This window comes from Mesocricetus auratus, unplaced genomic scaffold, assembly GCF_017639785.1.
Source record: "Mesocricetus auratus isolate SY011 unplaced genomic scaffold, BCM_Maur_2.0 Super-Scaffold_100011, whole genome shotgun sequence".
NCBI classification, from domain to species: domain Eukaryota; kingdom Metazoa; phylum Chordata; class Mammalia; order Rodentia; family Cricetidae; genus Mesocricetus; species Mesocricetus auratus.
Genome location: NW_024429195.1, coordinates 43,243,357 through 43,310,773, shown reverse-complemented (window position 1 = coordinate 43,310,773; position 67,417 = coordinate 43,243,357). Strand labels below are relative to the sequence as shown.

The 67,417-nt window shown below is 49.8% G+C and overlaps 5 protein-coding genes and 1 pseudogene across 14 annotated transcripts in view; 3 read left to right on the top strand and 3 right to left on the bottom strand.

Annotated features, from left to right (window-relative positions):
* Window positions 1-2,248, top strand: part of Cd63 (CD63 molecule) — a 3,585-nt gene extending 1,337 nt beyond the window's left edge. For both annotated transcript variants that reach the window (XM_013120354.3, XM_005079691.4), the window contains exons 3-8: window positions 802-990; window positions 1,187-1,261; window positions 1,353-1,448; window positions 1,537-1,677; window positions 1,869-1,952; window positions 2,095-2,248. In XM_013120354.3, the coding sequence (XP_012975808.1) occupies window positions 802-990; window positions 1,187-1,261; window positions 1,353-1,448; window positions 1,537-1,677; window positions 1,869-1,952; window positions 2,095-2,160 (651 nt within the window). In that variant the 3' untranslated portion in view covers window positions 2,161-2,248. The remainder of the gene's footprint in view (window positions 1-801; window positions 991-1,186; window positions 1,262-1,352; window positions 1,449-1,536; window positions 1,678-1,868; window positions 1,953-2,094) is intronic.
* Rdh5 (retinol dehydrogenase 5) lies at window positions 802-10,039 on the bottom strand. 3 transcript variants are annotated; one of them, XM_013120353.3, is made up of 5 exons: window positions 9,425-10,039; window positions 8,524-8,863; window positions 8,106-8,364; window positions 3,500-3,663; window positions 802-3,298 (listed from the first exon to the last, which is right to left on the bottom strand). In XM_013120353.3, exons 2-5 carry the CDS (start codon window positions 8,831-8,833, stop codon window positions 3,069-3,071), a joined length of 963 nt encoding a protein of 320 aa, XP_012975807.2. In that variant the 5' UTR covers window positions 8,834-8,863; window positions 9,425-10,039; the 3' UTR covers window positions 802-3,068. The 3 variants fall into 3 exon arrangements, with proteins under 3 accessions (XP_012975807.2, XP_012975806.2, XP_005079747.2); XM_013120352.3 differs by having other exon boundaries at window positions 8,524-8,868; window positions 9,425-10,035; XM_005079690.4 differs by having other exon boundaries at window positions 802-3,292; window positions 8,524-8,868; window positions 9,425-9,908.
* A 136-nt stretch (window positions 10,040-10,175) lies between these two features.
* Bloc1s1 (biogenesis of lysosomal organelles complex 1 subunit 1) lies at window positions 10,176-13,834 on the bottom strand. 2 transcript variants are annotated; one of them, XM_005079689.4, is made up of 4 exons: window positions 13,443-13,641; window positions 12,732-12,804; window positions 10,743-10,875; window positions 10,176-10,346 (listed from the first exon to the last, which is right to left on the bottom strand). In XM_005079689.4, the coding sequence occupies exons 1-4, from the start codon at window positions 13,501-13,503 to the stop codon at window positions 10,236-10,238; spliced, it is 378 nt and encodes a 125-aa protein (XP_005079746.1). In that variant the 5' UTR covers window positions 13,504-13,641; the 3' UTR covers window positions 10,176-10,235. The 2 variants fall into 2 exon arrangements, with proteins under 2 accessions (XP_005079746.1, XP_040610593.1); XM_040754659.1 differs by lacking the exon at window positions 12,732-12,804 and having other exon boundaries at window positions 13,443-13,834.
* An 8,999-nt stretch (window positions 13,835-22,833) lies between these two features.
* Itga7 (integrin subunit alpha 7) lies at window positions 22,834-45,751 on the top strand. Of its 6 annotated transcripts, none has more exons than XM_040754655.1 (26): window positions 22,834-23,249; window positions 27,952-28,079; window positions 28,179-28,258; window positions 29,659-29,914; window positions 30,784-30,903; window positions 31,759-31,966; window positions 32,074-32,267; window positions 32,514-32,602; window positions 32,705-32,832; window positions 32,934-33,029; window positions 33,181-33,242; window positions 33,353-33,522; window positions 34,460-34,615; window positions 35,141-35,256; window positions 35,681-35,873; window positions 37,614-37,694; window positions 37,780-37,859; window positions 37,973-38,047; window positions 38,184-38,286; window positions 39,530-39,706; window positions 39,963-40,103; window positions 42,654-42,767; window positions 42,982-43,080; window positions 43,171-43,296; window positions 44,181-44,293; window positions 45,069-45,269. In XM_040754655.1, exons 1-26 carry the CDS (start codon window positions 23,044-23,046, stop codon window positions 45,127-45,129), a joined length of 3,372 nt encoding a protein of 1,123 aa, XP_040610589.1. In that variant the 5' UTR covers window positions 22,834-23,043; the 3' UTR covers window positions 45,130-45,269. The 6 variants fall into 6 exon arrangements, with proteins under 6 accessions (XP_040610589.1, XP_040610588.1, XP_040610591.1 ...); XM_040754654.1 differs by lacking the exon at window positions 30,784-30,903 and adding an exon at window positions 30,410-30,541; XM_040754657.1 differs by lacking the exon at window positions 44,181-44,293 and adding an exon at window positions 30,410-30,541 and having other exon boundaries at window positions 22,835-23,249; window positions 45,069-45,751.
* Window positions 33,903-33,998, top strand: LOC121143375 (annotated as a pseudogene).
* Window positions 45,752-46,158: 407 nt separating the features above from the next.
* On the bottom strand, window positions 46,159-48,839 carry Mettl7b (methyltransferase like 7B). Its single transcript, XM_005088232.4, has 2 exons — window positions 48,285-48,839; window positions 46,159-47,081 (listed from the first exon to the last, which is right to left on the bottom strand). The coding sequence occupies exons 1-2, from the start codon at window positions 48,780-48,782 to the stop codon at window positions 46,845-46,847; spliced, it is 735 nt and encodes a 244-aa protein (XP_005088289.1). The 5' UTR covers window positions 48,783-48,839; the 3' UTR covers window positions 46,159-46,844.
* Between the last annotated feature and the right edge of the window lie 18,578 nt (window positions 48,840-67,417).

Genomic DNA, 67,417 nt, shown 5'->3' with positions numbered 1-67,417 from the left:
GACCCAACCATTTGTGATATGGGGTAGTGGGGCAACCTGCCAACGGTCTGATGGTATCGCCGCCACGAGGCTACCCCCACTCCACCCGGTTTATTCATCTCTTCTCTGTCGTCTCATTCAGTCGGTGAAGGAAGGGCTCTGGCCACCTTTATTTGCTCCTGCTCCAAGAAGCTACTGTTTGTTCCGACAGGGACCACTCTTACCCCCTCCCCTTCCTGGCCTAGCTGGCCGTAAGACCTTAGTCACTGGAGTGTGGGGGCAGTTCTGAGAGAGTCCATAGAAAGTAATGAGTAGTCTGTTCTCCTTGAGTGTCCAACAACTCCCCAGCCTTCCCTGTGGGGCAAGGATGGACAGATCTACTTCTTTACAGCCAGTGGATCCTGGAGGTGTTAAGAATTTGTTTTCTAAGCCGGGCGGTGGTGGTGCAGGCCTTTAATCCCAGCACTCGGGAGGCAGAGGCAAGCAGATCTCTGTGAGTTCGAGGCTAGCCTGGTATACAAGAGCTAGTTCCAGGACAGCCTCCAAAGCCACAGAGAAACCCTGTCTCAAAAAAAAATTTTGTTTTCTAGACCAGGTGGTGGCACACACATGTGTTTAATCCCAACACTGGGGAGGCAGGGGCAGGCAGATCTCTGAGTTCAAAGCCAACCTGGTCTATAGAGCTAGCTCCAGGACAGCCAGCGTTGTTACACAGAGAAACCCTGTCTCCAAAATACCAGGGCAGGGGATGTTTTCTGGTGGGGGTCAGGTGTGAGGGCTGCTGGATTGAGGGTCTGATCAAACCCTCGCCTGTCCCCGCAGGCCTGTGCCGTGGGATTGACTGCCATTGGTGTAGCAGTTCAGGTTGTCTTGAATGAGACCATCACCCGTGAGACTACGCCTGGCTCCCTGTTGCCTGTGGTCATCATCGCAGTGGGCGCCTTCCTCTTCCTGGTAGCCTTTGTGGGCTGCTGCGGGGCCTGCAGGGAGAACTACTGTCTTATGATTACAGTGAGTGGGGCGGGGACACTGTCTTATGATTACAGTGAGTGGGGCGGGGACACTGTGACTCCTGGGCTACCAGAGGGCATTTTTGTGGGGAGGTGGGTGGGCCAGGAACACAAGGAGTGTCCCTGGAATTGACTGGGCCAGAGCAAGCCCTTTCAATCCAGACCTCAATCCCAACTCCTGTCCTGTGCTCCTACAGTTTGCCATCTTCCTGTCTCTTATCATGCTTGTGGAGGTGGCGGTAGCCATTGCTGGCTATGTGTTTAGAGACAAGGTAAGCAGGGAGGAAGGGGAACCCTGTCTCCGGTTATTCTGGGGCTCTAGGGCCTGAATTCGCTCTCAGCAATCTGCTTCTCTACTCTTAGGTGAAGTCAGAGTTTAGTAAGAACTTCCGTCATCAGATGCAAAATTACCTTAAAGACAACAAAACAGCCTTGGTTCTGGACGGCTGGCAGAAAGAAGTGAGTGGGAAGGCTGGGAAGATTCCTGTTTCTGATTTAAGTGGCGTTTGGATGTGGCAACCTCTCCTCCCTTCCCCCCTCACCCTAGTTTAAGTGCTGTGGGGCTAACAACTACACAGACTGGGAAAACATCACTGGTATGCCCAAGGACCGGGTCCCTGACTCTTGCTGCCTCAACTTCACCGTGGGCTGTGGAGCTGACTTCAACACAACCACGATCCACACTGAGGTAGGGAGAAGACATTGGTCTAGGGAGACCTGGGAAATGTTTCAGGAGGCAGGAGAGATGCTGACGGGATCAGGTTGGGGATGAGCTCTGGGGAGAAGGGGCTGGGGGAAGGAGACAGGTCCGGAAGAGAGGTGGGGAGGTAAGCAGGAAGTTTCTTTCTGTTGGTATTCATGCTTGTCTCTTCCCTTCAGGGCTGTGTGGAGACCATAGGGGTCTGGCTGAGGAAGAATATATTGCTGGTGGCTGCAGCAGCCCTGGGCATTGCTTTTGTGGAGGTAAGAAATGCTGTGGGTTGGGGGTCTGAATCAGCCCAGGGTACCTGGGGAGCAGGAGGGGCTGGCCTGGGAAGAGAGGCCTTGGATGGGTCTGGGGAAGCTTGCCCTGCCTCTCCACCCTCATTTCTGTCTTTCCTTGTAGGTCCTGGGAATTATCTTCTCTTGCTGTCTGGTGAAAAGTATTCGGAGTGGCTATGAAGTAATGTAGGGGGGTCTGGTCTCTTTCATCTTTTCATCTAAGGAAGTGGATTCTCCAGATTTTTCAATTAAACGGATTATTTTTTCAGACCTAAAAAGGAGATGGTCTCCGTTTATCTTAGTGATGGATGGCCCCTTCCTTTTCCTTCTCCCTGTCCCTGCCCTTGCAATAGGCAGGTCATTTGGGGGTTTGGGAAAGGGGTGTTTTGTTGGTGGGAGATCAAGGGGGACATGTCTGAGCGCCCTCCCTGACGCCTGGTTTTGTGTGCCTTAAGTGTTCCTGGAGCGTGTATTGAGGCCATCTCCTGTGTAAGTCAGAGGGGTTCCCACAACGGGCCAACGTGGTAAAACCTGACCCATGTCTATTTTGGATAACTTTTTGGCCTTCTGATGCCTTGAGGGCCGGCAAACTTGCCCCTCAGTCCTTAAGGAGACCTGGCAACTGTCAGATGGTTATGTTGTTTAAGATTTGTATGGCCAGTGCCCCTGATTCTTGTCTTAGATAATGGGAATTTAAGTATTTCCTTCTTCCATGGAAGTCACCTAATTGGGCTCTGACCATTTTCATCCCAGAAACATTAGCTAATGCCTTGCCAGGTGCAAAACGAATTCTCACTACTCCATGTAGAAAAAGCGGACGAAAGTGCTCTCTGGTGGCCATCTCTCCAAGTGCAGCTCCAAAAGTCATCTTTAAGTGCAAGATAGTTCCTTACACCCCCCAGTGGACAACAGAATTTTTGCAGGCACTAAAGAGGCCTGAGAGTTCCTGCCCTAGGCAGCTTCAGGATTTTTAGAAATTTGAAATTTTGTCAGGCTTCCACAGGTACCTTCATTTATGCCCATCTACTTTTTCTTAAAGCAATACATATTTATGGAGAGCCGACTTTGTGCCAGGAGCCTCTTGCTGAAAAGCTGGAATCAGTAGACTGACGGGGCGGGCTGGGGAAGGACCCATGTGAGCACAGCATCCACCAGGCTGGCTGGAAGGTAGGAGGCAGGCAGCCAGAGCAGCTTGGCATCCCAGCCTGGGCTGTAGCGTGTTCGGGGGTGACGAGCAGTTAGGGCGTGTTCCAGGCAGCTGATCACCTTCGTTAGGTCTGGGTCACAGATCCGGTTCATAATGCGACGCTGTACTTGGAGATCTGTATCTTGGCAGATGCTCATAGTTAGCATGCACGTGGTCCCTGCCTCCCCTCCATCCCATCTTAGGCTGTCTTCGATCACCTGGGCTGGTCGCCCAGTTCAGGAAGTGACCACCTCCCTCTGCCTGGCCTTTTCCTCCCTACTAGGCCTGACCTTTCTAGCCCTCTCTTACCCATCATGTGCTCTGTATGGACCCAGCTACTCACAAGAATCGAGGAAGGCTTCCCCATAGTGGGCCTGTGTAGACGGTGGTAGCCGGGCCCAACAAGCCTTCAGGGTGTTCTCCAGACTCTCCAGGTTGGTCACAGGGGTTTGGAAGAAGCCAGGCTCCACAATAGAGACTTGTACTCCAAATGGAGCCATGTCCCGCCTGGAGAGTGGGCAGAGGGGTTTCTGGGTTTATATCCTAGGTTTCCAGGAGTGAGGAGTCTAGCTGTAAAGGTATCACAGTATAGGGACACATGTCCGGACAGGAAAGGCTGTTGCTGGTTGGCCTGGGATGAGGACCATGGGGAGTTTTTTTTTGGTTTTTGCTTTTTCCCTGGCACTGAAGATAAACCTAGGGCCTGTGTGGTAGGTAAGCAACTGAGCCAGACCATCACCAGCCCAGGGGGAGGTGTCTTTCACTTTGTTTTCCTTGTGTTTCCTTTTTAAAGAAGATTATTGGTTATTTATCTGTGTATTGCACGAGTTCATATGCACCATGTGTGTGCAGGAGCCTTCGTTGGTCACAAGGTGTCAGATCCCTTGCAACTGCAGTTACAGGCTGTTATGAACCTCCTCGTAGGTGCCGAGAATCAAACCTGCATTCTCTGCAAGTGCAATAATCATTCTTTTTTTTTTTCTCGAGACAGTTTCTCTGTATTGTTTTGGAGGCTGTTCTGGAACTCTCTCTGTAGATCAGGCTGGCCTTGAACTCATAGAGATCTGCCTGCCTCTGCCTCCCGAGTGCTGGGATTAAAGGCGTGCGCCACCAACGCCCGGCTACAGTCATCATTCTTAACTTCCGAATCATCTCTGTGACCCCCTGGTTTTGGTTTTTTTGGGACAGGGTCTCATGTAGTCCAGGCTAGCCTTGAACTCCGGTGACTTCTGTCTCTACCTTCCATGTGTTGGGATTTACAGATGCGTGCCATCATGTTAGTCTGGATATTTTTCTCTTTCTTGGTTTTTAAAAATTTATTTTACGAGACAAGGTCCCATTATGTAGTCTAGGCTGATCTTGAAAATTTCTTGTACTTAAATTATTCTTACTGTGTGTGTGTGCACGTGCATGCGCACGCCACTGTTCATGTCTGGATGTTAGAGGACAACTTGGCTCTCCCCTGCCATGTATGTCCACTGGACTCTGGGTGTCAGGCCTGAAGGCAAGCAAATGCACTTAACTGCCCAGCCATTTTGCTGGTTTGAAAAAGACATTTTTTTTGAGATAGGTTTTTATGTAGCTTGGATGTGCTGTGTAGTGGAAGCTGGCCTTGAACGTGCTAGGACTACAGGCCTGTGCCACCATACATAAAGATCTTGCTTTGTAGCCCAGGTTGGCCTCAACCTGTTTCAACTTCCCTAGTCTTGGAATTATGGGTGGATATCACCATGCATATCTCTATGCTTTTTCCTGTTACCTAGATTAATGGTTAGCAAGCTTTATTTTTTTCCCTTTGTTGGTAGTGAGTGCTTTGGATCAAGCCTAAAGCTTTATGCTGCTAATGTAGTCCAGATTAACTTTGAACTCAGGATCTTTTTATTTATTGTATGTATACAGTGTTCTCCATGCATGTATGCCTATATACCAGAAGAGGGCACCAGATCTCATTATAAATGGTTCTGAGCCACCATGTGGGTGCTGAGATTCGAACTTGGGACCTCTGGAAGAGCAATCAGTGCTCTTAACCACTGAGCCATCTCTCCAGGCCCCTCCTGTTCCCTCCTAAAAAGATTCATGTAAATGTGTGATGTGTGAGTGTATATGCACATGTGCATGAAGACCAGAAGTGTCGGCATTGTGTTACATGGTATGGGTCCTCATGATTACTCTGCAATCTTAATTGGTGAGCCTCTCCCTACCCCATCTCTTATTTTTTTCTTAATAGTAAATTTTTTTTTTTGTTTTTCGAGACAGGGTTTCTCTGTATTGTTTTGGAGGCTATCGGTCCAGCCCAGCCTCAAACTCACAGATCCGCCTGCCTCTGCCTCCCGAGTGCCGGGATTAAAGGGGTGCGCCACCACCGCCCGGCTCTTAATAGTAAATTTTGAGGTACTACAGGCCAGACAAAATTAATGTTTTTATTTTGTTACAGGGTAGCCCTGGCTGGACTGGAGCTCGCTCTGTAGACCAGGCTGGCCTTGAACTCACAGAGATGCTCCTGCCTTTGCTCTGAGTGCTGGGATTAAAGCTGTATGCTATGATATCTGGCCAAATTAATGTACGTATATAACTATTTACGATTTAACCATTTAAATGTGTTAAAAACCATTAGCCTGAAGGCAGCTCAGCCCATCTGGATAACTGCAGGCCACCAGTTCTTTTTTTTTTTTTTTTTGGTTTTTCGAGACAGGGTTTCTCTGTATTGTTTTGTAGGCTGTCCTGGAACTCGCTTTGTAGACCAGGCTGGCCTCGAGCTCACAGAAATCCGCCTGCCTCCACCTCCCCAGTGCTGGGATTAAAGGCGTGCACCACCAATGCCCGGCCGGCTACCAGTTCTTTATCTAGAGCCTTGTTCTGTAACTTCCAAAACATAAGACTGAGTCCTGCTGGGCGTTGGTGGCACACGCCTTTAATCCCAGCTCTTGGGAGGCAGAGACAGGTGGATCTCTGTGAGTTCAAGGCCAGCTTGCTCTACAGAGCGAGTTCCCCGACAGCCTCCAAAACAATACAGAGAAACCCTGTCTCGAAAAACCAAAAATATATAAATAAAAAGACTGAGTCCTGAATATTAGGTGTGAGGGATCTAGACTGGTATTATCTGGTAGGTATAGTGATATATTATTTATCATTTAATAAAGCTTGCCTAAGGATTCAGAAAGCAAAGTAGTCGGCCACTAGCTCTCCTCTCTAGCTCAGGCTGAAAGGGCTGATCCACGCATGAGTTCTTCACCAAGTCTCAAACTGCTGCCTCTCCTCAGTGTGGCTGGAGAATGAGTGCCTGTATTGGCTCTTGGCTCCTGTCTTATATACCCCTCTAGTGCTGGGATTAAAGGCTTGTGATCCGTTACTCTTTTAGACTGAATCAGTTTTGTGTATCCCTGGGTAGCTTTGAACTCAGAGAGATCTGTCCACCTCTTAATCCTGAGTCCTAGGATTAAAGGTGTGTGCTACTACCTCCTAGCTTCTGCTGGGATTAAAGGTGTGTGCCTGCTTCTATGGCTTGTGGCTGACTTTGCTTTCTGAATCCTCAGGCAAGCTTTAAATCTTTAAGATATCACCACAGGTAGGTGACTGGATAGTTCAAGTAGGAGAACATCCCACTGCCTTGCCTGGCCTGGGTAGAGATCCAAGTGTACCTGTGTTCCATGCTGCTGACTGGAAGAACAGGGGAGGGGACAAAAGACAGTGAAATTATGTCGGGTATGGTGATGAAGGCAGCCTTCCTTACTAGTTCCTCTTGGACAACGTAGGCTTCTGTCCCAAATTCAGACTCTGCTGCCCCCACTGTCCTGCATAGCTCCTTTAGACTCTCACCAACTTTGAACATTACTGTTCACAGTGTTACGGTAAGTCCCAAGTGGAGGCTCATGTCTGTGACGCCAGCACTGGGAGAGTGAGTTTGAGGCTACCCTGTCTCAAAAGACGGAAAGGAAGGAAAGGGAAGGAAGAGGACAGGAGAGATGGCTCTGTGGTTAAGAGCACTGGCTGCTCTTCCAGAGGACCCAGGTTCAATTCTCAGCACCCACATGCAACTCCAGTTCCAGTGGATCTGATACCCTCACATAGACACACATGCAGGCTAAACACTTATATACTTTAAAAAAAAAAGGGCCTCCTGGTCTATATAGTAAGACTGTCTCAAAACTGAGGGGCAGACCTAGCCTAGTGGCATGTCTCAATGCTCCTACTAAGTAGTAGCCATTCCTATAGAATGGATGAGAGAATGAAATAAAAAATAATAGTTTTTCTACTTTTAGTATAGTAGTGATATGAGCGACTGGTGAGATGATTCAAGGAAGGCCTCTTTCCATTAACCCTCATCACCTCGGAAAGAGAACAGACTCCCATAAGTTTACTTTGACATGCATGCCATGAACATTCATGTGTGCATGGGTACACACAATGTGTGTGTATGTGTATGTAAATTCCATTTAAAGATGAATGACAGGCTTTCCCCAGCATCTAGGCACTGATGGGTTTGCTTTGAACCCCCTTGAGGCAAGTCTTACTCTGATTTAACAGACCTGGAAGAAAAACAGAAATAACCTAGTTGGGTGCGTGGTGGTTCAAACCTGTAATTCCAGTGCTCAAGGGGCTGAGGTAGGAGGATTGCCAAGAATTTGGGGCCAGTCTGGACTACATTGTATAACCCTGACTCAAAAACTAAGTGTGGGAGCCAACATCTTTATGTCCAGTGCTAGGGAAGCAGAGGCAGGCTGACTTCTGAGTTCCAGGTCAGTCAGGATGACAGTGAGACTTGTCTCACACTTGCCACGCACACACCACACAAGTGTAAGCGATTTAAAACACTGCTTGTAGGCGGTAAGCTTGAGGTTTCACCCATCTATAACCCTGCCTCCTCTTTCATCTCCCCTATGTTGGATGTGCCTGTTGGTGTAGGATCCCTGTCCCTCTCCAGGCTGGGACCTGGGGCTGTGCATCCTCACCTCAGGCTATCAGAGAAGGCCTCCAGGCCAAACTTGGAGACACAGTAGCCGCCACCGCTGGCTGCCAGACGACCCAGGACACTGGTGATGTTGACCACCCGGCCTCGGGCCTGCTGTAGCAGGGGCAGTAGGGCAAGAGTGACCCCAATGGGACCGAGCGTGTTCACATTCAGCACGCGTTGGAAATCATCCTGTGTCAGCCATGGTGTAGGCCCTATGACACCAGCCACACCAGCATTATTCACCAGACCAAAAAGCCCTGTGGGGAGATGACAGACACAGGGTGGGAGTTTGGGGGAGGTGAGGCATTCTCATGTGTTGCCTTCCTGGGAGGATTTGAACCCCATTCTTCCCCCACAGCCTCAGTGACTCCTGGGATTACTGTACAGACCAGGCTCCCGGTGGCTGCCCTACTCACCAGCTTCTCCAACCTGTGTCTTCACCCACTTGGCAACCTGCTGGACGTTCTGGGGATCAGTGATGTCCAGCAGTGTTGTGTGGAGGCGGGGGGAGGCCATCTGCTGTAGGTCTTCTGCCCCAGAGGGGGTCAGGCAGCTGGCCAGGACTTGGAAGCCTTTCTGGTCAAGTTGCAGTGCCAGAAGACGTCCAAAGCCTGAGTCACAGCCAGTGATGAAGATGAAAGCGTTGCTGGCAGGGAGTCTCTGCCGGTCTCTGAGCAACCACAGCGCGGCCCACAGCGCGGCCCCCAGAAGCAGAGGCAGCCACATGGTCAGAGGCAATGCCCTGCAGATGGCAGCCTAGACTGAGCAGGAAAGCTTGTCATTCTCTTTGCCCCTCGGCCCTGGCCCCTAACATCTACTTGGCTGGAAATGTCTGGTCTGAGCAAACAAATTTCTGCTTGGCAGATGATTGGCAAGCTATGGCTTATTGTGCAAAACAGATGTGGACAAACACTATCTTTGTAGCCAATGAAATAAACCTGAGCTGGTCCTGTGTGCAAACCTGTTGTGTGGGAGCAGAGGGACCTGGATGACCATTGTACCGTCTAATCCAGGACATCACAACCTTCTGAATGCACCCTAGCTTTACTTTTGGATCCGAGAGCCTGCATTTCAGTCCTGGTGGCTTCCAAGTTACTGTGTGAAGCTGGACACCTTCACTCTGTCTTGGAACCAACCTGCTTTCTCATCTAGCAAATTGAGCTACAACACCCATCAGGCCCATCTCAGTGTGGTGGAAGATCAAAGGGATGCCGTGTGAGGACGATGCTGGAAGCTTACAGCTTGACGCTTGGACGATCGATGAATGCCGTTGCAAGCTGGTCTTTTTATAGCTCCCCACCCCCCCACTCCACTTACCTCTGGGGAAAGCAGGCAGGCACACAGCCTGAGAAGCGGTAGCTTTTTCGTCTGTTTAAGAGACTTTGCTCCCAGCCTTCCCAGGCTCCTACACTAGCTACAGGGAAGGTCAAAGTCTGGAGGGGTGGACTCTTGCTGCGGAGCACGAGTGTGAAGTGTCTTGTATGTTTCCGGGCTCAGGGCAGTGATGAGGAGGAGGAGGAGCTAAGAGGCTGAAGCTAGGTTCTGACAGAGGGCACCTCTGCCCAGTCCCCCTTAGGCTGTCTTTTCCAGCCAGGGCCCTGACCATCTATGCCACCGTCTCCTAGGAGGTGGGAACTACCAAGGATGGCAGCTGCCTCTCTGTGGGTGGCCCTGGACCTGCTACTTTTCTTCCTTCTCAGCCCTAAAGTGCCCCCAAGAATTAATCTCCCACCTGGCCCAGACTCGTGACGCTGCTTAGTGGCAGCCTGGAGGAGCACATGAGCATGAGGTGAGGCATAGAGCCAGGGCCGGGACGAGGTCTGCTCCCTGCCTTAACTCTCTGCAGGAAACTGAAGTCTGAAGCAGAATGTTTCATGCAGAAACCTCCCCTGGGCAGGCATGAGGAAACCTTCTGCTCAGCCAAAAGGCACCTGTGCCAGGCTCACGCCAGGCTCAAGGAAGAGTAGGCGCAGTAAGAGGAATATTGTTACCTTCCTTTCACCAAAAGGCACTAGTCCCCCCACTACCATACAGCAGCTAGTGACCCCGTCAAACACACCACACAGAATGGAAGCTTGAGTTTTATTCATGACTTACGTGGGAGGGGGAGGGGAGAGGAGGGGAGAGGCTAGGATGGTGCAGACTGCAGCTGCCCTTTGTAGACATATTCCAGTGCAGTGGCAATGGTGCGCATGTCCAGCTCGATGCTCCGAGCCCAGTTCTCCACATCCCCAATTTCCTGGGAAGGCAAGAGGAGATTGGAGGCCAGGAGTCAGGGTGGGTAGATTGTGTGTCCTAAGCTGAGGTTGCTCACTCAGATACACCAACTGCGTGTGTCTGCCTGCTTTTCTTTGAGATTGACCACTGCAACACTGCTCAGGTTGGCTTCAACTACTGGGCTGAAACTATCCTCCTGCCTTAGCCTCTAGGATAGCTGGTACGACTGGAGGGTTTTCTGCAGAGCTAAGGATTGAACCCAGGGCCTAAATATCACTGAGCTACTTCCCAAGAACGTGCCTTTTTCTTTCTAGCCTTTCTGACACCAGAAGGAATATGTGGGACCATCCCCACTTCCTCATTAACCATAGCCCCTGGGGGCTCCGATAAAGGCAACGCTTTGATGAGTGTGGCCCACCTTAAGTGCCTGGTTGAAGTTCTCCACCATTCCAATCCACTGGCCTGTCTGCTTGGCAAACTGGGCGGCCTGGACCTGGAGGGTCTTCACCTCATGGTCCAGCTTTCTCTGGTTCATGTAGGCCTGGGCCACACTAAGGGTTGGAGGAGAGAGGATGTCAGCTCGTCCAGGCCACAGGGGGTGGTCTCCGGGGCAGTGGTGGGGCATCAGCCAGGAGCAGAACTGGGAAGCCTTCTGGGTGTGACCGCAAATGAAGCAGGCTCCTTTCTCCAACCCTAGGGTTCCCAAGAAAGCCAATTTGGGAGCAGACTAGAAGCATACCATTTCTCATTCTCTCAAGGAGTTTCTGTAGCTGAGATGGGGCAGGGAAGGTTAACCTGGGGGTCATCCCTGAGGGAGAGCTGAGAGGGAAAAGGGAGCGTGGGAAAAATCGGCAGCAGGGACACATCTGGCAGAGATTTGGAGCCCAGTGATCTCTGCAAGCGGTCATGAAGGAAATCAGGCCCCTCCCTGAATATGGGGTGGGATGGGACAGTAAATACCCCCCTTAGGAACCCTGGGTCAAATAAGCCCCAAGAGATTTTCTCGGCTCTTCCTCCCCTCACCCTTTGAGATGGGGTCTTAGGGAGCTCAGGATGACCTCAAACTTGCTGTGGCGATGAAGCTGTCCTTGACCTAATCCTCCTGCCTCTGCTGTCCAAGTGCTGCGATTACAGGCACATGGGCATTTGCCATCACACCCAACTCTCCCACCCATAGTCCTTTCACCCCCCCCTTACACTCCAGGCAATGCATCTTTTCAAGGTGCTGGCCGTGGTTGCCACGGCTACCACAACACCAGAGCTCCGTCTTCCACCAATGTTTTTTGCTCCCCCCTTTATGCAATCACTGTTCCCTCTCTTACTAGCAGACGACCTTTTCATTCCCTATCCCAAAGCTCTAGGTCATAAGGAGACCCCCCCACATCCGGTGCCGCCACCCACTGGAATGTGTGGGGGCAGAGGCGGCAAAGGGTCGGGGGGAGGTCCAAGAAAGTGGGCTGGGCACCTGACAAGGGACTGAGACACACTAAGCCTTTGTCTCACTTTCTGGAGAACAGGAGCCGTGGGAAGCAGCACAAAACCCTTTCTAATCTGGGTTTGGCTTAGCTGCCCTCTAAGCTGGAAAGCGGGGTGGCGTCTAGCAGCAGGAGAGAGAGAAGTCTGGCCAGCCTCGGGGTTGGTGGCAGAGGAGGTGTCGATGTGAGAATACTGGAGATTAGCGCCGTCTGGAGATACAGGAGGCCCGAGGCCCCACCACAGCCATTTCCCCATCTCCTCTCAGATGAGTAATGGAGATGACCCTAACCCTGCACAACTCCGTGGATGACTCAGTCTCTGAATTTTCAACCGAGCCGTTCTACTCGCCCTGAGTGGAAGGCATGACATGTGCCTCCTTTCTTCCCGTAGACTTATCAAGTCACCATCTCTGCACTCTCTCTGAGTCACACAGGTCCAGGAAATCTTTCCAAGTCTTTGGCTCTCATTGGCTTTCTTATATCGGGTTCAGGCTGGGGGTAGGGTCTCAGGAGGCCCCAGAAGGAAGGGAAGAGACAGCCTGGTTTTGCCATAGCTCGTGGCACAGGCTCTCCCTCGCCTCCATCAGCTGTTCCGTCCTGTTCCCGCCAGTTGTTTCCCAGGCTTGCCAGAGAGTAGGAGGCGAGGAAGGAAAGAGGGTGTGTGGTGAGAGAGGTTGCCCTTCCCTCCCACCCCAGTGACAGCTGCCCTTAATGGGTGAATCGAGTTGGCCGGATGGCATCAAGTTGTGCCAGGGAAGTCAGTATGGGGAAGGGGGAATTCTGGCTCCTTTCCCAACCACTGCAGCTGCTCAAGTTTCCATGAAGTTTCACTAGGGGCAGGGCGGTCAGGACAGCGACAGGGCACCTGGGGCCTTCAGGAGGATGGCCCAGACCTTGTCTAACCAGGGTGGATGGCGGGAAGAAGGTCATACCCCACATTGAGGTGATCCACCAAAGCTTCCGTCAGGCAGGTGGCTGCGGTGATGGCCTCTCGCCGCCTCTTCTCTGGGGAAGGGGAGAGGGATTGGTACAGACTTCGGATTTGAGGCGTGGTGCTAATGGGTTCCCCATGCACTTACTACTATTCTGGAAACTGTCAGCTAACATCAGACCTTTAAGAGAACCACCTTACACACATAAAACCAAGCCAAACTCCCTGTTTTTGGAGGTGAGGGAATGGCACCCTGACAGGGGAAGGGCTCCCACAGGCACGCCCAGGACTGGTCCCAGACACCCTTTCTCCACTACTTTGGGCACTGGATTGGCAACTCCGGGATTCCCAGGCTGGGCCTTGGGAAAGCCGCGCTTGGAACTGGGCCACTGGGCGGTCCCCAACTCCCTCCGCTTCCGGGGTGAGAGGCTGCCTGGGCCAACTGGCACCGAGTGTCGCGAGCCGGGGGCGGGGCTCAGACACTGCCTAGGCGGGATTGGGGGAGTTGCCGAAGGGACCCGAGCAGTGCCAAGGGGACCGGAGCAGGTTGGCAAGGGAACGGAGTTTCCAGAAGTGCCGCCCCCAATTGCCTGCCCTGCACGGGTCGCCCGCTAGCCGGCGCCCTCCCCTGGACCGGGAGGTCACCCGAGGTCCAGGCTTCCGGCAGAAGCTAGGCCGCAGCCGGGAGCGGCCGATGGGACTCTGCGCTCACCCTGCAGCTCCTTGCGTTCGTTCTGCTTGGCCTGGTGTTCTTTGAGCAAGCGGGACAGCATGGTCGAACCTGGACCGGTGCGGGCACAACGGGCCCCTCCCTCGGGCTGCGGGAGCTGGGTAGTGCCTTGGCTCGCGCAGGACGGAGTCACGTGATGATAACGTCACGTGACAGGAGCCGCCCTCTCCCAGGCGTTGGGTAGCTGGTAGTGAATGTCTAAAGGAGGGAAGTGGAGGGTTGGGCAGTGGTGACCTGTTCTTTAGTGGGCTCATTTTTACAGAGTTGGAAGCGCTTGTCCTAGTTAGTTATGCCGGAGTCAGTTATATCACAAGCTCTGGCTGTCTGTTCATCCCAGTTCTGTTATGGGGGTAGCAGGAGCTCTCCGGACTCATTGAAATTCTTTTCCTTCCCTCACCTTACTTCCTGGCAGAGCTGGCCGGTCCTCAGTGGATTCCCAGTTTCCTCTCTCCAGAAGAGAAGGCGTTCTCTTCTCTCCCAGCCCCCGAGTCATCTCACTCCTCCAGGGTTCCGCGAGTTCTGGGTGATCACTGGAGGGAAGCATTTTCAGGCACCTCAAGCGGCCTTCTAGGGAGCTTCGCTAATGCTGCGGACCGTGAGAGGCGAATGTGCAGTCCATCCCTGTCCTTTTGTGGTCAGGGAATGCGAACCCATTTTAGTCGTGGCAGAAGCCTAAGTGCGGCTGCCAAAGTGAAAGGTAAATTATACAATGCCTCTCTTGACTAAGGAGGAATGTTTCCAGGATTAATTCCAACAAGAAAAATTATAAACACCATTAATTTATTGCTGTCGTTAACATCTGTCCCTCTGTCCTTCTGCCTCTCTGTCTGTGTCTGTCTTTCTGTCTGTTTCTCTTGGCTCCCTGTGCTTTTCAGGATGACCTGTAATCCAGGAGCCTTCTACTTCAGTCCCACAAGCAGCTGGGGCTATGGGGTGCAGACATACTCCGACTTGCACGTGCCTTTGATCCTAGCACTCCTGAGGCAGAAGCAGGGGGATCTCTGTGGATTTGAGGACAACCTGCTCTACATATATAACAAACTCCAGGGCAGCCAGGACTACATAGAGAGACTTGTCTCAGAACAAAAACAAACACCACAGACAACCAAACGTGGAGACATGCTGGGCAAAATTGGGTCAGTTTGCTTACCTGCTCAGTAAATTTTATTGTTAGTAAAATAAGGTGATTAGATTAATATTTGGCTGATGCAAACTTGTCAGGAGGCTGAGGTGGAAGAAAAGGGAATTCAGTTTGGGCTACATAGCAAGACCCTGCCCTTCACTCCAGATAAAAAGAAAACCAACCAAACAAACAAAACCCAGCAGAGCATGCTGGCTCTTGCCTTTAATCCCAGCATTCTGAAGGCAAAGACAGGTGGATCTCTCTCTGTGAGTTCGAGGCCAGGTTGGTCTACAGAGCGAGTTTCAGGATCTCTAGGGCTACACAAAGAAGCCCTGTCCCGAAAAACAAAACAAAAACCTAAACCAAATCAAACCCAACCCTCCACTCCAGATTTATTAAGTGGATTCTCTGAAGGGTAGATTCCAGAGAATAAACTTTTCAGGTGATTCTAAATGCACCCAAAGTTGGGAAACATGGGAAAATCCATGTCTCGGACTGCTCCCAGCTGTGTTGTTCTCTTATTTTCTGACTTATGGCACAGATGAAATTGATTTCTGGCATCTGCTAGCAGAGGAAGGACAGATGAGCAGAACAAGTGAGAATATTCTTCAAGTTTCCTCCCTCCCTCCCTCCCTCCCTCCCTCCTCCCTTCCTTCCTTCCTTCCTTCCTGTCTTTTTGAGACATAGTATGCATGTTGAGGTCAGAAGGTGACTTTACAGACTCAGTTCTCTCTCTCTCTCTCTCTCTCTCTCTCTCTCTCTCTCTCTCTCTCCCTCCCTCCCTCCCTCCCTCTCTCTCTCCTCTCCCTCCCTCCCTCTCTCTCTCCCTCTCTGTCTCTCTCTGCCAGACAGTGTTTCTCTGTGTAGCTCTGGCTGTCTTGGAACTCGCTCTGGTCTCGATCTCACAGAGATCCGCCTGCCTCTGCTTCCCAAGTGCTGGGATTAAACGTACATGCCATCATTGCCTGGCTCAGTTCTCTCTTTTAACATTTGGGTCCTGAGGATGGAATTCAGACCTTTCTGGCCCTCATTCAGCAATTTGAAGAATGGTGTCTTATATCCCAGGAGATGAGTGAGAAGAAACATGAAACTGTTAAATGACAGCATTAACTGTCTCATTTTCATTTTTTATCATATGTATGTGTGTGTATGTTCACAGTGCCAGTGGGGGCCAGAAGAGGGCACTTGATCTTCTGGAGCTAGGATTTAAGACAGAAGTCACCTGGTGGGATGCTGTGCACTGAACTCAGGTCCTCTGGAAGAGTAGTGTCCATGGCTGGTCTTGTGTGTCAGCTTGACACAAGCTGGAATCATCAGAGGAAGGAGCCTCAGCTGAGGAAATGCCTCCATGAGATTCACCAGTAGGACATTTTCTCATTTAGTGATCAATGCAGGAGGGCCCAGCCCATGATGAATGATGCTATCCCTGGGCAGGTGGTCCTGTGTTCTATAAGAAAGCAGTCTGAACAAGTCAGGGGGAAGCAAGCCAGTAAGCAGCCCCCTTCATGGCCTCTGCATCAGCTCCTGCCTCCAGGTTCCTGCCCTGTTTGAGTTCCTGTCCTGACTTCTTCAGTGATGAACAGCAATGCTGAAGGGTTAGAACAATAAACCGTCTCCTCCCCAACCTGCTCTTGGTCATGGAGTTTCATCACAGCAGTAGAGACCCCAAGACAAGTAGCAAGAGCTTTTAACTGCCGAGCCAACTCCCCAAGTCCCCACGATACAGTTCTTGAGTAGGAACTGGACTAGGATGTAGCTCAGTAGCAGAGCTCTTGCCTAGAATGTTCAAGACTCTGAGTTTAGTCCCTACCACTAAGTGCACACAAAAGCTAAATAAAAATGTGTATCTGTATGCCTACATGTCTATTATAAACATTTCCTGAACACTCATAACAGGCCAGGCACTTTGTGTGTTCTTTTAATTCCTAGAACAGTCCTGTGAAACATTATCGTCATCGCTAATTGACAGGTGAAGATTCTGAGGTAGAGAACTGTTAAGTCGTGGAGCTTCTGATGGGCAGAATTTGGATACAAATCCAGCCTGATTCGAAAGCTTGAGTCTGTATTGCATAAGTCAAGGGAGAGACCCCAGGAAGTGGAGACCCTAAACACTTTTCAGGGGAGCCTGTTGGGTGTGAGCTGAAGGGAATCCTGGAAGGGGCGGAGCATTTGGTGAGAGGCTCCGTTCTCTGAAAGGGCAGATCAATAGGAGCTGGGAGAGTGAGAGAGAGCAGCACAGGGTAGATGGCCCAGGGCTCCCCAGCCCCTCCTGCTCTGGCTCCTGTGTCTAACTGCAGTGAGCAAGCAAAACAGGCAGAATGGAAGATTCCAGGTGTGTCACTCTCAAAGCTTTGGGGCTTGAGAGAGAAGCGTTTGGGGTGCCAGAAAAGAGAGACATAGACTAAGAGGGACAGAGAAGGCGGGCTAATGAGAGGGGTTGGTATTGGGAATTTCAGGAGTGACTCAGAGAAAACGTTAGGACCATCTTGTATTCTCCTGACCTAACTTGGCACAACTTCCTGACATTTCTCACACTAGAGACTGCCAGGATTCTGCAGACGTCAGTCTCTGCCCTGCTTTCCCACATACTGGCTGCTCCTCTGCTCTACAGCCAAGGAGTGGGCATGGGGAGCCTCTATCTGGGGACTCCAACCGACGTCTGCAGGGTTATCTTTAATCTGGTTTTGCTCTGGTCCTTGTTTACTGTATGAGTCCAGTGTCTGCTGTGGTTGGAGCTCATCAGCTTCACCTGACTTTGGTAAATGTGGACACAAGTTCCATGCTTCTTCAGAGGATGACTCCTCTACTTAAACAATTTCCCTCCCCCCCACATCCTCTCCCCCCTTCCCACTCTCTCTGTAGCATCCTATGTGTGTGTTTATTTATTATTATTTTTTTTGGTTTTTCGAGACAGGGTTTCTCTGTATTGTTTTGGAGGCTGTCGGTCCAGCCTGGCCTCGAACTCACAGAGATCTGCCTGCCTCTGCCTCCCGAGTGCTGGGATTAAAGGCGTGCACCACCACCGCCCGGCACGAGGGGTCTCTTTTTAGGAGGCAGAACAAGTTGAGCTAGTTCTTCAGTTGAAGGGCTGTCTCAGGAATGGTGGCTTATTCTTGGATCCTTTTCAAAATGACCCAGTTTCCAGAAAGATCTGAGGAGTGTTTCCTTTTGGGAGTATGTGTGTGTGTGTGTGTGTGTGTGTGTGTGTGTGTGTGTGTGTGTGTGCTGTTGTATACAGAGGCCAGAGGCCAATCTCAGGTGTCAATCATCCTCCTGTGGTTCAGATAGGGTCTCTCACCAGCCCGTGTGTGTGTGTTTATTTGTATTGCATGGGTCTGAGTGTGTGTGATTGCATATATGTGTGGAGGCTGGCAGTTGACTCTGAGGGCCTTCTTCTTTTTTTTTTTTTTTTTTTTTGGTTTTTTGAGACAGGCTTTCTCTGTGGCTTTGGAGGCTGTTCTGGAACTTGCTTTGTAGACCAGGCTGGCCTCTCGAACTCACAGAGATCCGCCTGCCTCTGCCTCCCGAGTGCTGGGATTAAAGGCATGCGCCACCAACGCCTGGCTCTGAGGCGGGTTCTTCACTTAGCTTATCGAGGTAGAGTCTTTTGCTGAACCCCAGGTTCACCAGTTCTGGCGAGTCTAGCTAGCCAGCTTTTCCCAGAGGTCCCAGTCTACCTCTCGAGTGCCGGGATTACAGGAGACTTTCATGTCTGCCCATCTTTGGCTTTTACATAGGCTCTGAGGATCAGACCTCCAGTCCATGTGCTTGCATAGCAAGTGAGCACTTTTATCTGAACCACCTCTGTAGACAAATACTTGGAAGTTTTCAGATTCGGTGAGGTGGCTCACACTTGTAATCCCAGTACTTTGGAGGCTGAGACCAGATGCTGGCCATAAGTTCAAGGCCAGCATGGGTGACAGAGTGAGTTCCAGGCCATCCTGGGTTACACTGTGCGACTCTTGTCTCCAAAAACAAACAAAAAACAAAACAAACAAATGGAAACCTATGGCAACAAAACAAGCAAAACCCCCACCCCCAAGTAAACAAAGCAAAAAACTGAATATCTCATTCTGCTCACAGCTCTGTATGATTTGCACCCAACTCATTTTGCCTAAGAATGAATGAATGTTTTCTCACAGTTCCCTTGCTTCTCTGAGGTCTCTCTCAGAGTTAGCGTTATTGAACAAACTCCAAATTGAGTGTCTAGGCCAAACCTTAGCGCTGGGAACTGCTGAGTTGTTAGGGGTTGGATGAGGACTGAGGGAGGACATGGAGGGAGTGGAGAGGCTTCACATACTGGGAAGTTTGGCCTGGTTTCAAGAGAGGGGGCTGTTGGCAGTGTGGCCAAATTCCAAATGTTGGTCTAAAGCCAGGGCTCAAAGAAAAGGGGCCCTTAAGATGGTCTAAATGGCTCCCTGTGGGAAGTGACCCCTAGGTCCTCTCTCCAACATGCAAGGGCTTCTTTCGGGTCCTCAAAGACCAGAGTGGTCAAGCCATTTCCCTATGGACTTCACTCAATCGCATTTATGTTCTTTGGTTCCCAGCCACGCCCACAGAATGAGCTTTGGCTACAGCCGGAATTCAGAGGCCAGCAAAGGCTTCCAGTGCGGAGAGGTGGGTGGGGAGAAAGTCCTCATGCTGTGTGTCTTGGGGAGAGAAAGGCTGACCCTCGACATACACTCCAAGCCTTTATTGCCAGAGCAGGTGGAGGGAGAAGTGAGTCGTGGACTGTGCCTTCTAGAAGAGCTTGCTTATAAGTTAGTGACAACAGCTGGAAAAAGTATGTTTTAGGGAGCTGGTAAATAGGGGTTCCAAACAGAGGTGAAGAAGGTGTTTAGGGAATTGGGAAGGGACTGGAGAAAATGGCCATTGGATAAAATGGATATTTCTTAATTAAAATAATTTTAAACTGAAAGAAAACTACAAAAGTATGTTGCAAAGGCCTGGGGACCTTCTGTTCAGTATCCTAGAATGGTGACATGGTATGTAATTGCAATGTGACATCAGAACCAGGAAGCTGACATCGGTACAATACCATTAGCAATCTGCAAGTCTTACTCATTTTAAAAATGTCATTTATATATGTATTCATCTGTGCTTGCAGTACTGTGCAGTTTTACCCCACCTATAGACTTGACCTCCACCACAATACAGAGCCTGCAGCTGTGAAGGAGGCTTCCTTAATACTCGGACTCACTACCTCCTTCCCCCATCTTTATCTCCTGCCAGACACCAATGTCCTCTTTATCTGTATAGTTTTTTGCTATTTTGAGAGTGTTATATCAATGCTATAATGCAGTATTTTTTCGTATGTAGTGTTGGGAATCATAATTCACAACTTCATATATCCTAGGCAGGTAGGTGTTCTTCCATCAAGCTATGCCCCTGGCCTGAACTCTTTTGGATTTTAGGCTGGCCTCACACTAAGAATCTTGCCCATGAGGGCTTGGATTGAAGGAGTGTGGTACCATGTCCTGCTTTGAGCATTTTACCAATTTCTAAACTCTTGACTCAACTACAAGACGTTTTCTGGCAGGACGTTTAATGTTGACCTCCCCTCACTCTCTGGGTCTCTCTAGTTTCTTCTTGTCTGTTCACCTACCATGTAGCTCAGTGCTGCAACATTCTGCTCCGGATTATCCCTTAGGGAATATATTTGTCTTCATTACTAAGCTGGTCTAGTAGTCTTGTGTGTTCTTTCCCTCCCATGCCCCACTATTTATAGCCAGGCTAATTTTGGGTGACCAATCTCTCTTATTTTTTGCTTCTTCCTCCTGTGGCGGGTGAGGTGACTTCTCAAATATTTGGGCAGAGGAGGTCAGAAGCAGATTCTTGGCATCCGATCTCAGCCTTGGATTTATGGGAAGCTGGTGGATCGAGGCGGAGTGCCGACAGAGGCAAGCCAAGTTGCAGGTGCAGAAAGGAAGGCAGCTGGGCCTCCAAAGGCATTTTGACCTGAGTCAGAGGCCGGGGGAGGGGTCATCAGTACTGGGTTCCACCGCAGTTTGGCTCTTCTGCATTTCTGTATCATCTGTTTTCTGCTGACTGGGGCTCTGAGACACAAACACGCCAGAGAGGAAACACTGGAGGACACCGAAGGTAGAATCCCAGTAGCGCCAGCCCTGTATATGTGTCTGCTTTGCAGCAACAGTTTAGAGGCTTGCTGTACACTCCTACAGAGCATTACAAAAATGGCCAAAGGATCGTATGCGTTTCAATGTACCCGGCAGCCAATATTGTCCTGTGATCAGGGTGAAAGGCCACATTCCTTGTTCCCTGCCAAAGAACTATAATCCTGAACAAAGGAGAGAGATTGGAGGACACAGGAGAGGCAGCTTTTAAGGGAAGAAGGGAGATCACAAGAATACGAGATATTTGAAGGGCAGAGACAGAGTGACAGCGAGAAATGGACCGAGAAAGCTCCCAGGGAGGGGCAGGGCGGTAAAAACAGAACCTCAGGTGAAGCATGAAGATCGTCGCACACAAGTCTGATGCCTGCTAAAAAAGAGAAGCCAGGAGGTGAGGTGGAAGGCTGTGAGGCTACCGTTTTGCCAAATTATTTCCCATCCCATCTCCTGGCACCATTTCTTGATTAGAGTTATAAATAGCAGAGAGATGGAAAAAAATATGTCCCTTCCCTTTGCTTCTATCGCAGAGTGGGGGGAGGGAAAGGAAGACTGCAGTAACTTTTCCTGTTTTTGAGACAGGGTCTTGCTTACGGAGATCTGTTTTCTGCCACCCAACTCCTGCCAGAACCAGCCCAAAATGCTGTGCCCTCTTTTGGTTTATTCATTGCGACAAGATCTCACTTTTAGCCCTAACTCTGCAGACCAGGCCGGTTTCCTCTGACTATCTAGTGCTGAATTTGCAGGGTCACAAAGCCTGGCTTCCCATTCCCCCTCTTCTGTCATTCTGTAGCTCTGGCTGGCCTGGAACTCTCCATGTAGACCAAGCTAGCTTTGAAGAGACGGAGATCTGCCTGCCTCTGCCTGCTGAGTGCCGCGATTCCTAGACATGCCCCACCATTTTTGTTACGTGGGAAATGCCCATTGGAAGGAGTTGATAGCGGGATGCCCCCTTTCGATGCCTTTGTCTTATGGGTCCAGCGTTGTAGAATATCATTTTAAGGTGTGTTGCTTTGTTTATGCTCTGGAACATTTAATGATGCAAAGATGCGCTTGGTTAAATAAAATCCACCTGAGGTCGGAGGCTGGATCAGCAACCAGCTGACAGGAAGTTGTAGGGAACAACCTGGTGGAGAAGGGTTTATAATGAGGGGCGAGAAAAAGCGTGAGGACTTCTTGGGAGACACCAAGAGGTGAGCTAGGTGAGCTACTTGCTACTCAGCCTCTGGGAAGCAGGGCTCTATATCAACCTTTGAATCTTGAGTTCTTTAGCAGGACAGAGATTTAAATAAGTTTCCCTAGTAGCTTTGAAAGAGTCTGTGCTTGAGGGAACAAAATTCCCTCAGGCTTTGGCTCTTGTGGCCTAGCTGCTGCTGGTAGTGGTGAGTGGCAGTTGCTGAATAGGACAGCCGTAGCTTAAAAGGCAGCAACAATTAAAAAAGAAAGACAACAGGTCCAGTGTCTTTCATCTTTGCCCCTCTCCACCCCCTCTTCCCTCTCCACAGTTTAATTTGAGTTTATTTTACTCTTTGCTTTTTCTTCCTTCATTGCAGACTTTGAGCTAACTCTTGGCCTTTCTCCTGCTCTCCGTCCTTTTTTTCCTCTCCATTTGCTCCAGTCTCCACACCTGCTGAGTATTTTCTCTCTGTGCCTTTGCTCTTGGTCTCTAGAATGCTGACACTATTTGTGGGCCCTGTGATGTTCGAAGCGGTTTGATTCCTACAGACTAAGAGGTGCGCTATGCTACTCTGGGGAGTCGCAGTCAGTAAAGGACCGCTTCGGATCGAGGCCCAGGAACTCTGGTTTCCCTTCCTCTGTTTTTAAACAGTGCTTCTGTCTTCTCAGGTAGGGAGTTCTTCATCCTCATCCCAGTTCTCTCTTCCTACTGTATTTCTCTCTCCGCATTCCTGAGCTCACCCTCCACTTTTTTGGAGAAGGGAGAAGTGCAAGGGTGGGGCGGCAGGGGGTGGGGCGGGTGCTAGACTAGTTTCCACCCAGAGGGTCTGGGCATCATCCCAGGCTGTGCGCAGGAGTCTCCATCTGCTGCGGGAGGCAGGGGGCGTGGCAGGGGCGGGGTCTGGGCGGCATCCCAGAGAGGAGGCGGAGCCGGAGCGCACGCCGGCGCTCCCACTGCAGTAGTTGTATTTAGCTGGTCCTGGGGCAGCGGAGAGGGGAGGACTCAAGAGGGGTGCCAAGGTGAAAGATTGGAAGATTCCTGAAAGACCAGCTGGATTTCGGAAACCAGAAACACCCCTGGGAAGAACTGGGGACTCTAGGGGCGCGACGATCTCCGATCTCCTTACACAAACGGAGCGCTCGCAGGCTTGGTCCCATGGGCAGGATTCCGAGCTGCGATTCCCTCCGGCCCCGTGGGATTTGCTACCTTCTTAGGTACTTGTTCGCTGGACTGCTCTTGCCATGGGCTGTCGCCTTCAATCTGGATGTCATGGGCGCACTGCGCAAGGAAGGCGAACCTGGCAGCCTCTTTGGCTTCTCAGTAGCCCTGCATCGACAATTACAGCCCCGACCCCAGAGCTGGTGAGTCACCGTACCCGCCCAGAGTCTCCAGGCTCAAGCCTTGGGCTACTACCCTTCCCTTCTCCCAACTCCGCACCTACCTGTCTCTCAATCTTTCAACCGTATTCTGCCCACAGGCATCCCATACTCTAACCTGAAGTCTTGCCTGGTCTTGTCCAGATCCCCAGACACAGACTCTTGCCTTGGGGATGAGTTGGAGAGCAATGCTCTTGCCAGAGACCCCCCTTCCCCTCTGCCTTTCCCGTCAGTTTGCATCCTTACCCCGGCCCTGCATCTCTGGTTCCTTTTCTTCCTCGTTGGGGGGGGGGAGGGCGGTGGCGAACTGCTCCAGGCAGGGAGGGCTGAGCATTCTGTTTCTGCATAGGGTGGAAGGAGTGGGCAAGGACAGAAGACGAGGGTGCCATGGGAGGGAAAGAGGAGAGAAACAGATAGCATGGAGCGATGACTGCACGACGTTGGGAGACCGGGAGTGATGTGTATCCACACAGCAGGGAGGCTACACGAAGACCGGACAGGGCCTGGCAATCTGCAGCGATGGTCAGGCAGGGGCAGCAAAACAGAGACTCTGAGTAGTAGTAGCAGCAAGGGATGGTGGCAGCTGTCACCACTACTGCCAGAAACAGCAGCGGCGGTGGCAGCAGGATCCAGTGAAGATGCCAAGCTGCTTCCTTTCCTCCTCAGGGAATGTCCAACCCCAGAAATCTCGGTAGTAGGGAAAGACAAGGAGTGAAGTGTAGAGGACAGTTGTCACCTTTTCAGGACACCTGGTGGATAGACACATTTGCAGCTGACCATGTTTCTGTATTCGTGGTTCTTACCACACAGGAAGAGAGGCAAGAAGAGCAGAAAGCTTCCCGCTCCCTCCCGCCAAAGGGCACCCCCCATAGCCAATGCATAAGCCACGCTTAAGTGTCCATTACTGGGATCGATGCTGTCCCCAGAGGCTGTCTTCTCCCCTTACCATTGGTCTGGGGACAGGAGGCAGGGACAACAGTTTATTTTCCTCACCCGCTGGAGGTGGGGGTGGTCTTAATCTTTCTCCTTCCAGTATTCCTGCCACCTGGGAGAAGGATTTGCTCTCTAAACCTTTGGGAAAGATAGAAACCAACAGATGTCTCAAGCCAGTATCAAGCCTCCTCCTCCTCCTTCCCTTCCTTCCTTCTTCCCTCCCTCCCTCCTTACCCCATCTGTTAGGGTTCCAGGCCCAGAGGCCTTTTTAGGACACGCTGAACTCTCTCAGTTATTTCCAGACAAATTCTAGGTTATTTTTAATAGCTTGTCATTTTCCCCTTCTCTGAAGGTGGCCCCCGATTCTGTCTCTCAGAGCCAAGTTGGGGACATTCCCAGAGGGGCCTGACCGTCTGGCTCCGTTTTGTCCAGCAGGGGGCATTCTATTGACTGGTGGGGCCCGGTGCATGGAGAAGCTGCTTTGCCACTGGGAAGACCTCATTTGTTTTCAGACTAACCTAGAGATAAAACTTTGAGGTCTAACCTCACTTTGCTCTGTATTTGTTACCCCATTTATTCTAATCAACTATGAAAAAAATGTCACTATCAAATGGGGTTGTTGTTGGGGGCGATTAAGAGTCCTTACTATATATAAAACATTTAGAATAGCGCAAGCCCCGTAGTGAGTGCTGTGAAAGTGTTTGTTGTGCGGGAGCTCTTGGGCTGGGCTTTGGAGAGCTTGAGAACAACAGCATTTACAGCATCCTGGTTCCCGAGGCTTGGCCGAAGGGGCCCCAGGCTGAGCTAGCCTTCCTGGCCATACAGCTCTCTCAGAGGACCACTCAGACTGCCCTGGACTGGGGCTGAAGCTCTGGTAGGAGACAGTAGTTGTCTGCTACTTATTGGGCCCCAGTCTGTACCCAGGGTCGACCCCACCCCCACCCGCACCCCAAGTAGCTGTGGTTACTGTTCTGTCTGAAGGCCTGGGGTGGTTGGGCTCCTGGCACGAAGCCAGGAAGGGAGAGCGTGGCTGGAGCAGAGGTGACGGGGTGCTCTTGTTCCGGGAGGAACTGGCTGGGTTCCAGGAGTGGGAGTGGGTACTTAGCTTCTGTCTATACGAACCTCTTCCTCCTTCTGGCCCTTGACCTTCTGGCCCTTGAACACACACACACACACACACACACACACACACACACACACACACGCATGCACGCACGCACACGCACGCGCACAGGCACACACTTCTACTTCCTTGGCCGTGCAACTGCACACTAAGCAGTGGAGGCATTGGGTGTCTCTGAGAGTCCACAAAAGGTGTAAGCCCAGTAAGTGAGTCCCGACACTTTCTAATGGGGTGAACACAAAGACTAATCAGACGACGCCAGTGTAACAGATGACATCCTCTGTGTTTGCGGGTTGGTGACATCGTCTGTGTGAGTTTGCAGGCCCGTGCGCTGCGGACCTGTGCAAAAGCTGGAGTTTGCTTTCCCAGGACACCATCACCTAGGTTTCCTAGGGTGTCACTTCCCCTCCTCTTCCCTTTTCTGGAGTGGTTTCAGCCTTCTGAAAACAGGCCAGGCAATGAGTGGACTGACCAAGTAATTAGGCAGATAGAGATCTAAATGTGGGCAGGCTGCTTGCTTGAAGCATTTGAATGAGTGTGCTCATCTGGAAGATAGGAACCCTTATCTTATAGGACTGTGACATCCAGAGGGATAACGCTTGTGGCTCGTCTGCTAGGAATCCAAGTGGAGAGTGGTAAAAGTTAATTTTTTCCAACTTCCTTGTCCAGCCTGGGGCTTGACCTATAGAAGGTGCTATGTTGTCTTATCAATCAGTGCACGACCCAGGGCTTGGGATATAATGGGATATCAGTAAACAGTGGTGAAATGAATGATGAATATTTGTCTTTTCTCTTCTTGCTTCCCCCATTTTTAAAAGATTTTTTGAGATATATACATATATATATATACATATATATGCATATTCTCCCCCCCTCTGTATGTGTGTACTGCTTGAGTGCCTGGTGTCCCTGGAGGTCAGAAGATGATGTGAGCCACCTTGTGGGTGCTGAGAACAAAACCCAGGTCCTCTGCAGGAGCAACAAGTACACCTGTTAAGCCACCCTCCAGATCGCCCATCCTACCTCTTTTTTTTTTTTTTTTGGTTTTTACGAGACAGGGTTTCTCTGTATTGTTTTCGAGGCTGTCGGTCCAGCCTGGCCTCGAACTCACAGAGATCCGCCTGCCTCTGCCTCCCAAGTGCTGGGATTAAAGGCGTGTGCCACCACCGCCCACATCCTACCTCTTAAAAGATGAATTTTAATTTTTTTAAATTCATGTGTTTGTGTGTGTTCCCTGTGCCCATATAAATTGATGTGCGTCATGTGAGTATGGGTGCCCACAGAGGTCACTGGATCTCCTGGAGTGGGAATTACAGCCACCTGGTGTGGGTGCTGGGAATGGAACCCAGGTCCTCTGCAAGAGCAGTAACTTATCCTGACTGCAGAGCTGTCTTTCCAGCTGCGTGTTTCCCCGACCCTGCTTGACACTGGCTCTGATGGGAGATGACAGCTGCTAAGTAAGAGACAGCAGGAGTTGTGGGAATCTTTCCCCCAACCTACGAGGTTAGGCTCAGTGCCCCACAGATGCCTGTCTGGAATACCGTCCGGCATCTGTGATATATCCCCAGGATGGGACATGGAAGAGTGGGGGAGAGAGGACTCGGGCTTGTCCTGTTGCCGGCCATACTTGAGCCTTTCCTGGAGAGAGAGGGTCTCAGTTGTCACCATTCCTTTGCCTCACTGCCCAGCCACTCCTGGCTTCTGGGTCCAGTCCTGGGGGACTCAGGAAGCCTCCATTCCCAGCACAGTCCCCCTCTGGGGAAGACGCTTTGGCTGTAGCCATGGAAAATTGTTCTGCCAAGAAAGTTGTAACTAAGAAAAAGGCTCAGGGGGCAGTAAGGGAGAAGCCTGGGTAGGGGTGAAGGGAGAGGAAAAGAGAAAGCTGTGGATATGGGAGGCGAAGGTAGGACCGGGAAGGGGGGGTTCCGGGTGTGGGCCGGGAATGGTGGGGTTAGGGGGGTTCCGGGTGTGGGCCGGGAATGGTGGGGTTAGGGGGTTCCGGGTGTGGGCAGGGAATGGTGGGGTTAGGGGCTCTGAGAAACCTTTCCCTGCTTCCATGCCAGTGGGCATGACTGAGTTTGGGGCTTGCAGAGCTACCAGCGGGCAGGGCCTCTGCTGGACACATGGTGGAGGGGAAGCAGGCCCATTTCTAGCCTCCCGCCTGGCCTCTGACGCTGTCCCTGAGCCGCAGCGCCGGCCTGTGTGCCTGCGGCCTGTGTGCCTGCGGCTCTTGCCCCACACATTCCTGCCATCTCTGGCAGGGTTTCAACTGGACCAGGGTTAGGGAGGAGGGGGGGAGTCTGAGGCTGCAGCCAAGCAGGGGTGGAGAAGCTTGTCGGGAACAGGTGCTAGGGACAGGCAGTTCTCTTAAGCTGGCAGCCTGCTCTGACTGGCTGGCTGGCATGTGTATTTATGTGTGTACGTACACTCTTTCTGTTGGTCCTTTATGTAGAGAATAAGTACACATATGATATGATTGTAGGCCCAGGTCTTGCCAGAATTCGAGGAAAATGACTTTTTCCTCTTTAGTGCTTGAACACTCTGCTTGGCACTGAGGAGTCGGGGCCAGGGAAGCTCTGGGGTAGCTGGAGCACTCTGGCCTCTGAATCTAACCCTTGTCCTGTCCTACAGGCTGCTGGTGGGTGCTCCCCAGGCCCTGGCTCTTCCTGGGCAGCAAGCAAATCGCACTGGAGGTCTCTTCGCTTGTCCCCTGAGCCTAGAGGAGACAGACTGCTACAGAGTGGACATCGACCAGGGAGGTGTGGTCTTGGGACTGTGGAGTTGGGGCAGCATGTGAACAGGGGTGGGCAGGACTTTGTCTCCTGTCCCCTCCCCTGATACCCAGTGTCTTGCTTCAGCTAACGTGCAAAAGGAGAGCAAGGAGAACCAGTGGTTGGGAGTCAGTGTTCGGAGCCAGGGACCCGGGGGCAAGATTGTGGTGAGTACTGCTTCTTGTGACAATGCAGAGGTTATGGTGACGTGTGCACATTGTGTGCATATAGGCGCACCTACAGAATACAAGCTGGGCACATGGAATGATTCCTAGAGCCATTGGGTGACACACAAAGGTGTATGAGACAATCCCTTTCCTTATCAGTTTTAAACATTCATCTACCTGTTCATCCATGAATTGTCAGATTCTTACCTTTTCTTAGTTTCAGGCGTTATGCTAGTTTCTGAGAGAAGAACATGAGAAGATAAGGGAGACTTTGGCACCGCCAAATAGCTATGGAAATTCTTGCCTTTTAAAGATAGAGTCTCACTGTGTAGCCCTGACTGGCCTGACACTCAAAGATTCTCCTCCCTCTGCTTCCTGAGTGCTGTGATGTAAATTATATGGCACCATGCCTTTTAGTTATGACAGTTCTTTCTTTCTCTTCCTTGTCTTTCACTAACATATGCCGAAATACAATTATCAGTAGAAGCCACCATGAGGTTGAATACGACCAATGCTAACTAAGTGGTCTAGTTTCTAGTCCATCGTCCAAAGGAAGAGTAGAGAGAAAGGACCTCTGAAAACATGGTGTGCTGAGCCGCTTCTGAGAGTAGCTAATACTCAGAGAACAGATGTCAGGGGATGCTCTTACTGGAGGTGATGACACTTACGAAGGTCTAGAAGGTGACTCAGCAAAGTGCTCGCTCTGCACGCACGAGCATCTGAATTGGATTCCTAGAATCAACATTAAAAAAGCAACATTTGGAGGTTGTACTTATAACCCCTGCAATAGGGAGGCAGAGACGGAAGGACCCCTGGGGCTTATAGGACAGCCAGTCTAGCCCAGTTGGAAGGGCACTGGCCCCAGTGAGAGACTCTGTCTTAAAAGAAGCAAACAACTCCTAAAAGAATAACACCCAAGGTTGTCCTCTAATTTCACACGCACCTGACTGCATTGCAGTTCACCTGCACACATCTGCATGAACGCGTGTACACACACACACACACACACACACACACACACACACACACACACACACACAGGAACGCACGCACGCACACATGCACGCACGCACGCACTTCAAGATTGCCACACGATCAGGGAAGCACATGTTCTATGTGCTGTTACTTACGTGTCTGTGAGTAGTCAGGTTGAGTATAGACAAAGCCATCTTTCTTCAAGTGGCTACAGATGGGATACTGGATAAGGACCTTACACTGGTTGGGCAATGGTGCTCAAGTGTTGCTGGCATAGGGTTGTGCGAGCATGCCACGGGTGTGTGTGTGTGTGTGTGTGTTCGAGTGTGTGTCTACCAAAAGTCTACCTACATACGGGCAGCAGCATGTAGGTCCCTGGTAAACACGGGGAAATGATCTGACCCCTCCCCCCACTCCTCTCACAGACCTGTGCACACCGATATGAGTCTCGACAGAGAGTGGACCAGATCCTGGAGACCCGGGATGTGATTGGTCGCTGCTTTGTGCTAAGCGAGGACCTGGCCATCCGTGATGAGTTGGATGGTGGGGAGTGGAAGTTCTGCGAGGGGCGCCCCCAGGGCCATGAACAATTTGGGTTCTGCCAGCAGGGCACGGCTGCCACCTTCTCCCCCGACAGCCACTATCTCGTCTTTGGGGCTCCAGGAACCTATAACTGGAAGGGTGAGTCATTCACTGGGGAGGGTGGAGGAGGAGACCAAAATCTCCTCTTGCCTCCGAGATGGGACTGTCAGCAGCACACGGCCGCATGTCCATGAGTTCGTTGGTGTACTGACCTGGGCACTGCCATGCCTTCCACCACTCCCATCCTGCTGGCCCATAAACCAATGGGGGTCCCTACCCTCCACCGCATGGCCATGTGTTTATATGTTGGCATGGGCTCCCACATGCACGGCTGGGCCAGGGCCTGCATGCACCAACACAGCAGCTCATACCTCATCGCCATTCCCGTCTCTGCACGCTGCCACTGGCTGAGCTGCCACTCGGTGAGTGTGATGATGCCATGTCCGGGGGATACTAGAAGCTTGGGCTAGGGAGATGGTGGGGGTTGGGTTGAAGAGGAGGGGAGGGGGCTTCCCGTGTGCTTGTTCAATAGAATGCTTTGTGTGAGGGGGCGCCTTTCTCCGGCCTTGAGTACTGACAGGACTGTTCTTGCAGGCACAGCCAGGGTGGAGCTCTGTGCACAGGGCTCGTCGGACCTGGAACACCTGGACGACGGGCCCTACGAGGCAGGGGGCGAGAAGGAGCAAGACCCCCGCCTCATTCCGGTCCCTGCCAACAGCTACTTTGGTAGGGACCCTTCCCTGGTCCAGAACCACTCTAATTCTCTTCTCCTCTTTCTCCACGCTCCCATCCTCCTGTTTCTGTCTCTCTGCTGTTTTGTGTCTGGCTTCTTGGTGTCTCTCACTTTCTTCCTCTCCTTCTGCCCTTTTTACCTTCCTCTGGCCTTTCTCTCTGTTTCTTTCTTCCTGCTCTGTGTTCCCGTCTCTTGCTGGCCTTTCCCTGGTGTCTCTCCCTGCCCCCCCCCACAGGGTTGCTTTTTGTGACCAGCATTGATAGCTCAGACCCTGACCAGTTGGTGTATAAAACTTTGGACCCTGCAGACCGGCTCACAGGACCAGCCGGAGACTTGACCTTGAATAGCTATTTAGGTTTGTAAGCTCCTATGTCCTGGGCCCTGGGGTTTGGCCCCGGCCTTCCCACTGCCCTCCTAGGGAGTATCCTTTTCTTCCTGCCCTCCCCAACATACGCCCAGGGAAATACATATTGGGCCCAAACTGCAGAGGAGAATTAGGTACATTGACAGGCCCGAGAAGAAGAGGTCTTGAAGGTGGTGACAAGACAAGGGTCTTCATGGAGGAAGACCTAGGTGGAGCAAGGGGGCCAGTGTTAACCCTGCTTGGAAGGAGAGTTTGACCTCTAGGGAACTTCCTCTGGGGGCAGATGGAGGGTTTATGTTGGAGAAAGCTCTAGCCTGGGGGTGAGCCCCTCATAGAGGTTTATATCCTCTTCGGCATATCAACAAGGAGGAAACGAGGCCCAGGAAACATCTGGGTGAAGCAAGCTCTCCCTTGTCCCCCGTAAAGGTTTCCTCCCCTGGCAGGGTAGGGAAGATGGGGGTAGAGAATGCGCATTGGGTGTCAGTGGACCTCCTGGGTGTGCAGGAATGGCAGGCGCATCCCTCTCCTCTGCTTCCCCAGGTTGGACATGAATGGAGGTGGCTCTGGCGTAACTCCCATAACTCCCGTTGCTGTGCCCAGCCCCTCTTACCAATCACCAAGGCTTCTCTGTCGATGCCTCTCTCTGATGCATGACACCTCCATGTCATGCATTGTGTCTCTGACCAAGAGGGTCATAAGGGTTTCTAGGCTCTGGTGGAGGCAATGGTGGGATAGTCCAGACGTAGTGGTGGTGACCGGGAAACAACTCTTCCTTGTGGCTCCAGGGGAATTCTCTGGCTTCTGTCTCTTGGAGAAGCACTCACAGTAAGCGATCTCCTCACCCAGGTTTCTCCATCGACTCTGCAAAGGGTCTCTTGCGTGCCAAAGAGCTGAGTTTTGTGGCAGGGGCCCCCCGTGCCAACCACAAGGGGGCTGTGGTCATTCTGCGCAAGGATAGCGCCAGCCGCCTGATCCCCGAGGTTGTGTTGTCTGGGGAGCGCTTGACCTCTGGCTTTGGCTACTCACTGGCTGTGGCTGATCTCAACAGTGATGGGTGAGAGAGGGGACAGGAGGAATGTGCCCCTGGGTCCAGGAATGGCTTCTGTACTCTGTCCTGACTCCCTTGGTCTAGAGGGCCCATACTGTCCCCCTCTTCCACAGCTGGCCAGACCTGATTGTGGGAGCCCCTTATTTCTTTGAGCGCCAAAAAGAGCTGGGAGGTGCTGTGTATGTCTACATGAACCAGGGTGGCCACTGGGCAGACATCCCTTCTCTCCGGATCTGTGGCTCCCCTGACTCCATGTTTGGGATCAGCTTGGCTGTCTTGGGAGACCTCAACCAGGATGGCTTCCCAGGTGACTGGGATTGGGAAAGCTCAGTGTGGGGAGAGGGGCTGAGACGGGGGTAGATTCGAGATGAGGGGATTGTATAACTCAGCCAAGTTGAGCTAGTGATCTCTGGAGAGAGTGGCCGAGAGGATTTAAAGTGATGCATATAGCTCCTCAATGAAGCTAGAAATGTACACTGCAGGACTGAACAAGGGAAATTGGGTATGTCCATCTCCCTCCACAGTTTCACAACACCTCTCCTTATGCCCCCAGATATTGCCGTGGGCGCTCCCTTTGATGGAGATGGGAAAGTCTTTATCTACCATGGAAGCAGCATGGGGATGGTTGCCAAACCTTCACAGGTGATGTGAGGGGACAGTCCTGGGTGGAGTAAGGGCTGCAGAGGGCAGGGTAGGGGGGGGTTGGGAAAGTGGGACTCAAGGAGGCTGACTGCTGGTCTCCAGGTGCTGGAGGGCGAGGCTGTGGGCATCAAGAGCTTTGGCTACTCCCTGTCTGGTGGCTTGGATGTGGATGGAAACTACTACCCAGACCTGCTCGTGGGCTCCCTGGCTGATACAGCTACGCTATTCAGGTGAGCCCCCCACCCCCCGCAGCTATGGCCTCTTTCCAGTCTCACACCTGGTACTAGCCTCATGTTCTCTCCTTTCTACCCAATCTACTCTCCATACCCAGGGCCAGACCTGTTCTTCATGTCTCCCAAGAGATCTTCATTGCTCCGAGAGCCATCGACCTAGAACAGCCCAACTGTGCCGGCGGACGTTTGGTCTGGTGAGGCGAGGCTAGAAGGGAGTGCTGTGCCGAGGAGGAGGTGCCAGCGCTCGCTGGCTTCCCCTGCCTGGCTCCCCTAGCTTGGGTCTGGGCTGTGGCAGAGGCGGGATTGGGGTCCTGTTTACTCAGGAGCCTCCCTTTTGCCCCACAGCGTGGACATCAGGGTCTGTTTCAGTTACACTGCGGTGCCCAGCAGCTACAGCCCTGTTGTGGGTGAGTGGGGTCCTCAGCCGCTGCTCTTTGGATCGGCTTTCAGGGTAGAGAGGAGGGCACCCCAGGACCGGGTCCTCAGCGCACTGACTTCCCTCTTCTCCATGCCACAGCTCTGGATTACACGCTAGACGGGGACACGGACCGGAGGCTCCGGGGCCAGGTTCCACGAGTGACTTTCCTGAGCCGAGGCCTGGATGACCTCAAGCACCAATCCTCAGGCACCGTGTGGCTGAAGCGCCAACAGGACCGAGTGTGTGGAGACGCCATGTTCCAGCTGCAGGTGGACACAGCCTTCTGGTCTCCAAGTGACATCATTGTTGCAGTTTTTTTCCTTGCCTCTTCTCTAGCACACTCGTATCTTGTTGTAAGCCCCGGGCTCCAAGCAGCTAGAAAGATACTCAGCAATTAAGAGATTGTGCTGCTCTTGCTGGGGACCCAGGTTTGGGTCCCAGTATTTACCTTGGGTGGCAGAAATACCCTGCAACTCCATCTCCAGGAGACCTGACACTTTTCTGGCTTCTACTCACACACAGATACACACACACGTACATAATTAAAAAATAAAATCTTTAAAATTTTTTCATGTGCGTTAGTGTTTTGCCAGCATGTATGTCTGTGTGAGGGTGTCAGGTCCCATCTCTCCAGTACCTAAATTTTTTTTTGTACTTGGAAGCATATATACTAAAATTAGAATAACAGAGAGCATGGCTTTTGTTTGAGGATGACACACAAATTTGTGAAGAATTCCATATATATAATTTAGGCATCAAACAGTTTTGAGTTCTTTTTACCCACTTTTGCCTCTCTGCCTGATTTTTATTTTAAATGAGATGGAGTGCTGTATGTAGCTCAGGCTGGTCTGGAAACACACACACACACACACACACACACACACACACACACACACACACACACGAACACCAAACTGGCCTAAATGAGATCCGTCTTCCTTAGTTTTTTGAGTGGTCGGCACAAGCCGCCATGGCCAGCCAGCACTCACAATGTGTGAAGTGAATCTACTCTTCCCAGAGATGGGTGTCTGGTCCTCATCCCGAGGGAGAGCTCTCTCTTTCTCACCGTCTCTACTTCCTCACTCACATCACTGTCTCCCTCAAATTTCCTCCCGAGCTTAAGAGTCTTCAGCGTCCTGGTGGGGTCCTTGGCCAGGGCTGGGGGCTTGGGGTTGTTCCAGTGTAGTAACAATCTCTCCCTCCCAGGAAAATGTCAAAGACAAGCTTCGGGCCATCGTGGTGACCCTGAATTACAGTCTCCAAACTCCTCGGTTACGGTGGCAGCGACAAGCTCCTGGCCAGGGGCTCCCCCCTGTGGCCCCCATCCTCAGTGCCCACCAGCCTAGCACCCAGAGGACAGAGGTGAGCGTGGGGGAAAGGGAGGTGGGAGGGACAATGGTCCTGGAGCGTCTACTGTGATGCCCACTTGCGACTTGCAAAGCTCTTCCACTCATGTAGCCCCAGTACAACCCTGTATATATAGGTGATGTAATACCTCAAAGGAAAAATGGCTCCTTCCTAAGAGGATAGTGCTCCTGCTCCCTCACTCCCTGAGGTCATCAATTAGGGCCCTGGGGTATTAAGGCCTGTTGTCTTCTGAGATGGACACCAAGGCTCTGAAATCACCACGCTCCCTTTTGGCTGGAAGGGGCAGCAATTGCAGCTCATTGGGCGGTTTTCTCAGCAGCCCAGTGGTGGTTCCCTTCACTGTTTCCACAATCTCTGTGTGGAATCTAGTAGGTACGGTCTGCACTGGGAAATGTGGTCTTGCTCTGCCTCTGGACCAGCCTGGAGCTGTTTAATCCGTGCTTCTCTAACGTTCCATGTGCCTTGGAGACACATTTGATCTCCGCCATAGACGTGATCGTCTCCTGACACTCTCCACAGATTCACTTCCTGAAGCAAGGCTGTGGCGAAGATAAGATCTGTCAGAGCAACCTGCAGCTGGTGCAGGCCCGATTCTGCTCCCGGATCAGTGACACGGAGTTCCAGCCTCTGCCCATGTGAGCAGGGGACGAGTACATGTGTCGGGGAGGAGGGGCCAGGCCTCAGCAGGTGGGGGAGCCTCTCCAGAGGGGTCAGACAAGGGCTCTGACTCAGAAGACCGAGATGAGGGTCAGGGATGGGACCACAGGGTCCTGGCCAGAGAATAGCGCTCCCAGTGTGCGTAATGAATACCATGTGTTTTATGGGCACTTCATCACGCGCTCAGTCCTCTGCGAGGTGGGGATGATTGGCTCCATGTTATGGATGGAGAGTTAGAGCCCAGAGGTGGAGTTAGCGTAAGGATGGAGGTTCCCCTTACTCATTTGTGCGCTGTGTGGTTTGAGGGACGAGGGGTGGGAGGGGAGACAGCGTGGACCTGATTGGGGCCTGAGAGGAGGTGCAAGGTTTAGATCCCACAGTGAGTTGGGTCCCATCCTCCAGTGATGCGGACGGAACAACGGCCCTGTTTGCACTGAGTGGGCAGCCATTCATAGGCCTGGAGCTGACGGTCACCAACCTGCCCTCGGACCCGGCCCACCCTCAGGTAGATGGGGATGATGCCCATGAAGCCCAGCTCCTGGTCACCCTGCCAGCCTCGTTGCACTACTCAGGCGTCCGGGCCCCAGACTCTGTGGTAAGAACCTGGGGCAGGGCACAGTGGGTCCTCTAATTTTTTTTCTTTCTGAACTTTTTTTTTAGTAGTTATAGGTCTTATGATATTTTCAAACCTGTATATCACTGTCCTTAGCTCATTATTGTCACTCCCATTACTCTCCCTCTGTCTCAGAGTGCTGGGATTAAAGGCATGCACCACTACCGCCAGGCAGCTTATGTGTACTCTTGGAGAAAACATGATATTTCTTTCTGCCTCCACTATTAACCTGTCTTGTTATCCATTTCCTCTTTAGATCATTTCTCCCTCCCAACATAGTCTCTCTTCTGCATGTGTGTGTGTGTGTGTATGCATGTGCATGTGTGTGTGTGTGTGAGAGACAGAGAGATAGAGATAGAGAGATAAAGAGATAGAGATAAAGAGATAGAGAGATAAAGAGATAGATAAAGAGATAGAGAGAGATAAAGAGATAGAGAGAGATAAAGAGATAGAGAGAGATAAAGAGATAGAGAGAGATAGAGAGAGATAAAGAGATAGAGAGAGATAAAGAGATAGAGAGAGATAAAGAGATAGAGAGAGATAAAGAGATAGAGAGAGATAAAGAGATAGAGAGAGATAAAGAGATAGAGAAAGGTAAAGAGAGAGATAAAGAGATAGAGATAAAGAGATAGAGAGATAAAGAGATAGAGAGATAAAGAGATAGAGAGATAAAGAGATAGAGAGATAAAGAGAGAGATAAAGAGATAAAGAGAGAGATAAAGAGATAAAGAGAGAGATAAAGAGATAGAGAGAGATAAAGAGATAGAGAGAGATAAAGAGATAGAGAGAGATAAAGAGATAGAGAGAGATAAAGAGATAGAGAGAGATAAAGAGATAGAGAGAGATAAAGATATATAGATAAAGATATATAGAGAGATAGAGAGAGAGAGAGAATGTGTTTGAGAGAGAGAGAGAGAGAGAATGTGTTTGAGACGAGTTCTTACTATGTGACCTTGGCTGGCCTAGAGCCTGCTATGTAGACCAGGCTGGCCACAAACTCCCAGAGATCCACCTGCCTCTGCCTCCAGAGTGTCAGGATTAACGAAATACACCACTAAGTACCAAGCTTGGTCCTTGCATATATTTGAGACCAATCTCTCTGTAGCCCAAGCTGTCTTTGAACTTGTGAATCCTCCTGTTTCACCTTCCTGGGGTCAGGGTTGCAGGCATGTGCCACCACACTTGGCTTCAAATACATTCCACAAAATATGCAGTATTAATTTTCCCTCCTACTTTCTTGCACTCCCCCCACTCATCCCTAGTTTAGAGCCCTCCTCTCCCCATACGGTTCCCCTTCCACTTCTGTGTCACATATATATTAAAACTAGATTTCTTCTCTTCCATCTTCTTTCTTGGTTTTCGAGACAGGGTTTCTCTGTGGCTTTGGAGGCTGTCCTGGAACTTAGCTCTTGTAGACCAGGCTGGCCTCAGACTCACAGAGATCCGCCTGCCTCTGCCTCCCGAGTACTGGGATTAAAGGCATGCGCCACCACCACCACCACCCAGCTAGATTTCTTATATGAGAGAGAATGTGATGTTTGCCTTTCTGAGTCTGGCTTGTTTTGCTCCCTGTGGCAATCTCCGATTCCATCCATTCTCCTGCATACAACACGCATTTGCTCTTCCTAATGCCTGAGTAAGCCTCTAGTGTGTATTCGCATGGGGTGTGATCTTACGGGCTTCAGCAACCCAAACTGACCCGTCCTTCCCTCCCTGATCCAGGAGAAGCCACTCTGCGTGTCCAACGAGAATGCCTCTCATGTCGAATGTGAGCTGGGGAACCCTATGAAAAGAGGTGCCCAGGTTGGCATATCTAGCTTTTTCTCTAAGTGGCCCATCCTTACGACCCGGCTCCCCCCTGACTCACCTGTCGCCCCACAATTGGCAGGTCACTTTCTACCTCCTCCTCAGCACCTCTGGAATTACAATTGAGACCACAGAGTTGGAGGTGGAGTTGCTGTTGGCCACGTAAGACTCGGGGAGGGGGGAGGGGGCAGGCTGGGTTACTTAGAACGGCTTCAGGTGCCTCGTGGAGGTTCCTGTGCCCGCTGTGCCCACACGTTCCCACGTTTGCACGCCAGGATCAGTGAGCAGGAGCTGCATCCGGTTTCTGTTCGAGCTCAAGTCTTCATTGAGTTGCCGCTGTCCATTTCAGGGTAGGGGTTGGTTTGCGTGGGTCCGTCTGCCACTCCCAATCCCTGGCTTGGGCTCTGCCTTACCTTACCCTCTGGGATGGCTCCATTTGGCCGGACCCCAGGCCTCCTCAGCCCTCTTCTCGTCTCCCTGAACCAGGGTGGCCACGCCCCAACAACTCTTCTTCTCTGGCGTGGTGAAGGGCGAGAGTGCCATGAGATCTGAGAGAGACGTGGGCAGCAAAGTCAAGTACGAGATCACGGTAAGCATCCTGTCTCGGGCTCCAGAGAAGAGGTCGTTGAGACATGTCTCCAGGTATGGGTTCTTTTGCCACCTGGCAGCGTGGTGGCCCAGGGGTTCCAGGCCTCTGACCTGGGCAGACATGGCTCTAATGATGGGGGATGTCCTTCTGTATATGTTTCTCTTATTGGTTGATGAATAAAACACTGTTGGGCCAATAGCCAATGAGGCAGGAAAGTAGGAGAGGAGGAGAAGTCTGGGAAAGGTAGGCAGGACAGCCCACCTGAGTCAGTTGCCATGTAACCCGCCAAAGGAGTAGCAGGTCTGAACCCTTCTCTGGTAAGCCAAGACTACGTGGAAATACATTGATTGGTAGAAATGGGTTAATAATTAAGACAGAGCTAGTGAATAAGAAGCCCAAGCCACCGGCCAACAGTTTTATAACTAATATAGCCTCTGTGAGTTTATTTGGGGTTCAGGGGCGGCGGGCTGGTGAGAAAGAACCTCTACAACAAAATGGTGCCCAGATGTGGCTTGAACAAATTTCCACATAGAACCTGACAAAAGCTTAAAAAAGGATTTTAGAAACAAAAGAACAGAGACAAGCATGGCTTCTTGGTATCAGCATTTTCTCGGGTGGTCTGTTTGTTAGAGAGAAGCAGAGGCTCCAGGGCTTCCAGGCCCCTGCACAGGGCAGACATAGCTCTAAGCACATGCTGGTGCTGGGGTCTCAGTGACTCATCTGAACAGGCCATCATCTCCCCTGCAGGTCCGACAGGCATTGAGAACTCAGAGGGATGGCTCCGGTGGGGCCTTAGCTGGAATGGGATCTTGAGCAGTGTCTATAGCTTTCATTAATATTTTGCCCTGGGGCTGGAGAGATGGCTCAGGGGTTAAGAGCACTGACTGGTCTTCCAGAGAATCTGAGTTCAATTCCCAGCAACCACATGGTGGCTCACAACCATCCATAATGAGATCTGGTGCCCTCTGCTGGCCAGCAGGCATGTATGCAGACAGACCACAGTATACATAATAAATAAGTAAATCTTTAAAAAAACACTTTGCCCTGGCTTGTTCTCAATCCCCTCATGCTTGCCCAGATTTTCCTGGTTGGGTATAAGGAGAGAACAATGCGCAGTCTGCTCTAGACTGTGCAGCGTTGGATGCGGCTGCGCTCCCCGAGGTGTCCTCCACATCAGCCTTGCCTCTCTCTCTGTGAAGCAGGGTCCACTCAGAATCTGAACTTCATTGCTTTGGGCCCGCAGGTCTCCAATCAAGGCCAGTCGCTCAACACCCTGGGCTCTGCCTTCCTCAACATCATGTGGCCTCACGAGATTGCCAATGGGAAGTGGCTGCTGTACCCCATGCGGGTGGAGCTGGAGGGCGGACAGGGCCCTGGGAAGAAAGGGATCTGCTCTCCAAGACCCAACATCCTTCGCCTGGTGAGACTCAGGCAGGGCGGGCCCGGTGGAACATGGGAGCGGTGTCACGAAGCGTGTGTGTGCGTGTGTGCGCGCGTGTGTGTGCATGCATACGTGTGTGCGTGTGTGCCCGTGCGCGTGTGTGCGCGCGCGTGTGTGCATGCGTGCGTGTGTGCGTGTGTGTGCGTGCGTGCGTGCGTGCGTGTGTGTTGTGTGTGGGTGGTAGGGCTGTGGTATTTGGGGTGACTCTCATTGCTCCTTCCTCTTCCCTGTCCAGGATGTGGACAGCAGGGATAGGAGACGGCGAGAGCTGGAGCAGGAGCAGCGGGAGCCGCAGGAGCCTCCAGAGAAGCTGGAGCCCAGCAGCACATCCTGGTGGCCAGTGTCCTCTGCTGAGAGGAAGAGAAACGTCACCCTGGTGAGGGCAGGGCGACCACAGCCCAGCCACAGTGGGGGTTCATGTGCGGTAGAGGAGGCCATCACAGGTGCACAGGATGTCGGAGCTGGGTGTCTGTGAAGATCAGACTGACAAGGCACACGGTGCTCAAACACCAGGGACAAACAGTCATTCAGTCTGCAACCCAGCTGGAGCCAGATGGTATCTGTGAGGCAGCTCCTGACACCTCAGACCCTGCAACTCCCAGTGTCTACACCAGGGCCAGCTCGGTAGCCAAGCAACCAATCCTGCTCATTTATATAAAACACATTTTATAAGGGCCGGGGTGGACTCAGCCTCTTGCTGCCACCTTTTTTCCCCCCCGGAATCCGGGTTTCTCTGTGTATCTTTGACTGTCCTGGAGCTCACTCTGTAGACCAGGCTGGCCAATGACAGTGCCACAGAGATCTGCCTGCCTCTGCCTCCCGAGTGCTGGAATCAGAGGTGTGCGCCACCTTCTAAGTGCTGGGATTTCAGACATGAGGCACCAGGTTCAGCATTTCCTGTTCTCACAGTTAAGATTATGATTCCATGTTCTCATAATTAAGTATATACACAAGATTGGTTAAGCTGTCTATCCGCTTGGAACGGTTTTGCCTCCCACTTTCCCACATAGTTTTGGTGTTTAGCTGGATTTGTTGAACGCTCTGTGCTTGTTCCTCCTGGGGGGGTGTGCTTACAGTGAGAATGTGGTACAGATGTCATTAGAGACACTGTGGGTGGAGCTGAGCCTAGACAGCATGATCAGGACAGCCCCGGAGATCTTGGCCAGTGACTGGAAGCAGTTGGTGAACTCTGTCACACCTCATCCTTTTTCTGAACGGAAGCCTCCCCGTGCCCCTCTGATACCCAACCCGTAGGCAGGCTGTGCATCTGGAACTAGCTACTGCTGTGTTATACACCCAGTCCCGCCTTCTCCACGGGACTGACAGCTCCGAGAGACTCCCTGTTTAACAAGAACTTTGAAATAGTTTTTATTTAGTAACATAGTTTTTTCCCCCCCTTTTTTCTTTTATTTGGAGACAGGGTCTCTCTGGCTGGCCCAGAACTTGCTATGTAGACCACGCTGACCTTGAATTTACAGAGACCCTCTCGCCTCCTGAGTACTGGCATTAAAGGCATGTGCCACCATTCCCAGTTTAAAACAGTTTTGAACTCATCGCAATGCCATCTCAGCCTTCACAGGGCTAGGATTACAAACATATGCCTCCATATCTGGTTACTTATTAATTGTGCTTATTTTTATTTTAGAATCAAGCAGAGCACCATTCCATAAAATACAGTGTGTTCTCTCTTTACTTAGCAGGGTTGGAGACCAAACTAGGGCCTATGCCAGACAAACACTCTACTACTGAACTACTGCCCAGCTCTTCGTTCTTTTTTTTTTTTTTTTTGGTTTTTCGGGACAGGGTTTCTCTGTGGCTTTGGAGGCTGTCCTGGAACTCGCTTTGTAGACCAGGCTGGCCTCGAACTCACAGAGATCCGCCTGCCTCTGCCTCCCGAGTGCTGGGATTAAAGGCGTGCGCCACCAACGCCCGGCCAGCTCTTCGTTCTTTTGAGAGATGAAGGGATGTCGTGCTATGCAGCCTGGGTGTCCCTCCAAATTGGAATCTTCTTATTTCTTAGATGCTGGAATCACAGGCGTATGTCCCTGTGCTTGTATTCATTATTTACTTTTTAATGTCTTTATTTGTCTTTTAAACAATTTTATTATTTAAAATTTTTTTATGTGCATGACTGTTTTGCCTGCATACATGTATGTAAACCACATGTGTGCAGCGCCTTCTTTAGAGTCCACGTTTGGGTGATCATGTGACATTTTTCTATCTGTACCTGGCTCATTTCACCTCATATAATATCTCATATATTATATATGTATATATGTGGGTTTTCAAGTCAGGGTTTCTCTGTGTAGCCCCAACTGTCCTGGAACTCACTCTGTAGTCCCTGATGGCCTCGAACTCAGAGATCCATCTGTCTCTGCCTCCTGAGGGTTGGGATTAAAGGCGTGCGCCACCGTGTCTGGCACCACTGGATAGCTTTGCTAGCTCTGTGACCTGAAGCAGGTTGGTGGCTTCCCTTAAGACTCAGTTTCTTCTTCTGAAAAACACTGATGCCAGGCACAGCGGCCCACATCAGATCAATCCCAGCACTTAGAAGTCTAGGTAGAAGAATAAAATAAATTTCAGGCTAGTTTGGGTTACACAGCGAGACTCTGGCTCAAAAAGAAGCACCTGGCCGGAGATTTGGAGCTTAACTGAGGTGGGCACTGGGTGCTTAATAATTGAGACAATAAGTTGAGTAGGTATCAACTCAGGAAGCTACTCTTCCTGTCGCTAGGATGTGAAAGACCCCTCCCAGTGTGTTTCAAAGCCAAGTAGTCCAGATTTGAGGTAGGTAGCTATCTGGGCCAGAGGGTTAGGTTGGGAAGACTTCCTGGAGGAGAGGAGTTCAAGGTCAGATGAGGGGCATGGGAGAGACGGCAGACTCATGGGCCTGTTGGCTCAGGGTCCTGAATATCCTTGTCCCTAGGACTGCGCCCAGGGCACAGCCAAGTGTGTGGTGTTCAGCTGCCCACTCTACAGCTTTGACCGTGTGGCCGTGCTGCATGTCTGGGGCCGCCTCTGGAACAGTACCTTCCTGGAGGTGAGGGCACTGCTGGGCTTCCAGGCCAGGTGACTTCTGCAACCCCCCCCCTCAGCTTATTTTAACCCCTTCTGTCCAAATGCAGCACCTTTTAAAGCAAAGCCAGGCAGAGACGCCTTCTGCACTGGCACCGTTCTGTTTGTAATCTCAGTGGCCGGGGAGGGTTGAGGGGAAGGAACATGGGCGTTTAGAGGCCTCTTTCCCGATCCATTAGGAGTACATAGCTGTGAAGTCCCTGGAAGTGATTGTCCGAGCCAACATCACAGTGAAGTCCTCTATCAAGAACTTGCTGCTTAGAGATGCATCCACAACGGTGAGATGTCAGGCTGGAGGATGGGGTGGGTAGGGGCTCTCCCCCTCCCACTCTCTCCAGCTCTTGCCCGGTTAACTTCTTGTTTCTCAGATCCCAGTAATGGTGTACTTGGACCCTGTGGCTGTGGTTGCCGAAGGTGTCCCCTGGTGGGTCATCCTCCTGGCAGTTCTGGCTGGGCTGCTGGTGCTGGCCCTGCTGGTGTTGCTATTGTGGAAGGTGAGGCTTGGGGAGGGATGGAACCAGTGTGAACCCGGATTAGAGTAAGGTGGCTAGCCGCTCACCCACACATGCATTTATGTAGCAACTCTATTAAGCACTTACCGTGTATGCCCCGGGAACTCCATCTGGATGTTTCAGAGCTGACTCCAGTGCAGATCTTGTCCTCAAGGACTGTGTAGTCTAGTGGAGTCTTGTAGTTAAGGACAAGGCAGAGGGGTTGAGTTTGGAACACAGAGGAAGGAAGTCTTTGGAGGGTGGTTTCCTGGAGCTGGGCCTTAGATGGTGAAGTGGCAGGATAGGAATGCGGGTAGATGGCATGAGTGGATGTGAGACTTCCAGAATAACCAAGGCGGATAAAGGTTGTCCGCTTCAGCCAGAGTACGGCAGCCAAGGTTGGGAAGGGAGCTATGATCAAGGCTGGCAACGTTGGAGACTAGATCCAAGGAACTGCTGGGAGCTGCCACATACGAATTGTTCTTGTTCTGCAGAGCTGTAACAGACTCCTATTGACTCAACATAAAAGCACACACATGCATATGTCAGTGCAGGGGATCACATGTTCCACCAGGGTCCATCCCTGAGCCACATGCTACTCATGGGGCTTGCGCAGAACCAAACACATCCTTGGGACTCTGTAGACTGCCATGCCCACCTGCTATTTGACAAGTGTGCCTCATCAGTGAACCAGCTCTGGTGTGTCATCAATGCCACAGAGAACTTGCCCTGTCCTGGGGATGATTAATACCTTCAGGATTGGCCTCAGGATGCCTGCCTGTCCCATCCACTACTCCCATAGAAGGGAGACAGGCAGATATAAAGGCCCCCTCCTTCCTCAGCCTCCCCATCCTCTGCCTCTTTCCCCTTCTCCCCCAACATCCCAGTGTGGCTTCTTCCATCGGAACAGTCCAAGCTCATCAGTTCCAACCAACTATCACCGAGCCCACCTGGCCGTGCAGCCCTCGGCCATGGAAGTTGGGGGTCCAGGGACTGTGGGGTAACTGCTTTGTGTGCATGTGTGTATGCAAACGTGTGTGTGTATGTGTGTGTAAGTGCAGATCCAGCATTGGAAAGGGAGGTGGTCAGGAGTGTGCAGGGTAAAGAGAGGAATTGGGTACAAGGGTGAGGAGGGTCTGAATATTTGAGGTAAGGAGTAACTCCAAGGGTGGGATTATAATTGTGAACATACATAGCCCAGCATGCACAGGTAGTGAGTAGGCTAGGACTGTCAGCATGCGGGGTCCCATGCATGTCTTTTCTGTGTGGAGATGATTGTGCTAGGGGTCCTGTGCTGTCTGAGCATGCAGGAGTCTTGGCTGTTCTGAGTTTCAGTATGCAAGGGGCCCAACACCACCTTGATGTTCATGGATGCAAGGGCTCTGGCCTAAGGGGTTGCTGTTTGTCGTACAAGCACACAGGTGTATGTCTATGGGTCATCATTCTGGATATTCGGGAGATCTGGGACATCTGAGGCTTTTAAGAAGCTTGGGTGGGAGGTCCTGATGTGCAGCTTCAAGCCTCTCTTCCAGGGACCAAGGGCGATTTCCTGGGCTTTGCACCTGGGGTTTCCATTTGGCCTTCCTCTGGCTGTGAATGAGAACCCGGGACCCTGGTACTGATGGCAGCAAGCTGGGAGCTGGCTGCCCACTGTGCTGGAATCCGGCCAGGGTATCTGTTGTTTCAGCCGGTTCTTTCCAGCTCAGGGATGGTGAGGCGTTTGAAAGGGCCTCAGCCCTGCAGGCTGCTCACAGCCTGTCTTGGTGTCCTTACAGCTGGGATTCTTCAAGCGCACCAAGCACCCCGAGGCTGCTGTGCCCCAGTACCACGCGGTAAAGATCCTCCGGGAAGACCGACAGCAGTTCAAGGAGGAGAAGACAGGCACCATCCAGAGGAGTAACTGGGGCAGCTCCCAGTGGGAGGGCTCTGATGCGCACCCCATCCTGGATGCTGACTGGCACCCTGATCTGGGTCCTGATGGAACTCCCGTGCCAGTCACTGCCTAACTTCCCTTGTTCCAGGCTTGTGTGTCCCTTCCACCCTTTGCCAAGATGGCTCCTTGGGATGGAGATAGTGGAGGAGGTTTTTGGTGTCACATTGAGATATGGCAGGCTCTACTTCCTCAGGGGCACAGACCTCTCCCACTGTGAGAACCCCCTCTCCTACTTCCCCTTAGAATGCTGTGAGACGAGGGGGCATATCAGGGATGGGCTGTGGGGCGCGGCCGGGAGGGCAGGCACGTCCTGATGCAGGATCGGGAGTAGGGGTTCTGATCTCCTCTCACCCGCCCTGTGTAACATGTCTTCCCCAAAGTGCCTTAGACAGAGGGCCAGGGAGGAGATCGTGTCACTGTCTCAGGGGCTCTTCCCTCTCTAGTCCTCCCTGTCCTCTGACCTTAGTGTGCTGTTCCAGCCTAGTGGTTTTTGTCTATTTATTAAAAAGTATTTGACGATAAAAACTCTGGTGGCTTTATTGAGTGCTGCTCTTTCATCTTGAAGGTTTGGCTTCTTTCTGTCCTCTGAAGCTCAGGACAGAGTGGGTAGTAGTGAGGGCTGTGGCATGTACCTGTTGCTCAGTGTTGCTCTTGCTGGTAGTAGGCTTTAATTTGTGTATGTTTACCTTTCCTTTTCCTCGAATATACTTGACATTTGTTAGCATTGTATATAGTTTTTGCATCAGTCTTAGAACCTTCTTTAGACTAAAGGGGGAACTGTAGCTTGTCTTGCCTGTGAACCTGTAACAGTGGCCACACCCCCTTTGGGCGTGGCTTCAGGTGGATGGAAGAGGAAAGTGTGAGGCGTGGCCTCTCTCAGGCTCTTTCTCTTGGGTCAGTGAGTGGATCCGATGGGAAGGGCAGAGAAATGCTCCCATGGTTGTGGTTCTTTATTATCTGTGTAAGTGTTCCCCAGTAAACACCCGTTTATCATTTATCTTGGGTCTAGTAAATCATTACACCCTGGCCTTCAGAGGGAGGCCAAGGTGGCCTGGCACTGACACGTGACTAGTTCCAAGGTACACGTGGGTAGCGGCAGAAGAAACAGCAGGGAGAACTTTACCACAGGGACAAGGTACATGTGGGTAGTATCAGAAGAAACAGCAGGGAGAACTTTACCCCAGGGACAAGGGAAAGGGAGGGTAGAGGTCCAGGACGGTGGGCAAAGTCCAGGGCTCTGCAGTTGACAGTACGGCACTGTATAGTTTTATGCCTCTGGAGAAAGCAGGAAGAAAGGCTGGGTGTTGGCACACACCTTTAATCCCAGCACTCGGAAGGCAGAGGCAGGCAGATCTCTGAGTTCGAGGCCAGCCTGGTCTACAGAGCAAGTTCCAGGACAGCCTCCAAAACAATACAGAGAAGCCCTGTCTTGAAAAAACAAAACAAAACAAAACAAAACAAAACAAAACCAAGGCAGGAAGACAGCCTAACTGTGTTGAGGAACTGAGGTTAACGGTCACCCTGGAGGCAGCAGTGGTGCCCAGGATGTTCTCTCATTCTTTACCTGACTGGGGGCGGCTTCTGACTACAGGCAGGGAGGTAACCTCCTTGTGGAGGGCTATTTCACAGCTTTCCCCATGATGTGGGGCCCAACAGGTAACCACTTGAAGAGAGGGGGCTGCCATTCCATTTGGATGTCAGAGAACTGTGCCTTCTCTAGGTCCTTCCAGGTCTCTCTGGTGAGGTGGCAGCCATCCCCAATGTGTTTCCACGTAGGCTCGAAAACTTGCTGCCACAGGAAAGCCCAGCTTCCGGGAGGCTCAGTCACGTGCTCCCAGAAGAACAGCAGTCCTCCCTGGGAGGGAGGAAGGAGGGAGTTAAGGTCACTTACTCTGTTTTTGTCTCATGCCCCCTTCCTTCTCTCAGACCCAGCTTGCCAGATCTCTCTGAAGTCAGGGCTTCTGACCTGAGAGTTCATGGGACCCCTGCCCCTGACATTGTACGTCCAGCTCCTGACCTCCCCACAGGGCGCATAAGGACTTTTGGTAACTGGGCGGCCATGGCTGGTGAGAGGTCTCTGTAGAACGACAGGACAGTAGGGAGCAGGGGCAGCTGAGGGTTCTTCCAGGCCTGTAACCTTCCAGCGTGGTGACACGACTCTTGTCTACCATGTTCATGGTCAAGAGCTTTGTGACTAGGTTGTAAAAAGTCACACAAGAAAGTCTCATCGTATTTTAAATAAATTTACAGGTTTGTGCTGGGCCACTTTCACAGCTAACCAGGAGCTGTGGGTTAGACAAACCTGATAGACAGAGACGTGGACCCAGCCTCTCCTGAGACTCTGGTGTCCAGCACAACCAAGACACCCCACCCAGGGTTCTGACTACAGCAGGACTCCCTCAAGATCCTCTTCCCAGGGGATTCATTAATTCCCACACTGAATTACCACTAGGGGGTCATAGCTCTTTCTCCAGGCCACATCTTGTCCTGACTTCCAGACATGAACTTCTAAATGACCCGTGTGGCTTTTCTGCACAGATAGCTTTGCAGATCTGGAGACCCAACACATCCAGAACAGAGTTTTCCCATCCCAGGAGGTGGCCATTTCATCCACTCTCTCCCTTCGGTTGTGCAAGCCAGAAACTTTGGAAATTATCCTAAATTCCTTTTTTTCCCCACACAGCTCAAGGTCTCAGAGACTCTGCTCCCCCTAACACTTCTACTCGAAGCCTTCTGTTCCCCCTACTTGGACACTTTTATTCCCCCAACCTCCTCCATACCAGATGTTTAAACCTCACTGTCTGCAGCATCTTCCCAGCTCCCCGCACCGTTGTACTAAGCAATACTTCCCTGTGTTTCCATAGCATCCTAGTGTGCCCCACGCAGATCTCCTATCTACAAGAATAGGCCTGGTGTCATAGGCGATGGACCACTCGGATGGCACAGTCTGCCGCCAGAGGGTGGGCTACATCAGCTTCCCCATCTGGGTTCCTGAACTCTGGAGCTGCCGTTGCTGTGTTCGGCTGCCCCAGGCTCACACCCTTCCTGCTGTGCTCACCGGCTTCAGGACTCTCTGGATTTCCTGCAGGACCTTTTTCGGGCTCCGCACAGAACACAGCACCAGGGTGCAGACCACCACGTCCATGGAGCTGCTCGCCAGCTGTCTCATGTCCTCTCCGTACGCCACGACGAAGCGCTCGTACTGGAGGTGCCTGTTCTCAGCCATGCTCTTCGTCAGGAACTTCTCAAAGTTGGGGTTTGGGTCCACGCAGGTGACCTTGCAGTTAGGTGGGTAGAACTGGAAGTTGGCACCAGTGCCACAGCCCAGCTCCAGCAGGGCCACTTTCCCGGAGGTCCCCTTAAGATCTTTTATCTGGCTAAATAGCTCCCGTTTCTTGCTTTCCATCTTCTTGTTGGCCCTTTCTGTTAACGTGGCCATCAAGTAGGGGAAGTAGGTTTTGCACACGGGCTGCCAGTAGCCCAGCAGAGCCAGCAGGTGCAGCGGAAGAGTCAGGATCAGCACCAGCAGTTGCAGAAACGGAACGAGGACCTCCATGATACCGGCTCTAGATGGTGTGTGTCCCAGGTGTCTGGCTTTTTGCCTCTGCCTAGTCTCCCCTCCTCCAGGACTTTGCTCCTTGCCTCTTGCCTCTGTACTGGGTGGAGCATGCGTATAAAATTTCCGCAGTAGCATGGGTCACACAGCCCCACAGTCTCTTCAAAAGTTTTTTGTGGGTGAAGGACCATGGCAGTGCCTATGTTACTGTGTTTTGGACAGAGATTATGCTTGAGTATGCTGTCTTAACTCAGAGGCAAGTAGGAGGGAGGCCAGGGGACATGTTTCAGATCACAGCCTCATGCAGATCAAAGGCTGTGGGCAGACTTACTTTCTTCAGGTCTGTCCAGGTTGTGCAAGCTAGAAATTCTGGTTGGATTTCCCTACCACATTCCCTGGGGTTTTATAGCCAGCAGCATGCCTTTGCCCTAAATAGTGGCCAAGTAGCATACGTGTAAGCCCCTCGAGGCACTCTAGTGAGTGACCAGGCCCCCTCCCCTGAGGACCTCCAACTTCCAGACTCTGCCAACAAGACAGTCAACTGCTATAATGGCTGAACCCAGCCCCTAAAGACACAGGCAGCCAAGCTTTGGGTTTGAAAACCCCATCAATCCCTGAACTTGAAATCCCATCATTCCTTGGGCTCACCCAAAGATCAAGATTTGAAATCCCACCGATCCCTACCCTGGGAAGCTTCACCCCCAAGAAACTATGTAAACCCTGTCTTCTTCCCAGTTCTCTGCTGCTGAGGCAGCCACCCCCTGGGTTCTTTCCTCTCAATACATCTCTTGTGTGACTTTGCAGTGTTCCTTGGCTCCTGACTGCCAGGATACCTTTCCCTTCAGAGCTGTAACCCTTTGGGGAAGCTGCCACCCAACCCCAGCAGGGGCAGAGCTGTAACTCTTCCACTGGGGAAGCCTTTTCCCTCAGAGCTCTAACATTGTTAGGTCATGCGAAGGAGGGAGGTTACTGGTCAGGAGAAAGGCTCTGTGTTTGGTCATATGCCTCAAGTAGGAGAGTGCTGGCCTGCTGGGCACGAGGCCCTGCACTGAAGGAGGGTACTTAAAATAAACAAAATTATGTATGTATATATGTACACACACAAATATATGTATATATGTACACACACATATATATACACACACAACACTATATGTATATAGTGTTTTAGGGGTGAGCCCACAAAACTACCCACCCACAAGGGCGGGGATAGGGAGATTAGCACAGGTGGGCTATTGAAGGAAAAGAAAAGTACTTTCTTGCTATCTTTGAAAGCCTGCCACGCTTCTGACCTTTCAGCTTGTGTGTAAGTTCTTTCTCTGGTAAATAAATATATTATATTCCATATTCCATTGACCTCCCTCTTCAATGTGTGTGTGTGTGCATGCTGTGGTGCAGTTGTGGAGGTCAGATGACAGCTTGTGGGAGTTTGTTTTCTCTTCCTAGTGTTTAAGTCCCAGGGATTGTCAGATTTGGCAGCAAATGCTTTTACCTGGTGATTCAACTCAACAGACTCTGATTTTCTTTTCAGTGTTATGAGTGTGTGTCTATGTGAATGTGTGTGTTTGTGTGTGTATGTGCAAGTGTGTGTATGTGAATATGTGTGTATGTGACTGTATATATGTGTGTATGTACATGTGTATGTGTGTGGGAATGTGTGTATATACATGTGTGTATGTGCATGTGTGTATGTATGTGTGTTTGTGAATATGTACCCAGGTGAGCATGTGGAGGTCAGAGGACAACTCTGTGGAGTTGATTTTTTCCTTGAGCCTTCACATGGGCTCTGGGGATCAAACTCAGGTCCTCAGACATGCACAGAAAGCATTTTGCCATTAAACCATCTCACTGGCCCTAAGAAGACACTTTTTGAGCTGACTGCCACTATCAAATTCAAGGTTTCAAGATCCCAGACAGAGAAAAAGAGGAGACAAGGAGGGAAGGAAGAAGAAGAAAGGCAGGCAGGAGCAGAAGAGCCTGGAGACCCGAGGTGTAGTCCTGGTTTGGCTGTGAGCTCTGTGATCTGTTGGGAACGGCCTTTTCTTTCCGGGCCCCAACCTCTCCTTCGTCAAAAAGGAGAAAGAAGAAGCTCGAGGACATCTCCCGACTGCCAGTCCCTGGTCCTGTGCTTGTGTGGTCTGTGGAGGGTGGGCTAAGACTCAGGAGGCTGCCCTAAGAGTCCTTGGAAATCTGGACAGCTCCGTGCAGCGAGGCCTCAGGACAGGGTCAGGACTGGCGCTGATGCAGGAGGCTCTCAGAGGCTGGGCTTTCAGGCCAAGGCATCTTAGCACAAACCCCAGTTGTTACAGCACTGACTTCTTTTTCCTCTTTTTGCCTGCAGCCTCCTGTAGTGTCTTGGAAGCTGGTGACGCCTTGTGGACAGTCTCAAGGGCTATACAGCAATGGTACCATGGCCAATTTCTTTTTCTTTATCTTTGTTGTTGTTGTGTTGGGCTGTGGTGGGGGTTGCTAGGCAAGGGCTCCACCAATGAGTTATATCCTCCATCCCAAAGAAAGTGGTTTAATATGTTCTTATAAATATTGGAGGTGGGTGGGGCTCAGTGGGTAGAGGGTTCACTTGGTATGTGGGAGGCTCTGTCCCTAGAACTGAAGAAACCAGGTGGTACATGCCTCTCATCCCAGTACTTGGGAAGGAGGCAGAAGGATCAGGAGTTCAAAGTCAGCCTTAGCCATATAATGAGTTCTAGTCCAGCCTAAGTTACATGAAGCACGCTCTGTCTCTGTCTCTGTCTCTGTCTCTGTCTCTCTCTCCTCCTCCTCCTCCTCCTCCTCCTCCTCCTCCTCCTCCTCCTCCTCCTCCTCTCTCTCTCTCTCACACACACACACACACACACACAAATGCTCAATAAATATTGGCTATCTTGTGTCTTAGGGTTTCTAATGTTGTGATGAGACAACATTCTTACAAAAGGAAACCATTTAATTTAATTGGGGTGACTTATATTTTCAGAGGGTTAGTCCATTATCTTCATGGTGTCACATGATGCTGGAGCAGGACCTGAGAGTCCCTACATCTTGACCCACAGGCAACAGGAAGTGGTCTGAGATACTAGGTGTGGCTTGAACATATATGAGACCTCAAAACCCACCACCACAGTGACATACTTTCTTCAACAAGGCCACACCTACTCCAACAAAGCCACACCTCCTAATAGTGCCACTCCTTATGAGTTTATGGGGGCCAATTACATTCAAACTGCCACATCTTGCAAGTTTATTCTTATTTTATTGTCTTTTAATTTTATTATATATATTATTGAATCAGATTCTTCTCTCATATAGCACATCCCAACCACAGTTTCTCCTCCCTTAACTCCTCCCATCACCCCTCTTCCCTCTTCCCTGGGTCCACTCCCTTTCTGTCAGAAAAGAGAAGGCCTCAAAGAGACAACCAAATACAAACAAAATAAAATACAATAAGACAAGACACCAAAGTTGGACAAGGCAACCCAACAGGAGGAAAAGAGTCCCAAAGACAGGCAAAAGAGTCAGAAACACACCCACTCCCAAAGTCAGGAGACGCACAAAACACCAAGCTAACAGGCACAGCACATACACAGAGCACCTTCTGCAGACCTGTGCACACACTGTTTCTCTGTGTAGGCCTGGATGTCCTGGAACTGGCTCTACAGATCAGGCTGGGCTTGAACTCAGTGATCTGCCTGCCTCTACCTCCTGAGTACTGGGATTAAAGGGTTGTGCCACCATGTCCGGATTTATCATCTTCTGTTATTTGCTTCGTATAATTGACTGTTGCTTCATTTATCATCACTATTGATTTTATATACCTATTTTTTATGTAGTCCTCTTACTAAATTCTCTCTCTCTCTCTCTCTCTCTCTCTCTCTCTCTCTCTCTCTCTCTCTCTGATTCAGGGTTTCTCTGTGTAGTCCTGGCTGTCCTGAAACTCCTTCTGTAGACCAGGCTAGGCTTGAACTCAGAAATTCACCTGTCTCTGCCTCCTGAATGCTGGGATTAAAGGTGTGCACCACTACCCTGGGCTACATAAACTATTTTTGAAGAGAGTCTTACAATAACAGAAAAATCAAGAGAGATAGAATTTTCCTGTTTGCATTTGCCCCACATACATTGCTCTACCAAGAGCTTAATGTCTGCATCGTGTCTAGAGGGTCAACACTTCAAAACTCCATCCCAAACACCACATCATTTCACCTGTATGTCTCTTTCTCTTTCTCTAACTTTACTTTTTAATTACATTTGTAAAATAAAAAAATAACGTCACATTTTGTGTGTGTGCATTTGAGTGCACATGCACATGCCAAAGTTCACATGTGGAGGTCAGAGGACAACTTGTTGCTGGGGGGAGGGGTCAGTCTTTTCTTCTAACATGTGGTTCTGGGTGTCAAATCCAGGTTGTCAGTTTTGGTGGCAGGAACTTTTCCTGGCTGAGTCATCTCACCAGCCTGCTTTGGCTTTTTAAAGCATGTGTAATTAAATAAGATAAATTAAATCGAATAAAACTCACATGCAGTACTGGTCTGAGGATGTAGCTCAGCTGTAGAGTGTTTGCTTAGTTAGAATGCACAGAACCCTGAATTTAACTCCAGTCCCTCTTAAACTGTGTATAGAACAGCACGCACATACTCAGGAGGTGGTCATAGGACTCATATCCCCTCCACCCCCAAGTTCCACATGTGCGGGTGATTCCTAAGTCCTGTCAGCTCTCTTTCCTGATCTGGTAGTGTCCCACACTTCTGTCATCTCTATTGGCAAGACCTTACCAGATCACGGCCCTCCCCTGGCTGGCATACTGTATTGCCTCATGACCAACCTCTCCCTCACTTCCACACCCTCTTCTAGAGAGTGGGTTCACTGACTTTAGCACAAAGCCCGAACTCCTTGCCGCTGCTCATATGGTCATGCTTGTGACGGCCTCTGCCCACGTCTCCTGCTACTGCTCGTCAACAGTCAGATGGAAACATTCCGCAGTTCTTCACATTCTCACTCCTTGTAGCTTTGGGGTTCAAGTGAAGTCTAGCCAAGATTAGGCAGGCTAAGATCTGGACCTCCTAGATGGAATGGTAGGAGAGGCCGGGTCATCCAGCACAGGTCAGGCCACACATCTCATAAGCCAGGGGTGGACTTGGGGCGGGGACTGGGGCAGGGCTCTCAGTTTGGAGGGTCAGGGATCAGTGAGCATTAGGAATGGGGCAAGGCTTAGGACCAGGGTAAAGGTTAGCGTTTGTAAACAGCTAGAGCAAATATCATTCTTGTAATCCAAGGCAATACTTGCATATTTCGAAAGGGTGGATGTTAAACTGCCCTGCATTAGATTTTAAGTTTCCTCTAGTCACAGGGACACTCACAAGGACCATGAGGAATAGTGACTGAAGAGATGTGCGTTTCTTGTGTTAAATACATTTGTGTGCAGTGTGTGACTCCTGCCTGCTGATCTTTTGTGTTATGAGATGATTGATGCTTTATTATTCCCAACAAAAATAATTGAAGTCACCAGGTATGAGTTACAGCATGATGTGTGTGTTAGAATATGCTAAAACCCCATTTTATCTTGTGAGTGAGTGTGTGTGTGTGTGTGTGTGTGTAGAGAGAGAGAGAGAGAGAGAGAGAGAGAGAGAGAGAGAGAGAGAGAGAGAGAGAGAGGAGTATGGATTGTGCACCTATGTCCTGGAAGCCCCAGGAGACCTACAGTCCCTATCCAAGCTCAGCCAAAAATTCCTCAATGCAATGACATTAGAGTTATTATCCTGCAGGGAATAGGGTACAATTCTTTTTTTTTGTTTTGTTTTGTTTTGTTTTGTTTTGGTTTTTTTAATTCTTTTTTTTATTTTATTTTCCAGTTTAAATTTAGATAAGAGACAAGGTTGCTTCACAAGTCAGTTCCAGGTCCCTCTCCCTTTCCCTCCCCTCCTCCCATGCCCTCCCCCAACACCCCCCCCGTTATCCCCTCATTCCCCCAGGGAGGGTGAGGCCCTCCATGGGGGTGTCCATAGTCTGTCATTTCATATAGGGCAGGGCCTAGACCCTTCCCCAAGAGTTCAGGGTGAGAGTGCACCTCACATTGTTCTATGGGAGTCCAAAGTCCGTGTGTATACTTGGGATGGGTACTGATCTGCTGCCCAAGGCTCAATAGATTCCCTAGGCCTCTTCACTGACACCCAGATTCAGGGGGTCTTGATCAGTCCCATGCTGGATTCCAGGCTGATGCCTGGGATTCAAGAGTTAACCTTTGTCTGGTCAGCTGTTTCTGGGGGTTAAACCAGCCCAGTCTTAATCCCTTTGATCATCAGTCCTCCAGAAATGATACAAGATTTCTAGAGCTGGGTCGTGATGGCTCACACCTTTAATCCCAGCACTCACGAGGCAGAGACAGGCGGAGCTCTGAGTTTGAGGCCAGCCTGGTTTACAAAGTAAGATCAAGGATAGCCAAGCCTACACAGAGAAGCCCTATCTTCAGAAACAAAAACAAAAAAGGGCAATGATACATGATTTCTTATCAATGTATTTTTTAAATATATAAGTGCTCTGTCTTCATTCGAATCAGAAAAAGGAGTCCATTCCCATTAGAAATGGTTGTGAGCCAGCATGAGTGAGGTTGCTGGGAATTGAAGTCAGGACCTCTGGAAGAGCAATCAGGTGCTCTTAACCATTGACCCATCTCTCAAGCCCTCTTGATACATGATTTCATAATATAAAACAAGTATTATTGACCTGGGTGAAAAATTAATCCACACTATGATGCAGTGTTTGCTTCTTAGGTGGCTTGGCCACAACTCACAGCATCTGCCTGCATCAAATGTGGAACTGGAGATAGCTTTTCCCCCATTAGGATAGGATGGAATCTGGACAAGAGAAAGTTCTGGTATGATTTGGCCAAAACGTGTAGCCTGAACATGGATTGAGAGAAAGAGAAGGCCTATGTGAAACTCCATTTCTTTAAAACACCCAGATGCGGAAGGGCTCCTTTGCTTTTGTGATGTAGAGAATGAGTTGTGTAGAGAAGGCCGCAGCTTCTAGTCCCATTTTGCTGTGCTCTGTAAGCTGGACAAGAAATGTTTAAAAGTCCAAAATTCAAAGTCTCCTCTGAGATTCTTGTACTCTCTTAACTGTAATCCCCTGTAAAAATCAAAATAAAAAAGCAGATCACATACTTCCAACATGCAATGGGACAGGATATACATTACCATTTAAAAACATAGGGTAGGGAGAATAGCAAGGAAATACTGGACCAAAGAAGACAAAAATCAGCTGGGCAAACTCCAAACTCTGCACCTCCATGTCTGAAGTCAAAAAACTCTCCACATCTCCAACTCTGTTCAGCTTTGTTGACTGCAGCACTCTTCTTTCTCTTGGGCTGGGTCCCTGTTAGCAGCTCTCCTTGAAGGTGTCCCACTACTCTGGCATCTCTAACGCCTTGGATTCTCCAAGGCAATCCAGGCTTCACCTTCACAGCTTCACACACTGGCCTTTCTACTAGGCCTCCATTCAGGGACACCCCTGACACATGCCTGCTGTCACCGGCTTTATTCTGTAACTCCTTTCCCTTCTATCCATAACTCTAAAGCCAGAACCATGTGACTGAAGACTTTAAGTTCTGTTGCTTACTGGGGCTGGAACATGGCTCCTTCATTCAATTACCTCTTCACCAGCTTTCTGTCTTTTACTGCCTAAGCCTGGCTGTCCTGAAACTTGCTCTGTATACCAGGTTGTCCTCAAGGTCAGAGATCTGCCAGCCTCTGTCTCCCCAGTGCTAGGACTGAATGGGTGCCCCACCACACCTGGCTTTAAGATTTTCTTTAGTTCCTTTTCACAAGTTGGAAACTTAGCAGGGTGGGATCTTGCACTGAAGTTACCACTTCCTGTATTTCATTTCTCAATTATTTATCTTCTTGAACACAGGCTTTAGTTCCATTCCACTTTCTGATGCTCCTTTTCTCCTCAAAATTTACCCTGATCAGCTTGCTCCTTTTCATCATAAATCTTCATTAGAATTACTAAGAATAATCAACAAAATCTATACTAGGTTGTTTTGAGATTTTTTTCCTGCCAATGGAATTAATTCCAAACTCTTCATTTTAGCCTCAGACAGACTCTTTAGACAAGAGCAAAAGGCAACTACGTTCTTCACCAAAATATCACAAGAATGATCTCTAGGCAACATACTAAAGTTCTCCTCTGAAACCTCTTGACTGAGGCCCTGACAATTCAAACAGCTCTTAGCACTGCTGTCTTCCATGCTCCTACTAGTATGGCCCATTTAGCAATGTTTAAAGCATCACACTGCTTTCATAACCCAAACTCCGGAGTCCAAATTCCTCCAAACAAACACATACCCAGCTCCCAACTTCTTTCTTAGGGTTTTTATCGCTGTGGAGAGACACTTTGACAATGGCAACTCTTATAAAGGAAACATTTAATTTGGGTGGCTTGCTTACATTTTCACAGGGTCAGTCCATTATGAAGGGGAGCATGGCAGTGTGCAGGCAGATGTGGTGCTGGGGCAGAGAGTGCTACATCTTTCAGGCAAGAGGAAGTTTAACTGACTCACTGGGTGGTACCCTGAGCATAGGAGACCTCAAAGCCCACCCCCACAGTGACACACTTCCTCCATCAAGGCCATACCCACTCCAACAAAGCCACACCTCCCAATAGTACCACTCTCTATGAGATTATGGGGGTCAATTACATTCAAACAGCCACATTTGGTTTATATAGTAAGTTCTAGGCCTTTTGGGATACATAGTAAGACCCCGTTTCAACAAACAGACAAACAAACAAACAAACCAACAAGACCCCAAATGTTTTTGGGTGTATGTATGTGTGTATTTCTGCATCGAGGACAGCTTGGTATTGCGTATTGTTCTCTATCACTCATTCTCCATGTTATTTTTTGAGATGGTGATGGTGTCTCTTACTGTTAGGGTGACTGGCTATTGATCTCTAGGAATTTGTCTATTCTCTCCCTCTCTTGTAAGGAGTTACAGGGGCATACATCCAGCTTTTACATGGGTGCTGGTTTTCATTTTCTCCTCTCTCTTTAGTTTCTGATTACACACAGAAGGGAGGCCATGCAGTATTCTTATCTTTTTTTTAATTTTTGAGATAGGATCTCTCTACACAGCTCTGGCTGTCCTGGAACTCACCATGTAGATCAGTCTCAAACTCACAGAGATGTACCTGCCTCTGCCTCCCAGGTTCTGGGATTAAAGATGTGTGCCACCATCATGCCCAGCTAGTATTTTAATCTTTATGTAATATATTTCACTTGCATGATGCCTTCTGATCTTTTATCCATGCTGTATCAAATGGCGGTGGGTAATATCTTACTGTATTGTATATATGTACTGCAGTTTCATTATCCGTTTGCTGGCTAATGGAAACTTGTTTTCATTCCATGAAAATTGCTGCCGTGAAGATGGGAGTGCAAGTGTCTTCATGTGGAACCATCTTCCCTTTAGGTATTACCCAGAAGTTAGATTGCTGGGCCCTTTTGTATGTCGTTCAATTTTTAATTTCTTTAGGCGATGCCATGTTCTGCAGTGGCTGCTCCAATGTGCATTCTCATGTTGGGTTGTTTCTCTCCCAAAGTCCCAGGGGACTAGTAAAGAAATTTCGATTAAAGCATCAGAGAAGGAGGAAGCGCTTCCTGGATGATGGAGTAAAACAAGAAATCATTAGCAAAAATGGTCAAAAACCAAACTTTCTCAGAGCTCTAGAAATGAACCCAAGATGTATCAGTCCACAAAGTGATTCCCCTGGCCGTCTCTTAGAGAAATGGCTGAGTGTCTGTAAGAGCAGCCAGTGTAGTGCTATTTAAGGATTCTCATTCTCATCATTTCCCCCTTCCAGCCTTGAAACCGCAGTCCTACTATAAAACTAGCAACTCCTGCAGGCAGTAAGCCAGCTTCCAGATTCTTCTTTTCTTTTCTTTCTTTCTTTCTTTTTTTTCAATGACAGGGTTTCTCTGTGGCTTTGGAGGCTGTCCTGGAACTTGCTCTCTAGACCAGGCTGGCCTCGAACTCACAGAGATCTGCCTACCTCTGCCTCCTGAGTGCTGGGATTAAAGGCATGTGCCACCAAAACCCAGCAGCTTCCAGATTCTTAAAGAGCACATCCCCAGAGAAGGGTCCAGCAATGGCTGGAGCAGCCTCATTCAAAGGGCTTGTGTTGATTGTTCACCTCATACAGTCAGTGGCCATTTTAAACTTGCCATTTCCTTGTGGTGCTATTCACGGAAGCAAAACACTGACTGGCCAAACTGTATGAAGAAATCTAGCGCTGTCCAGAGGGCTCTTTCAGCAGCTCTTACTCAGTCCTGGGAATCTCTTGGTTCACCTGGAGGCGTTGCTCAAGCAGGAAGTGAATTCTAGGTTAGAGGTCTAGCCTGCTTGCTAGTGCACTGAAGGCAACAGGTACAGCACCCTTGGCTGGGAGGGGCATCTACCAGGAAGATAGGGAAACCTAAGGAGATCTGTTTGGTTATTTGACTGCAAAACTAGCCAGAGACTCTAGTGGTCGTACATGGCAAAGGATAGATACTTCAAAAATCAGTCGAGAAAGACATATAAACGTTTGCAAAAATCAAAAAGCAGCAACAAAACCTGGTTTCTAGAACTGTCAGTTGCATTGTTTAATATGCCCAGTTTCCAATGAGAAGTTTAAAGAGATACAAAGAAACAGAATAGTGTAGACCCTACAGGAAGCAGGGCAGGAGGGATGCTTCCTTGCAGAAACCCAGAAGGCGGAGCTACTGGGAAGATACTAATACCTCAAAATTCTCATTTTTGTAAGGTAAATTGGATGTCCCCTCTTTCTTTCCTGATTTTAGTAATTTGACTATTTTCCTTGTTCCTCTATCTATCTATCTATCTATCTATCTATCTATCTATCTATCTATCTAGTTTTAGTCAATTTAGCAATGACTTAGTTAATTTTATTGATCTTTTCAAAGAAGCTTTTTTGTTTTTTTATTTTCTGCTTTTATTGTTTTCTTAAAGTTTTAATCTTTATTTCTTTCTTTCAGAATAGACTAAACCTCTACCTCTTATCATTAAAAAGTTTTCTTCTTAAACTAGGTGTGGTGGTATTACATGCCCATCATCCCAATACTCAGGAGGCAGAGGCAGGAGGATGGCTACAAGTTCAAGGCCAGCTTGGGCATATAGTGAGTTCCTCACCAGCCAGAGCTACATAGTGAGGCTTTGTCACAAAACACTAAAAAAGAAAAAAACCCAATAGTTTCTTTGTGGTGGTGATATATTGTTTATGATCTAATAAAGTTTGTCTGGAGATCAGAATGCAAAGCTAGCCACAGCCATAGAGGTCAAGCAGTGGTGGGACACATCTTTAATCCCAGTAGTCACATTAGTTAGCTGTAGAGCTGGGTGGTGGTGGTACATGCCTTTAATCCCAGCATATAAGACAGGCATATAAGACAGGCATATAAAACAGGAGCAGGGACTCAGAGCTAGCAATTAGTCTCCAGTCATGTTGAGGACAGAGCTCTCTGGTGGCTTGGGTGTTTTGCTTTTCTGATCTTCATCTTGAACCTAGTATCTGTCTCTGGGTTTTTATTATTCATGTTACATTCATATTATTGTTTTTGCTTAGTAGTCACTTAACAATAGACCCCTAAATATACTAAGCAAAATCCAATAGAGTTAAGAGACAAATAGGCAAGCCAGTAAATTTTTTTTGAGACAGGGTTTCTTTTTCTTTTTCTTTTTTTGTTTTTTTCTTTGTTGTGGAACTCACTTTGTAGACCAGACTGACATCAAACTCACAGAGAGCCACCTGTTTCTGGAGTGCTAGGATTAAAGGTGTGCATAACTACACCTGACTCTAGTTGGGAACTTTTTTTTTTTTTTTTGCTTTTTTTTTGTTTTGTTTTTCGAGACAGGGTTTCTCTGTATTGTTTTGGAGGCTGTCCTGGAACTCACTCTGTAGACCAGGCTGGCCTCGAACTTACAGAGATCCACCTGCCTCTGCCTCCTGAGTGCTGGGATTAAAGGCGTGCACCACCAACGCCCGGCTTAGTTGGGAACTTTTACATCCTATTTTTTTAAGACAGTATCTTATGTAGCCAAGATCGGCATCAAACTTGCCATGTGTCCAGGGATATCCATGAACTTCTAATCCTCCTGCCTTTATGGCCCTGGTTCTGGGGATGCTAACATTCGTCACAGGCTTTATGTGGTGATGGGAATCAATGCCAGTGCTTTGCCTATGTTAGAGAAGTACTCTTTTGACCATGCTATATTCCTACCGTAATACCACTTTAATAAAGGTTAGAACAGGGAGGCAGAAGATCAACTGGGAAGTAGAAGACCTGAATGGAATCATAGACACAACTGCAGGATGTACCTATTCTTTTCTGTACCAGGAACAACCCAACAACCCAGGGACATTACACTGGGCAACAGCTGAGCTACATCCCTGGTCCTACACAGCCTGTTTTCAAATATGAAATATCCTTCAGGACAGATCGCATGTTATATGATAAGATAAGGCCCAAAGACTTAAAACGATTAGACTTATAAAAAATAGGTTCTCTGACCACCTGAAATAACTAATAAAAGCAATCGAGAGCAGAAGGAGATTTTGAGATGTTTTCTGTGGTGGTTTGAATGAGAACGACCCCAGTGGGCTGGTAGATTTGAGTGCTTGGTTACCAGGGATTCACACCATTGGAAAGGATTAGGAGGTGTTGTCTTGGAGGAAGTGAGTCACTAGGGGTAGACTTTGAGGCTTCAAGAGCCTAAGCCAGGCCCAGAAGCTCTGACTGTCTCTGCCGCCCATGGATCCAGACGTAGAACTCTGAGCTACTTCTCCAGCACCCTGTCTGCCTACAAGCTGCTCTGTGCCTCACCATGGTGACAGTGAACTAAACCTCTGAAACTGTAAGCCAGCCCCAATTAAATGTTTTCCTTTATTAAGAGTTGCCATGCTCATGGTGTCTCTTCACAGCAATGAAACGCTGAGTAAGATTTCTGTATTGTGCTGGATAGTTTATGTCAACTTGACATAAACTAAAGTCGTCTTTAGGAGGGAACATCAGTTACAAAATACCTCCATAAGACTGGGTGGTAGGCAAGCTTGTAGGCCATTATTTAAATTAGTGACTGATGAGGGAGGGTCCAGCCCATAGTGGGTGGTGTCATCCCTGGGGTGGTGATCCTGGGTTCTATAAGAAAGCAGACTGAGCAGGCCATGAAGAGCAAGCCAGTAAGCAGCTCCCTTCCATGGCCCCTGCATCAGATCCTGCCTCCAGGATTCTGCCCTGTGTGAGTTCCTGTCCTGACTTCCTTTAATGAAGAACTGTAATATGGAAGTATAAGACAAGACAAAACAAAACAAAACAAAACAAAACACCACCTTTTTTCTAAGTTGCCTTTGGTCATGGTGTTTCATTGAAGCAGTAGAATATTATTTTAAGATGTGTTACATTCATTTTTGCTGTGGAATATTTGTTTATTGATGCAAAGATGCACTGCATTCTTTTATGTTGCATTTGTTTAACTCTGTGAATCTGTGTTACTTTTTTCTGTCTAAAATACCTAATTGGTCTAATAAAGAGATGAATGGTCAATAGCAAGGCAGGAGAGAGGCAGGGCTGTTGGGAAGAAAGAATAAATAGGAATAGAAATCTGGAAAGGTCAAAGATTGAGGAGAAGGAGGAGGAGGAAGAGGAAGAGGAGGAGGAGGAGGAGACAGAACTTCAGGGGCCAGTCATCCAGCTATATGGCAAGCCATGGAGTAAGAAGGAAAGAAAGGTATATAGAAAGGTAAAAGCCCAAAAGCGTAAGATAGATGGGATTATTTAAGAAAATCTGACTAGAAACAAGCCAAGCTAAGGCTGGGCATACATAAGAAAGAATAAATCTCTGTGTATTTATTTGGGAGCTAGGTGCTAGGCCCCCAGTGAGCAATGGGTAGAGAACAAAAACACCAACTACATTTGGGCACCCAATGTGGGGCTCTTGACTATCCTTAGGACCCCAAGAAAGCTGAAGAAAAAAGGATAGTCTTTAAGAAATTCTGTCTTGCCGGGCGGTGGTGGCGCACGCCTTTAATCCCAGCACTCGGGAGGCAGAGGCAGGCGGATTTCTGTGAGTTCGAGGCCAGCCTGGTCTACAAAGTGAGTTCCAGGACAGCATCCAAAGCCACAGAGAAACCCTGTCTCGAAAAAACAAAAAAACAAAAAACAAACAAACAAACAAACAAAAAAGAAATTCTGTCTTACTGCAGAGCACTTAAACAGCTTTTCCAATTTAAATAGAAGCAAACAACTAAGTGAAAAACTCCTGCCACAGTGCAGGGTATTGGCACTCCAGAGTTGGGGGGTGGATGCAGTTGCAGGTCTCCCTCCCTCTCCCCTCCCCCTCCCCCCTCCAATGGGCCTGCAGGTTTAGGTTTGGTTTTCACAGCCCAAGAAGTGGGAGGAGCCAGCTGTAGCAAAGCAGTTTAAAGTTTGCTTACCACAGCTAGGAAGGGGAATAGATGAGATCTCCTGGATAAACTGGGGCTGGGGAGGGAGACGGAGGGGAGGGGATGGGATATGAGAACGTGAGCGAAGGGGATGGCCAAGTTGTGGGGAGGATGGAGTGGGAGACCAAGGAAAGATAACTTGATAGAGGGAGCCATTATGGGGTCAGGGAGAAACCTGGTGCTAGGGAAATTCCCAGGAATCTACAAGGATGACCCCAGCTAAGACTCCTAGCAATAGTGGAGAGGGTGCCTGAGCTGGCTTTCTTGTGTAATCAGATTGGTGACAAGCCTAATTGTCATCATAGAACCACAGCCAAGCACTGGGCTGAGCTCCATTCCAATCAAAGTCAGGGAGGGATTATATGTGCCAGGCAGGATGGAGGGGGTGGGGGATGGTGGTGGTCAAGATCACAATGGCGAAACCCACAGAGACAGCTGGTCTGAGCTTGTGGGAAGCTCATGGACCCTGGACCGACAGCTGGGGAGCCTGCATGGGACCCAATGAGGCCCTCTGCATGTGGGTGACAGTTGTGTGGCTTGGTCTGTTTGTGGGACGCTTGGCAGTGGGACCAGGATCTATCCCTGGTACATGAGCTGGCGTTTTGGAGCCCATTCCCTTGCTCAGCCTTGATGCAGGGGTGAGGGATTTGCCCTGCCTCAACTTCATGTGCCAGGTTTTGTTAACTTCCCACAGGAGGCCTTACCCTTTCTGAGGAGTGGATGGGGTAGCGTGGAGGGGGAGGTGGAGGGGGAGAGGGAGGAGAGAAGGGGGAACTGTGGTTGGTATGTAAAATGAATAAAAAATTTAAAATAAAAAACAAAGTTTGTTCACATGGTCAAAGAAGACTAGAGATACACAGTAAAGACAAATTCATATGTAAAAAAAACCCCTCTAAACATGTTAACAATGGCACAGGCTTAAGAAAGAAATGAAACATGGGTATAGGGAGTCATAGAAAGAAATAAATAGCTTAAAAATAATAAAAGTCTTACTTGATCGGTGGTGGCACATGTCTTTAAGTACTTGGGAGGCAGAGGCAGGTGGAACTCTGTGAGTTTGGGGCCAACCTGGTCTACAAGAGCTAGTTCCAGGACAGGTTCCAAAGCTACACAAAGAAACCCTGTGTTGAAAAACAAAACAAAAAAACAAAATAAAGAAAAAGAAAGAAAGAGAAAAAAGAAAGAAAAAAGAAAGAAAGAAAAAATCTTTAAAGAGAGAAGTAAACGTAACATAAAAAGAGAAAGCCATATAACTTACAGGATCTACCCTGATAGCCTGTTTCCTGTGGTTTCACCTCCATGGTACAGGAAAATACCGTGTGATCTGCCAAGGAGGAAGCAAATTATAGTGCTACCCGCTGCAACACCGGTGAACCACAACAAGGATCAGCACACCAGCAACGTGAGGGTCCCTGCAGATGTGAGACGTGACACTCTAGGGGGGAGGTCATCCTTGGTACTAAAATCCTAGCCAGTTTTCCCAGCGAGTGAGATCACGAAACTTAGAAAAGGGTTTACCACTGTCATTTTACTAGATCAGTGTGAGTCCTTTCTACACCATAAAGCTCATCCTTATACTTTTGGATATATACTTTCCATGAGTTACCACCCCTCATCAAAAAGCTCCTCTCTACAGCACTCAGAGACCACCACAAAACCCCACAACCGAATACTGTGCAGAGATCAACACCTTGTGGAGAGTCCAGGCCCAAAAGACAAGTCTACACCTCAGTTCCTGCATCTGTGACCTAGGAAACATGGTGAGAGAGGGGACAGAAAGATGCTCATGCCAGAATAGCAGGAAGTCTGTTGTGAAAAGTCTGTCCTAGAAATGGCTGCATGAACAAGACACAGCAGTGGTAATACAGATGGACATGTTAACTCAGAAAGGAGAGAATTTTATGAGGAATCACCCCACACAAAGAACTGAAGGCATTAATGACTGCCCGAGAGGGAGAATTAGCTACACACACACACACACACACACACACACACACACACACACACACACACACACACGAAACACTAGTGAAGACCCTATCAATATGACAGGGGGGCATGGGAGGCGTTGGGAGGAGGGTACCTGGGAGGAAGAAAAGGGAAGGGGGAAATGATGAATTCATGTTTTAATTGAAAGTGAATAAAACTTTTAAGAAAAATTATTTCATGCGTTTGGATATTTTGCCTGAAAGTGTGTCTGTACCACTTGCATAACTGGTAGCTGTGGAGGCCAGAAGAGGGCATTGGATCCTCTGGAACTGTAGTTACACATGGTTGTGAGTGTTTATATGGGTTCTGGGACTCGAACCCAGGTCCCCCGGAAGATCAGCCAGTGCGCTTACCTGCTGAGTCATCTCTCTAGCCTCACACCCCAAATCATAATGACTTGGGAAGGGAGAGGAAAGGGAGGGGCTGCTATGGTTACATAGTTTCCTTTGGCATTATGAAAATTTTCCAAAATTGGTTAGTGGTGATGGTCATATGACCCTTTGAATCTTCTAAAAAAACCCACTGAATTGAATATGTTAAAGGTAAGAGTCCTGTTGCCTCTTCTGCTGCCTCTGCATTCTGGTTCTCCCCAGGAGACACTGGGCAACATCTCCAGTTTGGTATCACAGTTGGTGGGAAGGTTGCTACTGACATCTAGTGGATACAGAACAAACATTCTAAAATGCATGGGACAACCCTCTGGCTCCAAAAGTTATTGAGAAATTCTGAGAAATTCTGCCTTTTGTCAAGCTCCGTCAGGAAGGAAGGAGCAAGCGTAGGGAGCATCCGGTGACCCCCACAGCCCCGAGGGGAGGCTGCAGTGGCACCCACTCTGCCGAGCGCAGTTGTTAGACCGGGGCCCAGAAAATTCACTGTTACAATCTTCTTTCTAGGACTGTCCTTGGGAGAAAATCTGTCTGGTCTCAGTTCCAAGGATAGCTGTTCTCTTTATCTCACGGCACCGTTAACTCTGGAATGGACTAGACTGTCCTTTTGGAGCTGGCTATTAAACAATTTTGAGAAGAACTTGGGGCCCGTCCACACAGAGGGCATAGACCTTTGGATGTTTTTCTAGTCTTCTGCTGACTTCATTTTGTATCACTGCCTTTAAAAAGAAAACCTCCTTCTCTGTTTCCTGCTTTAAATCTTGGTTAGAGTGCTGCGTTTTATCCGGTCTGATAAGCTACGGTTGTTGCACATCTGGACTGAGTCCGTAAATATAAATAGCGAGAATCATAGATAGCTAAGGGATGGAGGTGGAGGAGTCTGGCAGGGTTTAGGGTGATGAGACAGGGCAGTGAGGACCGTGCCTGGGATTAATGACGTCTCTACAGGCTGCATTCTCCCCAGCTCCGGGAGCCTGGCTGGGGGCTGCAAGGCCTATGTGAGGGAGTAAGGGAGGTGTCTGGCGGCTGTGCAGGACAGCGGCCTCCTGATGCTGGAAGGGTCTGGGTGTTCAGAGAACAAGCAGCAAATGTGGGCATAGACCTAGTCAGGAGAAGAGAGCCTGGATGGGAGCAGAACAGGGGTGTTGCTAGGGAGCTAGACATTTGGTCTCTGGATTCCAAGTCTCGCTTCCACCTATACCACTTGGCGCTTAGCGTTCCTTTCACGGAAACAAGGCAGTCATAAACACCTTTGAGGCCCACCACACTAGGGCGGATGTGAGGACAAAACCGGATATTACTCAAATGCTGTGTTCATTGCCGAACAGCAAACTCACCCCCCCTTTTTTAAGTGTTGAGGGACAAAAATAATTATGAAGTTACTGGAGTGGTAATTACTGCTGTGCTGTGTGGAGATGCCCTCATTTATAGCAGGTAATTACTGCTTCGGAGTCCCTGGGGCTATGGAGCTGGGGAGCAGACCTGAAGGAGACAGGAAACTGAGGGTGACCTAAGGGAATTAATTAAAACTTAACCGCTTTTGGGAGAAAGTATTTGTTAATCATTAGGTTGCATCTGGATGGAGGCAAGTTAGGAGTAAATATGATCTGGGGTGGAGTGGGGGTGGAGAGGCTGGTGTTGGCCAAAGTTCTCTCGGGAGCTCTCTCTCATCGCCCGTAAGAGCTTCACTCACTGTTTTCCATAAAAACAAAACAAACAAACAACAACAAATGAACCTTAGCCCAGGAGAGGCAACTAGGGACCCTGGGCCAG

Coding starts and splice junctions, on each gene's coding strand:
- Rdh5 (XM_013120353.3), bottom strand. CDS start 8,833: ATGTGGCTGCCTCTGCTTCTGGGGGCCGCGCTGTGGGCCGCGCTGTGG. Junction 3,664..8,105: donor GCCTTCTCTGATAGCCTGAG/GTGAGGATGCAC, acceptor CCCACTCTCCAG/GCGGGACATGGCTCCATTTG. Junction 3,299..3,499: donor GGAAGCCTTCCTCGATTCTT/GTGAGTAGCTGG, acceptor GCATCTGCCAAG/ATACAGATCTCCAAGTACAG.
- Mettl7b (XM_005088232.4), bottom strand. CDS start 48,782: ATGGAGGTCCTCGTTCCGTTTCTGCAACTGCTGGTGCTGATCCTGACT. Junction 47,082..48,284: donor TCCAGAGAGTCCTGAAGCCG/GTGAGCACAGCA, acceptor CCTCCCTCCCAG/GGAGGACTGCTGTTCTTCTG.
- Itga7 (XM_040754657.1), top strand. CDS start 23,044: ATGGGCAGGATTCCGAGCTGCGATTCCCTCCGGCCCCGTGGGATTTGC. Junction 33,030..33,180: donor GCCGGCGGACGTTTGGTCTG/GTGAGGCGAGGC, acceptor TTTGCCCCACAG/CGTGGACATCAGGGTCTGTT. Junction 38,048..38,183: donor TTGCCGCTGTCCATTTCAGG/GTAGGGGTTGGT, acceptor TCCCTGAACCAG/GGTGGCCACGCCCCAACAAC.
- Bloc1s1 (XM_040754659.1), bottom strand. CDS start 13,714: ATGAGCCCACTAAAGAACAGGTCACCACTGCCCAACCCTCCACTTCCC. Junction 10,876..13,442: donor CGAACGCAAGGAGCTGCAGG/GTGAGCGCAGAG, acceptor TCCAACCCTTAG/TGTGGCCCAGGCCTACATGA. Junction 10,347..10,742: donor ACTTCAACCAGGCACTTAAG/GTGGGCCACACT, acceptor TTGCCTTCCCAG/GAAATTGGGGATGTGGAGAA.